This window comes from Eschrichtius robustus, chromosome 11, assembly GCF_028021215.1.
Source record: "Eschrichtius robustus isolate mEscRob2 chromosome 11, mEscRob2.pri, whole genome shotgun sequence".
Taxonomy (NCBI): Eukaryota; Metazoa; Chordata; class Mammalia; order Artiodactyla; family Eschrichtiidae; genus Eschrichtius; species Eschrichtius robustus.
In genome coordinates this window covers 104816637-104880369 of record NC_090834.1, presented here as the reverse complement: position 1 = coordinate 104880369, position 63733 = coordinate 104816637, and the positions used below count along the sequence as shown (strand labels likewise).

Below are 63733 nucleotides of genomic sequence, written 5' to 3'. Positions count from 1 at the left end.
GGTTGGAAAAAGCATTAAATTTGTACAATAAGATATTTTGAGAGACCACATTCACATAGCTTTTATTACAGTATATTGTTATAATTGTTCTATTTTATTATTGTCAGTCTCTTACGGTGCCTAATTTATAAATTAAACTTTATCCTTGGTATGTACGTATAGGAAAAAACTTGGTATATATAGAGTTTGGTACTATCTGAGGTTTTAGGCATCCACTGGGGATCTTGGAAGGTATCCCCCATGGATAAGGGGGACTACTGTATAGTTTTACCACCCAAAACATGCATCTCTCAACATTATAGTTTTGTTTGTGTTTAAAAAAAAAAATAAAGTGTTACACAGTTTGCTCTGTGTCTGGCATCTTTTGCTTAGTATTATGTGAGATTCATCCATGCTGTTGTTCGTGGCTCTAGTTCCTTAATTCTTATTGCTGCTGTATAAAAGTACAATTTATGAGTATTTTGCAATTTTAATTCATTCTACTGATGATGGATATTTGGGATACGGGTTTTTTTTTCCCCCAAATTTCTGCTATTATGAATAGTGCTGCTATAAATCTTTTAACACTCTGAACAGCTCTTGGAAAAAAAAATAGCATTATCCCTTTTTAGGGTTGAGGAAAACCATCTCAGGAAGGTTAAGTCATTTCCTCAAGACTATGACACTACTGAGTGGGGGAGTCAGATTCTAACTGCAGACTCTGCCTCCTGAGAAGTTTCCAGAATCTTTCTGTGTAGAAGTTACTAGAGGAGTGTGGAAGTTAGCAGCACCTCTCAGGGAGGACCTCTGATCAGCTACCAATGCCAGGGGCTGGCCCTCCTTGTTCTTTTGTTTTAACCAACTTTATTGAGGTATAATTATATATGACTATATTTTATTTTTTAATTTTATTATTTATTGAGGTATAGTTGATTTACAATGTTGTGTTAGTTTCTGGTGTACAGCAAAGTGATTCAGTTATACATATACATTCTTTTTTGTACTCTTTTCCATTATTGTTTATTACAGGATACTGAATATAGTTCCCTGTGCTATACAGTAGGACCTTGTTTATATGACTATATTTTAAATGTCCAGTTCAGTGAGTTTGGGCAAATGTATGCACCTGTGATCAAAATAAGCACACTTCCAGCCCCTCAGAAATGTCCCCCCTGCCGCTTTGTACTGCAAAATGTGCTTTGTGTCTCACTCCTTCCATTCAGCTTTATATTTTTGGGAATCACCCATATTGTGGGTCTCAGTATTTGGTTCCCTTTTTATTGCTGAATAGTATTCAGTTGTGTAAATATACCACAACGTGTCTATTCATTCATCATTTTGGTTGTTTCCAGTGTGGGGCTATTATGAAGAAAGCGGCTATGAACACTCATAGAGAACTCTTTGTGGATTTATGTTTACATTTCTCTTGTGTAAATATGTAGGAGTCGAATTGCTGAGGCATATAGCTAGCGTATGTGTAACTTTATAAGATACAGTTTTCTAAAGTTGTTGCGCCATTTCACACTTCCACAAGCAGTTGATGCATATTCCACTTGCTCCCCATCTTCCCTACTTCGTAGAAGACCCCACAGTTTTCTGACCCTGCTCTGAAATTCCAGTCACTCCAGCTGCCCCTAGGTCTGACACCTGCCTCCTCAGCTCAGCGGGGCTCCAGCTGGCTGCACCCCAAGGAGACAGAGGCTGAGTGGTCCTGGGGCTCAACCCCAGGTGTGCCCCTTCTCTCCAGGACTACAGTCTGCCTTCTCCTGTGGTCTAACACCTAAAAAGAGTTGCTCATATTTTTGACTCCAGCTTTACTGCTGTTTACCATAGGAGAGCTTATTCTGTACTAGTTCCTCCGTCATAGCTGGACGCCGAAGTCCTCCATGCTGTGTTTTTTTTGGGGGGGGGCCTATATATTGAAGTCTCAAAGAATCACTCTTTTTTGTTGTTGCTCTCTGATCCTGATGGCTGAGAAACTCATTTATATGGAATAAGAAATGTGCAGACCAAAGCTTATTGAAATAGTGCCTCTCAGTCAACGTGCAGTGAAGAATAAATATCACCAAACAAAATCCTTGTGTAAGTGTTATCTGTGCAGTCTCCCTCCTAGCAGGGCACTGAGTGAAATCACAATCAGAAGCTCTTTTATTGAGGATTTAGTATGAGGAATCGCGGTCTTGGGTAGCCAGTTTTAGTCTGGAGGTAATCGAGTGCGTTCTCTCTCTAAGGTACAGCAGAAGCCACGTTGTAACCTGAAGGTTGTCCTGCTAATACAATCAGCACGGGAAGTTAGACAAATGGTTAATGGCAGCCAGCTATGGCAGCCTGAGGCATCCAGCTTATAACAGGGAGAGCCTTGCTGGCGGGATCAGAAATCCAGAAGGTCCGCCATACTCCCTGAATACATACCTCAATTAAATAGAGTTGGGAGACCAGCAGGGGGAGCTCTCACACCCTGCAGCAACAGCAGAGCCCAACGGAAAGAAAGACTCCTCTTTCCTGGTAAGGACTCAGCCAATGAAAAGCCACGGACCCTTTGTTTACACAGCCCTCCCAACTTCCTTTTCTTCCCTATAAAAATGATCTCTTTTCCCTTGCTGTGTGGGGACTTGCACAGAGCTCACCATCGTGGCCGACCCTAAATTGCAATTCTCTGCTATCCCGAATAAACCCATCCTAGCTGGAGAAATATCTGGCCTTCTATTTGTTTCAGGTCAACAGAGAGAACCTTTCCTTTGGAACAGGAAATGCTTAAATTTGGTGACTAAAACTCATCCTTCCTTGGATAGGAAGCATACAGCCCTTGAATAGGAAGCATTTGCCACTTATGTTCCTTTTGCTTTGCTTGGGGGACTTTGCTTGTCTCCGCTCTGATCCCTTATAAGTGGTCTTAGAGTTGAGCTCACAGATGGCAGCCCCATTTTCCTCATTTAAGGTTTGTAAGGCCCTCCTCTCTGTAGCTTCAAGTATGGAAGGTAGTCGAGCACACTAATCCTTTGCTGTGTTCTAAGGTGACACCTCTATTCTATTACAGATTATTCTATTACAGATTATCTCATCTGGGCTGTCCGGCCTCGTTTGTGCCCTAGGGCAGGGGCCCCCGACCCCCGGGCCATGGACTGGTATTGGTCCTTGGCCTGTTAGGAACCAGGCTGAACAGCAGGAGGTGAGCAGCAGGCCTATGAGCAAAGCTTCATCTGTATTTACAGCCGCTCCCGATCGCTTGCATTACCGTCCGAGCGCCGCCTCCTGTCAGCATGATGGTGAGTTGTATAATTATTTCATTATATATTACAACGTAATAATAATAGAAATAAAGTACACAATAAATGTAATGTGCTTGAATTATCCTGAAACAATTCCCCCCCCCCCCGCCCCCTGTCTGTGGAAAAATTGTCTTCCATGAAACTGGTCCCTGGTGCCAAAAAGGTTGCGGACCTCTCCCCTAGGGGTATAGCACTCTTTTCTGCCCCTGGCTGAAGGAGATACTGTATAAGGAATTCCTATTCAGAATGAGTGGTTGAACTGTGTTGCTTCCAGTGAATGATTCTGAAATTCTAAATACATGCACCCTTTTCACGTTTTGAAATTTCACGGTCATTGGCTACTTTGGAGAAAAGGCAACTTTGTTTGGTTCTGCAAAAATCAAAGCCTATTTGACAACTGGAAGGTGTTTGACAGAGAAAGCTTGCAAAATCTGTTATGAATTTGCTAGTGCTGCCATAACAAAGTACCACAAACTGAGTGGCTTAAATGACAGGAATTTATTGTCTCACCATTCTGGAGGCCAGAAGTTCAAGATGGTGTCCACAAGGTTGGTTCCTTCCGAGGGCTTTGAAGGAGAATCTGTTCCCTGCTGCTCTCCTAGTGCCAGGTGGTTTGCCGGGCATCCTGGCACACCCCATCTCTGCCTTCATGTTCCATGACCTTCTCCCTCTGTGCTAGCCTTATTAGGTCACGTGGCTGTGTCTGAGGCATCCTCCCGCTGCCAATGTCCCAGCGGGAGGCCGACTGACATGGGCTGGTATCTTTCTTTTCCTGCCACAGGTAATGAATAGTAGTTCCCCTGCTCTGAGGACGTCGACAGAAATAGGTGGAGTCCGTGCGGCCTAATGAAGCTGCTGTGTGATGTAGGGGGATGGGCCCTGGACTTGGGACAAAAAGCCCTGGGCCCCAGTGTGTGACTGCAAGTGTCAACATCCCCATCTGCAAAGTAAAGGAAGTGAAACAGGCAGCTTTTTAAGGTCCCTACAGTATTAATGATTCTTGCAGCTGCTGGGGAATCAAGTGGTAGTCTCTGAATCTAGAGACGAGCCCCATGCTGTGTGTCCGCTAGGAGGCCGGGACTGTCTGCGTTGGATCCACTGCCTTTGAGCAGGATGCCTCATTTACTAGAAGTCAGTTAATGAAAAAAAAAAACCAGAGGGGATGGGGTAGGAATCTCTTCTTAGTTTCCCCGTCAACATCAAACCACTCTAGAATAACAACTTATAAGTCATGGGCATTTAAGGAAATAAGAAAAACTGAGTGTTTCTCAGTTTTTTGTTTCACTGAGTGTTTTGCTGCTTTCTGCAATCAGTCTGAATTTCCCCAGACTTGACCCTTTACCCACGAGGAGCCCTCTGTTTTTCTTAACATGTTGAACTTGGAGATCACAAACTTGTTAAGTCACAGAATTTCAGACCCAGAAGGGGCTCTTTGCAGTCGAGGAAACTGACCAGAGTGATAAGTGGCTAAAGGTCATATCGCAATTTAGTGGTAGGGCCAGGACTAGAAACCACCAAAATCAATTTTCTCAGCTATATGAGAGGTGATCTCTGAAGTCTAAAGCTTTAGGCTTAAGAGACTGATGTTTTGGTCTTGATTATCTGGCCAGTGATCTTTGCTCCCCCATGATGGTTCTAACTAATCATTAATTTTGCTTGGTAGGTTGACTTTTTTTTTAAATAAGACTTTATTTTTAAGTGCATTTTTAGGTTCACAGCAGAATTGAGTGGAAGATACAGAGATTTCCCATATACCTCCTGCCCCACACATGCATAGCCTTCCCAGTTATTAACATCCCCTGCCAGATGGCACATTTGTTACACCTGATGAACCTACATTGACACATCATTATCATCCGAAGTCTGTACCTTACATTAGGGCTCATTCTTGTTGTTGTACATTCTATGGATTTAGATAAAATTATAATGATATGTATCTGCCATTATAGAATCAAACAGAGTACTAAGAATCCTCTGTCTTTCCCTATTCATTCCTCCCTGCCCGCACCTGGTATTTTTTACCATCTTCAAAGTTTTGCCTTTACCAGAATGTCATATAGTTGGAATCCCAGAATACGTAGCCTTTTCAGATTGGCTTCTTACACTTAGTAATATGCATTTAAGTTTCCCCCATGTCTTTTCATGCCCTGATAGCTCATTTCTTTTTACTGCTGAATAATATTCCATTGTCTGATGGACCACAGTTTATTTATCTATTCACCTACTGAAGGACACCTTGGTTGCTTTCAAGTTGGTTGACTTCTTGAGTGTCCAGAGATAGATTATTAAAAACTTTCCTCATCAGAATGAAATTCAATTAAGTCTCATTAAGTCCATTATCTCAAATTAAATCTCTGATTAAATCTATTAAAGTGATGGTTCTCTGGACTTTTGGATTTCACAAAGGTGTAAAATTAACAAAAATGTTTGCGCATCTACATTGTGTTAATTTTACTGAGTAAATATGCATGTTTTTATCTAAAACCTACAATTTATTATTATCCTACTACTATAAAAGACATTTTAACTCAAAAAATAAAAGAGGGCTTCCCTGGTGGCGCAGTGGTTGAGAATCTGCCTGCCAATGCAGGGGACACGGGTTCGAGCCCTGGTCTGGGAAGATCCCACATGCCGCGGAGCAACTAGGCCCGTGAGCCACAACTACTGAGCCTGTGCGTCTGGAGCCTGTGCTCCGCAACAAGAGAGGCCGCGATAGTGAGAGGCCCACGCACCGCGAGGAAGAGCGGCCCCCACTCACCGCAACTAGAGAAAGCCCTCACACAGAAACGAAGACCCAACACAACCAAAAATAAATAAATAAATAAAATTTAAAAAAATAAAAAAAAATAAAAGAGTACACAATTTCAGAATACATCACAGCCAGATAAATAAGTTCCTCTTTGAAAAACTCTTGCATTGTTCTTACTTTTCTCATTTTGCACAAATCAGTAGAATCCTTGTCACCCACCAAACCCAGCCTACACATCAGCCTTGGAAACCACTGCTTTAAGGAACTAGCCAATGTGACCCAAATTCCTCTACAAAAGAGCTCTTCTGCCTCTGAATGGCTCCCTTCAAGAGATGTTGGAGGCTGAAGACATTTCCAAGCTGCAAGAGAAAACAGTGAGGGTGGGAAAGTAGGTCTTCTAAAGCTGAACTTGCAAGGAACTTCTTGGGAGAAGATTTGTAACTTCGATTTCTATATGATAAAACATTCTTGAGACTTAAACTGCACTAGAAGTTGAATGGGGGTGGGGGGGTGGGAAAAAGAGAAAATGTTTCCTTCTGTGAATGTAAACTTGCTGGACCAGTTAGAGGTAGGTTAAATCGTAGTCCGATGGTATAGGCAGCTGCTGTGTGGGCCCCTCACACTCAGAGTCAGCAAATGCAGAGAAGGTGCTTAAGGGACAGGTAATCATCCCGAAGAGAAATCGAGAAACCAGAATTCCTGCTTTTGTTTACTCAGTGGCTCTTTAGCAAACGTCTAACCCCAGTCCACAGTTTTAAAGGACAGGGACTTCCCTGGTGGTCCAGTTGTTGGGACTCTGCACTTCCACTGCAGGGGGCGCGGGTTCAATCCCTGATCAGGGAACTGGGATCCCTCTTGCAGCACAGCACAGCCAAAAAAAAAAAAAGACATCATACAATTATTAGCAATATTCGCTCAGATAATGCTGGCTCTTCTTTTTTTTTTTTTTTTTTTAATATTTAGCTATTTATTTATTTTGGCTGCACCGGGTCTTAGTTGCGGCACACGGGATCTTTTAGTTGCGGCATGCATGCGGGATCTAGTTCCCCGATCAGGGATCGAGCCCGGGCCCCCTGCATTGGGAGCGTGGAGTCTTAGCCACTGGACCACCAGGGAAGTCCTGGCTTTTCTTTTTAAACAATGTTCCATGGTTAACCAACCATGTTCTTCACAGCAGTTGGTGCCCTTCACTTTATCTGTCTCTTAAATTATATTGTCTGAGAAAAGATATACTTTAAAAAACAAAACAACAACAACAAAAACAACCTTCATCTTTTTGTGGGATTTCCTGGGTATATACAAGTCAGGGTATAATTCCCAACATTCCTTTAGGTCGTAAGACTGTACCTATGTTCTGCTTTATCAATAACGCCCCATTTTGCTCTCTCTCATATACTCTGCCTCTCTTTTTCAAAGAGCCAGGTAAAAATCAATCTAAGATTCTTCCCAGATGGTAGGGGCATTCAGGACGCTCCCTAGGCACTGTGTGCTCCTGGAAACAGTAAGAGCCCAGGGGATTTCTCCCCACAGGAAAATAGGAAACCATAACCACTGGACTGGAGAGGGGTTCTTGCCATGACATCTCTCCAGAACTTGAAGTTGTACCTGAAGATCTCATTTCCTCGGAAAAACTGAGCAAGGGGGAGAAGGTGAAATAAGAAGACAGATTGTTGAGGATTATAAAGTCTCTGCTACACTGTGAAGCTCTGATGGGTCAGTACACTTTTCCCCAAAGATAAGGACAGATTACTAGTAAAGACTTTTTCACCAGGTAGGCGCTGAGGCTCTTAGGAATGTTCTAGAATCCTTCAGGAGAATGGTACGGATAGTTCTACTGTGCCCGCAACCTGGCCTTTTGTCACCTTGAGAGCTGTGATGTTTTGTTTGCTTGTTTTTGTTTTTGTTTTTAACTGGATGTGAACTGGGGACCGAGAGCTGTGAGGTTTCACCACTAGATTATGTTTGACCACTAGATTTTTAAATAATCAAGATAAATTTTAAGATAAACTATAAAGTAAATGAAAATATTTAAAAATAATATATCCTCATTATAAGAACTTTGAGGCAAACAGAAATAGAAAGTGGTCACTGTAATCTCCCCGTCTGATCACACCATGGCTGTATTTCTTCCTATGACTCCTTCTGGGTATTTTTTAGGCACAGCTGTAATGGCATCCTAACTACCTCGTATTCTTTTGTTACGTGGTGTGTGTGTGTGTGTGTGTGTGTGTTTTACCATGTCACCACTTCATGAGTCTCACTTTTACTGGCTATGAAATTCCTTCTTGTGGGTGGCACATTTTAGTTAAATATCTCCTTGTTGAGCTTGAGGGCAGTATGGCTTTTGTTTTTGTTGTTACCAGAAATCTATGAAAGTGTTCATTCTGCCAGGCCCTTGCCTATGTTAGCCATTGTTTTGTTCAAAATCTTTATTAATTGAATGAAAATAGCAGCTCATGTTTAATACATATTTCTTTGATTACCGGTGAAGTTGAACACTTTCCCATATTCTTTTGTTTGCACCTTGTGTTTTTTTTTAAATTTAATTAATTTATTTTTTTATTTTTGGCTGCATTGGGTCTTCATTGCTGTGCGCAGGCTTTCTCTGGTTGCGGTGAGCGGGGGCTACTCTTTGTTGCGGTGCGCGGGCTTCTCATTGCGGTGGCTTTTCTTGTTGCAGAGCACGGGCTCTAGGCGCGTGGGCTTCAGTAGTTGTGGCACGCAGGCTCAGTAGTTGTGGCTCATGGGCTTAGTTGCTCCGGGGCATGTGGGATCTTCCCGGACCAGGGCTCGAACCCATGTCCCCTGCATTGGCAGGCAGATTCTTAACCACTGCGCCACCAGGGAAGCCCACACCTTGTGTTTTGGTGACATCCTGGTTAAGTCCTTCAGGCAGAACCAATTAGAAGGATGTTTCCCATTGATAATCTTTTAGAGATTAGCAGTAAATGTTCAAAGGGGGAGCATTCCATAGAGAGTGGGAGTGAGAGGGCTAAAATACATGATAGTAATTATCAAATATTCTACTTTAAATACAATTATAAATAGATGAAATGTTATTTTAAAATGAAAGACTAGTAAGTCAGAGAAAGACAAATATCATAGGATATCACTTATATGTGGAATATAAAAAAATGATACAAATGAACTTACAGAACAGAAACAGACTCACAGACTTAGAAAACAAACTTATGGTTACCAAAGGGGAAAGGTGGGAGTAGGGATAAATTAGGAGTTTGGTATTAACATATACACACTACTATATATAAAATAGATAATCAGCAAGGGCCTACTGTATAGCCTAGGGAACTCTACTCAATATTCTATAATAACCTAAATGGGAAAAGAATCTGAAAAAGAATGGATATATGTATATGTATAACTGAATCACTTTGCAGTACACATGAAACTAACACAACATTGTAAATCAACTATACTCTAATATAAAATAAAAATTAGGGACTTCCCTGGTGGCGCAGTGGTTAAAACTCTGTGCTCCCAATGCAGGGGGCCTGGGTTCGATCCCTGGTCAGGGAACTAGATCCCACATGCATGCCGCAACTACGGAGCCTACATGCCGCAACAAAGGAGCCCGCCTGCCGCAACTAAGACCCAGTGCAACCAAATAAATAAATAAATACTTTAAAAATAAATAAATAAAATAAAATAAAAATTAAATTAAAAAATAAAATAAAATGAAAGACTGAAACACCTCCCCCTTTTTTCTCAGAGTAGTTTTAATTTGGTTCAGCACATATACTTGACATTCAACGCATCTCCATGTGAATTGAACTAGTTAGTTTTTTGTCTACTTCCTCCCATGGTCAGTGAAGATCAGAAAGCAGTTACATACAATGCTATTAACTGAGGGCCCCTCTGAATAAAAGATTCACATATTCAGAGATTCCAAAAGGGAACTTTGCTGGTGGCACAGTGGTTAAGAATCCACCTGCCAATGCAGGGGACACGGGTTCCATCCCTGGTCCGGGAAGATCCCACATATGCACCACATGTGCACCACAACTACTGAGCCCGCGCACCTAGAGCCCGTGCTCCGCAACTACAGAAGCCACTGCAGTGAGAAGCCCGCGCACCACAACGAAGAGTAGCGCCTGCTTGCAGCAATTAGAGAAAGCCCGCGTGCAGCAACGAAGACCCAACACAGCCAAAAATAAATAAATTAATTAATTAATTAATTTAAAAAAAAAGATTCCAAAGGTATAATCCTAGGTCCTTTTCTGCTGCTGTTGAATGTCCTTCGTCTGGTTTGAAGGCTGTCTGACCGGCCTTACCCTCAGATTTCTGACATCTCTCTTCTGCCACATTGTCACCTTTATTTGCACCTTTTCAGTTTATCAGCACCATAAATTCTTTCTCAGATAATGGATATTTGTTTTCTATTACTAACTGACATCTACTGGTACTGCCTGTGTCAGGCATGGGCTGAGTACTTTTCAGGCATTACTCATTTAATCTTTACAACACCCTATATGGTAGTTACTAGTATTATTCCCAGTTTACAAATGTGGGCAGAGTCTCAAAGAGATGAGCCAACTTGCTCTGGACCCAGAGGAGATGCCTGGGGAGTGGCCGGAATTTGAACTCAGGTCCTGATTCTAGAGTTACTAAAACATGTCACCTCAAACCTGCAGTTTAACCCCAAAGGTCCTGAAAAAGTACTGTACTCTGAAATCTCATGCCATATGGCCGAACACTTGTACATAGTAGATGCTCATTAAAATCCTTGCTGAGGGGCTTCTCTGGTGGCGCAGTGGTTAAGAATCTGCCTGCCAATGCAGGGGACATGGGTTTGAGCCCTGGTCCAGGAAGATCACACATGCTGTGGAGCAACTAAGCCCGTGTGCCACAACTACTGAGCCTGCGCTCTAGAGCCCGTGAGCCACAACTACTGAGCCCGCATGCCACAACTACTGAAGCCCACGTGCCTAGAGCCCCTGCAACAAGAGAAGCCACCGCAGTGAGAAGCCTGCACACCACAACAAAGAGTAGCCCCCGCTCGCCGCAACTAGAGAAAGCCCACGGGCAGCAACAAAGACCCAATACAGCCAAAAATAAATAAGTAAAAATAAATTTTTAAAAATCCTTGGGGGCTTCCCTGGTGGTGCAGTGGTTAAGAATCCGCCTGCCAATGCAGGGGACACGGGTTCGAGCCCTGGTCCGGGGAGATCCCATATGCCGTGGAGCAGCTAAGCCCGTGCACCACAACTACTGAGCCTGCGCTCTAGAGCCCACGAGCCACAACTACCGAAGCCCACGTGCTTAGAGCTTGTGCTCTGCAACAAGAGAAGCCACCGCAATGAGAAGCCCGTGCACTGCAACGAAGAGTAGTCCCCACTCTCAGCAACTAGAGAAAACCCGTGTGCAGCAGTGAAGACCCAATACAGCCAAAAATTAAATAAATGAATAAATAAATAAATTTATTAAAAAAAAATCCTTGCTGAGTTAAAAGAGGATCTACCTGTTTAAAAGATTTTATGTCTCCAAATGAGGTAGTTTCTCTGCCTCTCTACAAACTATAAACTCATCCTTGAGAATTCATGGGAACATTCCTTGGGGCTGCAGTGGACTAGAGCATCTGAGTCTTTGGAATGACCTGAATGAGAATAGAACAGAATTTTTGACCTGAGAAACTCTTTACTATAGAAAAACCAATAAGTTGTGGGTAAACTGTGTAGTGGGAATATAGCAAAGGGTAGGATACTTAACATCCCTCAACGTTCAAAGACAAAATTTTGTCCTGTTTTCTAGGTGAAATGATGTTCATGTTGCAGACTCCAAATTGCTTCCCTGTTTGGACCTGACACATCTGGGTCTGTCTGTGGGTAATGTGGCCTCTGAGGACATCTTTATACACCTGGCAAAGGGACCACCTTTTCAAGCTTGGACCTTAAAATCCCAGTAAGATCTTCCTCACAAATGGGCTCCAAGGTAAGGACGTACCCCTTTTCCCTAACGAAGTCCAGATTGCAGTGCTGGTAACTTCCTCCCAGACTCAAACAGGACCTCAGCATCCTGGGATCCCCTGGAACCACTTCATTTATCTCTTTGGGCAAACTAAACATGCTCAGTTTAAAATGCAGTGAAGCTCACCACTGTCCTTTGTCTTGGAGAGTCTTATTTTTGCATAAGTAGTCCATCCTATACAGGTTGCTAACTACTGTGTATTCCCCTTGCCCCTATGACTGCTGGTGTAAATAAACTGCATCTCCCCATTGGTAAACAATGATAATAAACAAAATTTTAAAAAATGAAAAGCAAAAACTAAACTAAACATGCTCAGTTTAAAGTCTTTGTCAGATTATTTTATTAGACTAATTTCATCTGAAATAAACTCATATTCTAATTACTGATTTTGTTGACTGCCTTAGTATTACATCTTTTCGGTGTTTTATAATATTGGTTTATGGACCATGTTCAGAGTCTGTATGTTTCTCCTTGTCTCTCTCCTTCTGTGCTCACCCCTCCCAGTTTTATGCTTTTGCATTTGCCTCCCTCCCATCCTCAAGGCTCTAGTCCAGAACTGGCTCTTATTATGATGGTTGAGCTGCCCCACTGAGCGATTAAGGATGACACAGATCCAGGCACTCAGCCAGCAGGCAGCCTGGCTCACTCCCTGGACTGCAGGATGAATCCTGGTCGACCCACGTCTCTGGACTTGCACCTTGTTATACACCTTAGCCCAGGCAGGTTTCAGCAACAATTTAGTTCAACCCCTAGCCTAGCCTGGCCCAGCCCACAACTTTAAGCAGGGGATCCAGCTCTAGCCCCCATCTAATTTGAGACTTTTAGTTCCCATGACCCCCCCAGGAATGAAACTTGGGGCTCCCACTGAATGTCTGGGCCTGGAGCTCTTCAGCCCACTTACCGCAGTGCGTTTTCATCCTGCTTCTCATCCGTGGTTCTGAGCCCCCCGTACGCAGAATAATGGCCTGTAGAGGTGTCCACATTCTAATTCCAGGAACCTGTGAGTATGTTACCTTACATGGCAAAGGGGGGTTTGCAGATGGGATTGAGTTCAGGATCTTGACATGGGGAGATTGTCTTGAATTCTGCCAGTGGGTTGATGTGATCACAGGGGTTCCTTATAATGAAAAGGGGGAGACAGGAGAGTCAGAGTAGATGTGATGATGGAAACAGCAGAGGTCAGAGAAAGAGATTTGAAGATGCTACACTGCTGGCTTTGAAGATGAAGGAAGGGGCCATGAGCCAAGGGATGCAGGCAACCTCTAGAAGCTGCAAGGAAACAGATTTTCCCCTCGAGTCTTCAGAATGAATGCAGGCCTGACGACACCTTGATTTTGAGCTCAGTGAGACCTAATTTGCATTTCTGACCTCCAGAACTGTAAGATAAATTTGTGTTGTTTTACGTCACAAAGTTTTCAGTAATTTGTTACAGCAGTAATAGGAAACTATCTTTGTTTTTCTCATGTTGCTGCTCTGTTTTCTTTTTGATTATTTTAAACCTCCCCCTCCTTTTCTGTGTGTGGAGCTGAGAAAGACTATCAACCAAGAATTTGCCCACAAATGGACCCTTTCTCTAGAAATAAATGGTGACCATTTATTAAAGTGGGAAAACAGATTGGTAGTGACAGGAGTGTGTAGAATGCTAGCTAGTGTACTTTCAGCATTTTTTAAAAAGTACTGAAACTTTAAAAAAAAGTTTTTTCTAAATCACACATATACCATGTATGCACCTATAAACCTAACATTGTAAGGCCATAAATGAATTGCCAGACTGTTTTTGAAATAGCTATAACCTGATAGTGCAAGTACTGGACAACAAATAATTGAAATCTGAGATACCTTTTTATCCCTGCCATCTAGTCCCTGTGAATTAAAGAAATAGCTCACCTTCTCTAAGACTTCCCTTTTCACTATCTGCCTCTTTCAGAGTTTGTGGGAGTAATAACAATATTTAAAGGCTTTTAAGCAATTAGAATTGTTTTCTTGTTATCAGATTGGTGATGCTTCTATAAGAAAACCATTGTATAAGTTATCTATCGCTGCAAAACAAACTACCCCAGAGCTTAGTGACTTAAAACAAAACAAATGTTTCTTATCTCACATCATTTCTGTGGGTCAGGATTTCAAGAGCAGCTTGTCTGGGTAGATCTGGCCCCAAGTCTCTCATGAGGCTGTGGTCATGATGTCGGACATGGTGCAGTTGATCTGAAGTTTGATTAAGGCCGAGGATCTACTCCCAAAGTGACTCGCTCACGTGGGTGACAAGTTAGTGCTAACTATTGGCAGGAAGTCATGGTCATCTCAAGGATCTCCCCATAGGGCTGCTGAGTGTGTTTACCACCTGGCAGCTGGCTTCCCACAGGGCAAGCAGTTCAAGAGAGAGCAAGGCAGAAGCCACAGTGCCTTTTATGACCTAGCTCAGAAGTCACATGGTATCGTGTCCACACATCCAACCGGCTACACAGGTCAGCCCTGCTCAGCATGGAGTGGACTATAGAAGGGCATGAATAACAGGGGGCAAGGATCACTGGGGTCTATCTTAGAGGCTGCCTACCATGACCAAGGAGAAGGTTCTATTTAGTCTTCAGCCTTAAAGCCTTCTTTATCTCATAAATCCCTAGAGATGCAGAGTAGGAAGGAAATTCCAAGGTTAGTCCAAACATCTAGCTCACAGGAATCACATCTTTAAAATCATATCACCTAAAACTCTCTACTGATAATTTAAAACTGAGTTGCATAAGCCTTGTCTCATTTGCATTAGAGCCTCCGTATCTCCCAGGAGCAGAAACCCTGCCTTGTGCTTCTGAAACTCTTAGGACATCTCGCCTGCTCCTTGGCACAGAGTTAGGAATACATACATTTTTGTAAATTTGACAAATTGTCAACTGGCATTTGAAGAGTAACACATTGGTTAATATCCAGCCCCTCTCCCCCCCCCCCACCCCGCCCTCTTAATTTGATGTTTCTGTGTGTTTTGAAAGCCTGGGCTTATGGGAGTGGCTGACTCCAGAATTTTAGGAGAAGTCAGTTGTAGGGTGAATCTCTCCACGCTGAGGTTGAATTTGGAGTCCAAATAGGAGCCAAATGGGGGTATATACAGAACCAAAAATATTGCCAACATCCTTGTCCAGGGATGCTAGTGAATGAAGCACATTGGACAGAAGCAATATGTGTAAACAGAGAGACAGGATGTCAAAGGTGGTGGAGACACAGCTGCACCTGCAGTGTGATTTTTAGGCAAGTCCCCAAATCACCTAAACTTTCTGGGTGTGGCTTCCTTATTATTTACTTGGGATAATAATGCCCACGTGTTTTCAAAGATGTGAAGCAACTGGACCTCTCCTACTGGAAGGACCGTAAATAGTTATAATCACTTTACAGAGCACTGGCAATATCCAGTGTAGCTAACGATGTAATACCCACCCCATGATAGACACCCCAGCAATTCTATTCTTGGTCTGACCTTGGAGCAGAAGTTCTCAGCCCTGATTGCATGTTAGAACCACCTGGGGGAGTTGGGTTTTTTTTAAGTGCTAATGTCTCAGCTCTACCCTCAGGGATTAAGATTTCATCAATTCTGGGATGAGGCCCAGAAACTGTTTTTTTACAAAGCTCCCAAGGCTATTCTAATGTGCACTCTGCCAGAGAGAAACTCACACAGACAAAGAGACATCCACCTGGTACCAAATATACACGTAAAACCAAGGGAGACTAAGCATCTAAATGTAAAAAGTCAATCTTTAAAATTCTTTTAAAAAGGTTAAAACTACCACATGACCTTGGGATATGGAAGGATCTCATGAGATTAGAAATGCATACACCATAAAAGATAAGATGGATACATTTGCCTTTGACGTGTAAAAATCTTGTGTTTGAAAAGATGCCATAAACAAAGAGAACAGATAAGCCACAGTCTGAAAGAAGTAATTTGAGAATCAGATAACCAAACAAAGGATTAGTATTCAGAGTATAAAAGAATTCAAACGTGTTAGTAAGAAAAAGGTGAATTATCTATAAATGCTCCAACCAAAAGACACAGACTCAATGAATGGATACAAAAACAAGACCCGTATGTGTGCTGTCTACAAGAGACCCACTTCAGACCTAGGGACACATTCAGACTGAAAGTGAGGGGATGGAAAAAGATATTCCATGCAAATGGAAATCAAAAGAAAGCTGGAGTAGCAATACTCATATCAGATAAAATAGACTTTAAAATAAAGAATGTTACAAGAGACAAGGAAGGACACTACATAATGATCAAGGGATCAATCCAAGAAGAAGATAACAATTATAAATATATATGCACCCAACATAGGAGCACCTCAATACATAAGGCAACTGCTAACAGCTATAAAAGAGGAAATCGACAGTAACACAATAATAGTGGGGGACTTTAACACCTCACTTACACCAATGGACAGATCATCCAAACAGAAAATTAATACGGAAACACAAGCTTTATATGACACAAGAGACCAGATAGATTTGAGTGATATTTATAGGACATTCCATGCAAAAACAGCAGATTACACTTTCTTCTCAGGTGTACACGGAACATTCTCCAGGACAGATCACATCTTGGGTCACAAATCAAGCCTCAGTAAATTTAAGAAAATTGAAATCATATCAAGCATCTTTTCTGACCACAACACTATGAGATTAGAAATGAATTACAGGGAAAAAATCATAAAAAACACAAACAAATGGAGGCTAAACAATATGTTACTAAATAGCCAAGAGATCACTGAAGAGATCAAAGAGGAAATCAAAAAATACCTAGAGACAAATTACAATGAAAACACGATGATCCAAAACCTAGGGATGCAGCAAAAGCGGTTCTAAGAGGGAAGTTTATAGCAATACAAGCCTACCTCAAGAAACAAGAAAAATCTCAAATAAGCAATCTAACCTTACACCTAAAGGAACTAGAGAAAGAAGAACAAACAAAACCCAAAGTTAATAGAAGGAAAGAAATCATAAAGATCAGAGCAGAAATAAATGAAATGGAAACAAAGAAAACAATAACAAAGATCAATAAAACTAAAAGCTGGTTCTTTGAGAAGGTGAACAAAATTGATAAACCAGTAGCCAGACTCATCAAGAAAAAGAGGGAGAGGACTCAAATCAATAAAATTAGAAATGAAAAAGGAGAAGCTACAACAGACACCGCAGAAATACAAAGCATCCTAAGAGACTACTACAAGCAACTCTATGCCAATAAAATGGACAACCTGGAAGAAACGGACAAATTCTTATGAAGGTATAACCTTCCAAGACTGGAAGAAATAGAAAATATGAAAAGACCAATCACAAGTAATGATATTGAAACTGTGATTAAAAATCTTCCAACAAACAAAAGTCCAGGACCAGATGGCTTCACAGGTGAATTCTATCAAACATTTAGAGAAGAGCTAACACCCATCCTTCTCAAACTCTTCCAAAAAATTGCAGAGGAAGGAACACTCCCAAACTCATTCTATGAGGCCACCATCACCCTGATACCAAAACCAGACCAAGATACTACAAGAAAAGAAAATTACAGACCAATATCACTGATGAATATAGATGCAAAAATCCTCGACAAAATACTAGCAAACAGAATCCAACAACACATTAAAAGGATCATACACCACGATCAAGTGGGGTTTATCCCAGGGATGCAAGGATTCTTCAGTATACGCAAATCAATCAATGTGATACACCATATTAACAAATTGAAGGAGAAAAACCATATGATCATCTCAATAGATGCAGAAAAAGCTTTTGACAAAATTCAGCACCCATTTATGATAAAAACTCTCCAGAAAGTGGGCATAGAGGGAACCTGCCTCAACATAATAAAGGCCATATACGACAAACCCACAGCAAACATCATTCTCAATGGTGAAAAACTGAAAGCATTTCCTCTAAGATCAGGAACAAGAAAGGATGTCCACTCTCACCACTATTATTCAACATAGTTTTGGAAGTCCTAGCCATGGCAATCAAAGAAGAAAAAGAAATAAAAGGAATACAAATTGGAAAATAAGAAGTAAAACTGTCACTGTTTGCAGATGACATGATACTATACATAGAGAATCCTAAAGATGCCACCAGAAAACTACTAGAGCTAATCAATGAATTTGGTAAAGTTGCAGGATACAAAATTAATGCACAGAAATCTTTTGCATTCCTATACTAATGATGAAAAATCTGAAAGAGAAATTAAGGAAACACTCCCATTTACCATTGCAACAAAAAGAATAAAATACCTAGGAATAAACCTACCTAGGGAGACAAAAGACCTGTATGCAGAAAACTATAAGACACTGATGAAAGAAATTAAAGATGATACAAACAGATGGAGAGATATACCATGTTCTTGGATTGGAAAAATCAATATTGTGACAATGCCTATACTACCCAAAGCAATCTACAGATTCAGTGCAATCCCTATCAAATTACCAATGGCATATTTTACAGAACTAGAACAAAAAATCTTAAAATTTGTATGGAGACACAAAAGACCCCAAATAGCCAGAGCAGTCTTGAGGGAAAAAAATGGAGCTGGAGGAATCAGACTCCCTGACTTCAGACTATACTACAAAGCTACAGTAATCAAGACATAATGGTACTGGCACAAAAACAGAAATATAGATCAGTGGAACAGGATAGAAAGCCCAGAGATAAACCCATGCACCTGTAGTCAACTAATCTATGACAAAGGAGGCAAGGATATACAATGGAGAAAAGACAGTCTCTTCAATAAGTGGTGCTGGGAAAACTGGACAGCTACATGTAAAAGAATGAAATTAGAATACTCCCAAACACCATACACAAAAATAAACTCAAAATGGATTAGAGACCTAAATGTAAGACTGGACACTATAAAACTCTTTGAGGAAAACATAGGAAGAACACTCTTTGACATAAATCACAGCAAGATCTTTTTTGATCCACCTCCTAGAGTAATGGAAATAAAAACAAAAATAAACAAGTGCGACCTAATGAAACTTCAAAGCTTTTGCACAGCAAAGGAAACTACAAAGAAGACAAAAAGACAACCCTCAGAATGGGAGAAAATACTTGCAAATGAATCAACGGACAAAGGATTAATCTCCAAATTATATAAACAGCTCATGCAGCTCAATATTAAAAAAACAAACAACCCAATCAAAAAATGGGCAGAAGACCTACATAGACATTTCTCCAAAGAAGACATACAGATGGCCAAGAAGCACATGAAAAGCTGCTCAACATCACTAATTATTAGAGAAAGGCAAATCAAAACTACAATGAGGTATCACCTCACACCAGTTAGAATGGGCATCATCAGAAAATCTACAAACAACAAATGCTGGAGAGGGTGTGGAGAAAAGGGAAGCCTCTTGCACTGTTGGTGGGAATGTAAATTGATACAGCCACTAGGGAGAACAGTGTGGAGGTTCCTTAAAAAACTAAAAATAGAATTACCATATGACCCAGCAATCCCACTACTGGGCATATACCCTGAGAAAACCACAATTCAAAAAGACACATGCACCCCAATGTTCATTGCAGCACTATTTACAATAGCTAGGTCATGGAAGCAACCTAAATGCCTATCGACAGACGAATGGATAAAGAAGATGTGGTACATATATACAATGGAATATTAGTCAGCCATAAAAAGAAACGAAATTGGGTCATTTGTTGAGACGTGGATGGATCTAGAGACTGTCATACAGAGTGAAGTAAGTCAGAAAGAGAAAAACAAATGTCATATATTAACACATATATGTGGAACCTAGAAAAATGGTACAAATGAGCTGGTTTGCAGGGCAGAAATTGAGACACAGATGTAGAGAACAAACGTATGGACACCAAGGGGGGAAAGTGGTGGTGGGGTGATGAATTGGGAGATTGGGATTGACATGTATACACTGATGTGTATGGATAATTAATAAGAACCTGCTGTATAAAAAAATAAATAAAATAAAATTCAAAAATTCAAAAAAAAAGAAAAAGAAAAAGATGAATTATCTAATTACCATTACTTTTTGTAAGGAGAATAGATAAATAAAATGGGCAGAGTTATATAGGGAACTTTTCAGCAGTAAAAAAAATGAATCAACTATGTATTAACATATATACACATTTACATATGTTCATACATACATATGTATTAAGATAAATAACTCTTACAACAATGTCGATCAATAAAAACAAGACCTTCAGAATGATACCGTATGACGCCAATTTCCTGAAAAAAATTGAAACACACAAGTCAACACTATATGTGTTCATTAATAAAGACTGTACAAGTATAAATACACACATGGGTCTGAAAAACACTCTCCTGAGTTTTATTTTTACCTCTAAGAAGAAAGGGAAATAGGATTGGGATTTCAAATAAATCTATAATATTTTAGGTGTTCAACTGAATCATAAATACATGAATGTCTCTTGTATCATTATCTATACTTTTTTGTATGCTTAAAAATATTACAGGGACTTCCCTGGTGGCGCAGTGGTTACGAATCCGCTTGCTAATGCAGGGGACACGGGTTTGTTCCCTGGTCCAGGAAGATCCCACATGCCGCGGAGCAACTAAGCCCGTGTGCCACAACTACTGAGCCCACGTGCTGCAACTACTGAAGCCCACACGCCTAGAGCCCGTGCTCCACAACAAGAGAAGCCACCGCAATGAGAAGCCCGCGCACCACAACAAAGAGTAGCCCCCCACTCGCCACAACTAGAGAAAGCCCACGTGCAGCAACAAAGACCCAACGCAGTCAAAAATAAATAAATAAATTAAAATATTATAAAATTATTGAAAAATCTAAAAATTAGTTATAGCGTCTTTGGGGGGCTAATCCTCTAGAACCACAACAGACTTTTTGGTGTGAAATCTTGATCCGATTATCCTGGTTTTGTAAACTGTCACTTTAAAGAGAAAGCTCGTGACCCTGTAGAGAAACGAAGGCAGAAAGTCTTTAGTTCATAGGGTAAATATTGGGGTTTTAGCTTCCTATATGAGGCGCCGTTTGGGGGCGCCAGAGGACAGCACAAGCCAGCCGATCCCAGGTTCTCCCAGGGGAACAGAACGGCCGGGTTCACCTGCTGCACACTGGTTAATAATCAAACATCTGGTGGGTTCTTACCTCCTGAAGTGTCTTGTGATGACGGTAGCACGTGCTGTCTTTAACGCCCTGGACTTGATATAGTAAGGGTTTGCGGAGCCCCTGAAATGCAGCTTATTTTTGACCTGAGTACTTAGAACTTTGCAAGCTGAGTCCGGTGGCAATGGTTCTTCCATTGCATAGGGTTATGAAAAATTAATTTGGCTGAAACTCTGTACTTTCTGACACCCCCAGGATCCTCTTGAGCAGGAAATGAGGCTGCTTGATAAACGTGCTTTTGTCATCTCTTGAGGAATTGCCATATATTAAAAATAATTTAAAAGAAAAAAAGGATGATCGAGGTTGTTACCCAATATTACAAAGAAAATTACATGTAGATAGGTTGATGCCTGGTGAAAATGGAGTGTGAACGGCTTTCCTTACCTAATCGGAGGGTCTTCTGAGAGGTCCTGTTAAAATCATCCAGCCAAGTTTGGAGGAATTCTTCCCATTTTATAGCAAAGGAAGAGAAAAGATCACCAAGAAGTCCCCTCCCCTGGGTCCCCTAGACCAGTGCTGTCCATTAGAACGTTCGTGATGATGGAAATGTTCACATTTGTGATGCACAATGACGTAGCCACTAGCCATGTGTGGCTGCAGCATGCTGAACTATGGCTAGAATGAAGAATAAAATTTTACATTTTATTTAATTTTAGTTCTTTTCAATTTAAGTGACCACATGTGGCTGGTGGCCACTGAATTGGACAGTGCAAGTCTAGATATTTTTAAATATTTATTTTTGTGTTGTACCACTAACATATGCACTAAAGAAAATGAGATGCATGTTAAATTCAAATTTGGGTGTATATACTTCTAAATATTTCCCTACTGATGTCAAATGTACTTATAAATACACATGTTTTTCTTTTCAAAAATGGGATCATACTTAACATATTGCTTTTAATGTTTTAAAAAAGTAATATACAGGGAACATCTCCCCATACCAGAACTTTATATCATTTTTAATACTTGGAGTATCCTCTGTTGAATGGATAATAATGGACAGTTATTATTCTAAGCACATTGCCGGCGTTATCTCATGTGATCCTCACAACCCCATGAGGTAGATATCATTCCATTTTACAGATGAATTCTCTGAAATACATAAAGATTAACGTGTACTTTGCAAAACTCAAGCAGAGGCAGTGGGAGAGTCAGGGTTTCAAGGCTCCCAACCAGGTGGGCTGACTTCAGAGCCTGCTGTTGAATCTCTCTGCTTTAAATAAAGTTTTTTAAAATTGAAGTATAGTTAATTTACAATGTTATGTTAGTTTCAAGTGTACAGCAAAGTGATTCAGATATATATAGATATAGATATTCTTTTTCAGAGTCTTTTCCATTATAGTTCATTACAAGATATTGGGTAGAGTTCCCTGTGCTATACAGTAGGTCCTTGTTGTTTACCTAGTTTATATATAGTAGTGTGTATATGTTAATCCCAAACTCATAATTTATCTCCCCCACCTAAATAAATTCAGTTTAAAATAAGCATTCAATTCATCTAAAAGACACCCCAACAGCTTTGTCCTTAGTTTTGGTCTTAGGGCTTGAACACATCCTTTGTGCTACATTCAGTAATTGACGGGATGCCTTTAAGTTGCTTTACTTGTCCAATGGGGACAGAGAGCTGAGTTTACTGAGCACGTGAGCCTTTATCTGTGCAACACAAGGATGCCTTTAGGTGGTGTCGAGCCGCTGCTGCATGGGGGCTTGTCTTCCTACTGGGCATGTAAACCCTCCCACCCCAAAAACCGATCGCGCCAGCCAAGAGTTACCTGCCTTGCTGCAGAGTACAGCACTTGAAAGCAGATAATAAAGTGGTGTGAGTGAGTTAACTTGCTGTGTTCACAGCCAAGCTCCCCACCTGTAAAATATGGTTCATAAACTTGTTGAGTGCCTGCAGGGAGGGATGCATCTGGGTGCTCCTTAAGGAGATATGGAGGTACATAAGGCGTGATCCTTGCTCCCAAGGAGGTACAGCAGTGTAAGGACTCGAGAGCACATCCTTCCAAACCCACATGGCAGCTTGTGCAATAACACAGGCAAAACACCAGGTTCAACAGAGCAGAGACAGCGAGGTGTCATCTCCAGGGAAAATTCCATGAAGAGGGAGACATTTGACCCAGGAGCTGAGCCTTCATACAATGGTTAAGCTTTCAGCTGGAAGAAATCCCAAGTGGAGAAACAGAATGATGTGAAAGAACATTGGTCTTGCAAAGCTTGACAGCTGCTGACACAGCATCTTTGTTTAAGCTTTCAATTCTAATTACAAATGAATAAATGCCAACTGTCAAATAAAAATGAGAAAATCTAGGCAAATATAAAGAAGAAAACTTTAATTATACCTAGTCCTACCACTTAGAAATATTTCCTTCTAATCTTTTTCCTAGTTGCCCCGACCTAGTTGCATACTTTAGTGTCATTTTCCCCCAAATCTCCCTTGGAAATGTAAAACTCCTTATTATAGATTTAAACACAATATGCATTTTACCAACATCATCCTCTTTGGGGTGTTTTCCTGAGAGCCTGGTGAATGGCCCCTAAGGGGACAGGGTGCCCTCTGCACTGCAGCCCAGCTGTCATCCTGAGGTCTCCCTGCACCATCATCACCCTGAGGATTCCCTTCTCCTCGCTCTTGTGTTGAGACTTAGATTCCCAGATCAAATGGCTTTTTTTCTTTCTTGGTTTACCCCTTCATTTTGGTGGAACACATCCTCTAAAAGCTTTCTGGAAATGGGTGCATGGTAGCTAAAATGTTTGAAACCCTTGCATGTCTGTTAATGGCTCTCATTCAGCCCCATCCTTGATTGATGATCTGTGTAGGAATTGAACTCTTGGTCACAAGTCATTCTCCTACAGATCTTTTTAAGGTGTTGTTCCATTGTTTTCTAGCCTCCAGTGTCCTGCTGAGAGGTCTGCTGCCAGTTTGATTTGTTATCCTTTCCCTGGAAGCTTTTAGAAGGGAGCTTCTCTTTGTCCCTATTGCTCTGAGGTATCATGGTGATGTCTGTGGTATGGGTCTGCTTTTATCCATTGACAAAAATGCCCTTTTATTCCACCAACTCACATCATCAGTTTTGGAAATTTTTTCTTGAGTTATTTTCCAATGATTTCTACTCTCCATTCTCTTGGTTCTCAGATTCTGGGCTTGCTGGCTTGTGCCCTAGTTTTCATATCCTTTCTGAAAAATTTTCTAGCTCTTTGTCTTTTTCTCTACTTTCTGGGAGATTCCCTCAATTTCATCTTCCAACACCTCCTTTGAGTTTCTAATTCTACCATTATATATTATTATAACATGTTAACATTACATAATGTAATATATTTAGTATAATATATTTTGGGGAGCTTTGTTTTGCTCTCTGTCCCTTTTTCATAGCATCCCTTTATTCCATAGATGCAGTATCTTTTCACATCTCTCCTTTCTGTACTTCCTGTCTTATTGTTTCCTTCAAGTTGATTTTTTTCTGATTCTTGTTCGTCTTGCTTCTGTCTTTCATCTAAGAGATCATCATCCTCAAATGTCTGACAATCTCTGCCTCTCAGTTCCTATGTAATAGTAAAACATCAAAGAGCTGATTGGATGCTCAGGGCTCACAGATAGGGCTGGTCCAGCCTGGGCAGGGTGTAGGGTGATATGAGCCTCCTCTACTCTCCTTCTAGAGGGCATATGCCCAGCTCCAGCAATCTGGAGGCCCCAGTGGTCAGGACTAAATCCTTTACTTAGTCCACTGGTTTTAGAGTACAGGATCCTGACCCTTAACCACTTCTGGTGTGGCCCAGTTCAAGACTCTGCTTTTACTATCTGCAGAGAATAAATTTCCAGGCTTCAGCTGGGGTGAAGAAAGGTGCAGTTGCCCATCTGCTCAGAATAGAGGAGGGGATCTGGGGATCTAGTTTCATCTTAAATAGACTTTTAGCCACTCCTGTTTTCCATTACTAACCAATGTGTCTTCCCCAAAGATTTGTTATGTAAAATAATTGAGATAGCCCTTGCATAACATGGGACACTTTATAAGGACACAAATATAAGGCAATTCTCTTTTCTAAGGGATATTTTGCAGGGGGAGGGGAGAGGTTCAATTTATATTTAAAGAAATACAATATTAAAACCACAATGAGATACCACTTTACACCCACTAAATTGGCTGCAAGTAAAAGAATGGATAACGCCAAGTGTTGACAAGGATGTAGAACAACTGGAACATTCATACAGAACTGGTGGGAATGCAAAATGATGTAACCACTTTATAAAACTGTTTGGCAGTTTCTTATAAATTTCAACATATACTTACTACATGACTCAGCAATTCACACCTAGGTGTGTTTACCCCAAAGAGATAAAAATATGTGTCCACACAAAGACTTGTTCACAGATGTTCTTAGCAGCTTTATTCATAATAGCCCCAAACTAGAAAGAACCCAAATGCCCATCAACAAAGGAATGGATTTTTTAAAATGTGGTATAGCCATAGAATGAAATACTATTCATCAGGAAAAATGAACAAAGTATTGATACATGTAACAACATGGATGAGTCTCAAAATATTAAACTGAGTGAAAGAAGCCAGACACAAAAAATACCTATGATTCCAATTAAATGAAATTCTAGAAAAGAAACTATTGTATGGTGACAAAAAGCAGATCAGTGATTTCCTGGCCCAGTGGTGGGAATGGGGTGGGATGACTTGCAAAGGTGCATGAGGAAACTTTCTGGGACGGTGGAAATGTTCTATATCTTGATTATGTTGATGGATTCATGAGTATAAATGTCAGAACTCATTAAAGTGTCCATTTTAAAAATGGGTGCATTTTATTGTATGTAAATTATACTTCAGTAAAGGTGATGTTTGTTTTTAAGTGGTTCCTAAAGAGATTACGACTTCTGTCCATGGGCAAGGACTGTTGGCCACTGATGCATGGGCTTCACTTGAGGGAGCCAGCTGTTCTGATGATCTATTTTACGGGTGTTACTGAACAAAGTTCGTGTGCCCGACACACAGTTAGGCCAAATAAAACTGCAATGATGGCGTTTGGAGCAGAGAAAGGTTTACTGCAGGGCCAAGCAAGGAGAACAGGTGGCTCACGCTCAAAAACCCCGAGCTCCCCAATGGTTTGGGGGGAAATTTTCTTAGAAGCAAAATTTGGGGTGAGGGCTGCGGGGCGTGTGACTTTCTTCTGATTGGTTGGTGGTGAGGTAACAGGGCGGTGCTCCAGGAATCTTGGGCTCAGCCTGAAGTTATCAATACCATCCTCCACCTTAGTGGGGGCCTTAGTTCTGCAGAAGAACTCAAAGATATTGTTATGTCTATTCCTTGAGGAGGAACCAGGACCTTGCCCCAAGTATGTCTGGACTGCTCCTCCCTTGTTTCTGTATTCCCTGACTTTCCTGATTAGCAACTGTTTGAATCTGCCCTTTGGAACTCAGAGAAGGTCATGGAGGCTGAATGAAGCCTATTGCCTACAAACAAGAAACAGGGGACATGGAAAGGTTTTGTACGTGGGAGCCCTAAAGGGTCCTGCTGGGTTTCATTACCTCAGGTGGCAAAGGAGAATTAAGGTAGCAGATGGAATTGAGGTTGATAATTAGTTGAAGTTAAAATAGGAAGATTGTTTTGTTTTATCCAGTGGGCCCAATATAATCACAGGGATAATTAAATTTGGAAGTGGAAGGCAGAAGAGATTAGAGTGATAAGATGCGTAGCCATTGCTGGCATTGGAGATGGAGGGAGGGGCCAGGAGCCAAGGAGTGAGGCCACCTCTAGAAGCTGGAAAAGGCAAGGAAATAGATTCTCCCCTAGAGCCTCCAGAAAGGAACACAGCCCTGGTGATGCCCAGATTTAGCCCAATGACATGTCTGACCTACAGAACTGTAAGATAACACATTGTATTGTTCAGGGCACCAAGTGTGTGATAAATTGTTATAGCAGCAATAGCAAACTAAAACAGGAATTAAGATGGAGTTTACATCTTAAAGTTTACATCTTAAAACCATTTAAGATGTAAGCTATTATGTATAGGATGGATAAACAACAAGGTCCTACTGTATAGCACAGAGAACTATATTCAATATCCTCTGATAAACCATAATAGAAAAGAATATAAAAAAAGAATGTGTGTGTATATATATATATATATATCTGAATCACTTTGCTGTACAGCAGAAATTAACATAACATTGTAAATCAACTATAGTTCAGTTTAAAAAAAAAAACCCATTTCAGCTCCTTACACTAGTAAGATGGTAAAGGTAATTAGTTAACTTCCTGCTGGGCCAGTCTCTTAACTAGTTTGCTAATTTACCTATAGGATTTCTCCTCTACAGGAGTATCTAGAGGACTCCCTTAAGCTTCTCCCCAGAGGGTTATAAAAACGCAACCATTTAGAAAATAGAGATGCACTGTCCTAATCCTCTATAAATCCTTAAACTATAGAAGAAGCTGTTACTGATTCACACACGTTAACTCAGGGGAGCCCAGTCTTGAGGATGGGAAAACGTCGAGTTCACCATAGGTGGCCTTTGTTTGTTTGTTCTAATCGTAGAGAGTTCTCTTAAGTCAGCTGTTAAAGACCAAGGTCTCTTTGCAAACCAGGCCACTCAGCTCCGCCCTCCCTCCGCCCTCCCCCTCCCTCTCCGCAGGCCTCTGCAGCGCTTCCGCCTCCTCCAGGGTTTCAGTTGGAGGCAACAGCCCTCTTGTCCGTCAGCCAACCCTTCTGTAACTGATGTCCCCTGTGGACGAGAGGGAGCGAAGCTTCAGGTTCATGTCAAAAGGATTTTAACCCTTGCTCCACCCAGAAGCCGCCTGCGTCAGGTTGATGGACTATAAGAGCCTCGGTCCTAATTAGGGTCAAGCGGAAGTTACTAATCAGCACCGTGCCCAGGACTGTTCCTAGGCTCAGCCGAAGCGAAATCGAGAGGAAAATAAAGCGTGCCGTCACACGCCCCGTGCGCGGGAGCCCACTGGAAAGGAGGAAACGGGAGCCCCCATCAGACACGGGCCTTTAGATGCAGTGACGCTGACTGCCAAGAAACTCCACGCTCTCTGCTTTCCGCAGAATCTGATGAATACTCAGTTTGTTCAGTGCGCAAAACATACACACCCAAGTTCTGGAATTGGAGAGCGGTGATGGTTGCACAGTACTGTGGATATACTTAACGCCACTGAATTGTGCATGAAGTGGTTCAAATGGTAAATTTGACACTGTGTGTGTTTAATCACAATTAAAAACAAAAACCAGAAGCTCCGTTGCTTGCTTCTAAAATCTGAGCCATTCATTTTATTTTTCATTTAGGATGTTGACTTTTTTTAATCTTTATTTATTCATTCATTTATTTATTTATTTTTGGCTGCATTGGGTCTTCGTTGCTGTGCGCGGGCTTTCTCTATTTGTGGCGAGTGGGGGCTACTCTTTGTTGGGGTGCACGGGCTTCTCATTCCAGTGTCTTCTCTTGTTGTGGAGCATGGGCTCTAAGCACGCAGGCTTCAGTAGTTGTGGCTTGTGGGCTCTAGAGCGCAGGCTCAGTAGTTGTGGCACACAGGCTTAGTTGCTCCACGGCATGTGGGATCTTCCTGGACCAGGGCTCGAACCCGTGTCCCCTGCATTGGCAGGCGGATTCTCAACCACTGCGCCACCAGGGAAGCCCGACTTTCTTTTATCTTGAACTATATTTGACATATAACATTAGTTTCAGGTGTACATTGCAAAATGATCGCCACATCCATTCTTCCTTTCTTTCTTTTTTTTTTCTATCCTTTAATTTCCAAAGCATGTTCATTCACATTTGACTGACTGATAGTACATAATTTTCTTTTACAATAGGCCAGGACATCTGTGTTATCCTGATTATACAAAAACAGATACAAAATGGTGTTGAGACTTACTTGCCTGAAATTACAAGACTAAGTGTATATGCGTATATTTTTTAAAATCTATTTCCATTCCATCCCTTTGGCTGAACATTATGAGCACAATATCTGCCCTTCTTCCCGTATTCCCCTGTCTTGTGGCAGGCATCACTATCCAGTAACCCAAGCCAAATCTCCTTTGTCATCCCCCCACCAACAGTCATCAAATGCGAACAAGACATCTTCCTAAATCTCTCTGGAATTGATCTCTTCCCTATTAGAGTTTCCTTTTGCAAGTCCATTTCTTCATCATAAGTCTGACATGTGAGCTCTTAATTGCTCTGCCACAGTTTTCTCTTCTTCAGTCAGTGGTAAGAGCTTCAGGTCTGTTTGTTTTTGTAGTTCTTGTATCAAGGTCATAGTCTTATTGAAAGTAGCACAAATGCGGCTCTTAGTCTCTTTATGCTCGACAGCAATTGGTTTAAAGCGTGCATGCAAAGTTTGATATCGAGGCTTTATTGCTGACAATTCCTTTAAGAGTGTAACTGGACTTTTCTTGCCTGCTGAATCGGGATAATTAGTCTTGATTTCATATTCCAACCTGTACTGAATGTAATCCAGATCAGAGTCAGCTTTCTGGAACATCAGTTGCAGCTTATCGACCTCCGCCTCCATGTTGAATAGTTGACATTCCTCCTCCATTCTTTTTTTTTAATTTTAATTTTTTTTAATGAAGTATAGCTGATTTACAATGTTGCATTAGTTTTAGATGTACAGTACAGTGATTCAATTATACATATATATGTATCTATTCTTTTTCAGATTCTTTTCCCTTATAGGTTATTACAAAATATTGAACATAGTTCCCTGTGCTATACAGTAGGTCCTTGTTGGTTATCTATTTTATATATAGTAGTATGTGTATGTTAATCCCAAACTCCTAATTAATCCCTTCCCCTCTTTTCCCGTTGGTAACCATAAGTTTGTTTTCTATGTCTGTAGGTCTATTTCTGTTCTGTAAATAAGTTCATTTGTACCATTTTTTTTTTAAGATACCACATATAAGCAATTACATATGATATTTGTCTTTTGCTGTCTGGCTTACTTTGTATGATAATCTCTAGGTCCATCCATGTTGCCGCAAATGGCATTATTGCATTCTTCTTTATGGCTGAGTAGTATTCCATTGTATATATGTACCACATCTTCTTTATCCATTTATCTGTCGATGGACATTTAGGTTGCTTCCATGTCTTGGCTACTAAGATCCTTTTCTTGGGGGGGGGGGTGGGCCATGCAGCTTGTGGGATCTTAGTGCCTCCAGCAGTGGAAGCATGGTGTCTTAACCACTGGACCACCAGGAAAGTCCCCTAAGATCCATTATTTCTTTTTTTTTTAATTAATTAATTAATTTTATTTTATTTTTGGCTGCGCTGGGTCTTCGTTGCGGTGCGCGCGCTTCTTATTGCGCTGGCTTCTCTTGTTGCGGAGCACGGGCTCTAGGCGTGCAGGCTTCAGTAGTTGTGGCTCGCAGGCTCTAGAGCTCAGGCTCAGAAGTTGTGGTTCACGGGCTTAGTTGCTTCGTGGCAGGGATCTTCCCGGACCAGGGCTTGAACCCGTGTCCCTTGCGTTGGCAGGTGGATTCTTAACCACTGTGCCACCAGGGAAGTCCTAAGATCCATTCTTGATTCTCTCCTTTACTTACCCCACATGACCAATCTATCAGGAAATCTTGTCACCTCTACCTCCAGGAGATTTCCAGAATCTGTCCTCTCCATCTCCGTACCACATCCTGGTTCAAGCTACCATTCATACCTTTGATTACAGCAGCAGTAACCTCCTAACCTGTAACTCACCTCCCTAATCGACTCTTGCCCTTCTGCAGCCCGTTTTCCTCTCAGCACCCAGATCATAACTTAACTGACAGTGCTCTCCTCGCTGAAACTGAATGGATTCCCCTGGCTCTTGGCATAAAAGCCAAGCTCCCTATCCAGCCTCCAGGGTTCACACCATCTGTCACAATCTGCCTCTCCAGCCCCACCTCCTGCCACTTCCTTTCTGGTTCACCACGTCCCAGCCCCTTTCTTTCTGCTCCTTGAGGATGCTAAGCTTGCTCCCATATCAGGGCTTTGCTCTTGCTGTTTCCTCTGCCCAGTCTCCACACGCTGGCTCTTTCCTGGCAGACCTCAGCTTCATGTCACCTCGGCAGAAAGGCCTTTCCCTTCTAAGTCTAAAGTAGCCACCAAATCTCTCCATCACATGTCCCTGGTGCATTTTCCTTACAGCCTGTATTATTCCCTAATATTTTCTTGTTTATTTGTAATCATGCACTGTCCATGCCCTCCCCCTAGAATGGAAACTCCACGAAGAGTAGGACCCTGAATGGCTGGGTCCCCAGCATCTAGAATGGCGCCTGGCACGTAGCAGGTGCACAACACGTATGACTGAGTGAATGAGTGAAGAATTAAAGTGTATTTCCCAGACATCGGGAATATCACTCGTAGCGGGCTGAATGGTGGCACCCAAAAAGATATGTCCATGCCCCAGAACCCGTGAATGTGACCTTATTTGGAAAAACGGGGCAGGGGGGAGAGAGGGAGGGATAAATTAGGAGTCTGGGATTAAAATATACACGCTACTAAATATAAAATAGATAACCAACAAGGACCTACTGTATAGGACAGGGAGCTATATTCAATACTTGTAATAACCTTTAAGGGAAGAGAATTTTTTTAAAAAAAGAGTACATATATTTATATAATTGAATGTATAATTCAATTATGTGTATGTGTAATTGTATGCAAAATTGAATTACTTTGCTGTACACCTGAAACTAACACAACATTGTAAATCAACTCTATTGCAATAAATATTAACAGAAAAACGGTCTTTGCAGATGTAATTAAATTGAGGATCTTGTGATGAGAGCGTCCTGGATTCCCCGACTGGGCCCTAAATCCAAGGACAAGTGTCCTTAGAAGACACAGCGGAGACGGCCATGTGCAGACAGAGGCAGTGATTGGAGTGATGCTGACACAACCCAAAGATTGCCTGAAGCCACCAGAATCTGGAAGAAGCAAGGAAGGATCCTCACACTTAGAACCTTCGTAGGGAGCATGGCCCCGCCAACACCTTGACTTCACTCTTCTGGCCTCCAGAATGGTGAGAGAATACATTTCTGTTGCTTTAAGCCACCCAATTTGTGGTGATTTGTTACAGCACACCCTAGGATGCTAGTACACTCCCCAAATTTACCTTCTTCTGAACTCTTCTGGCACAAATTAACTGTGTGTTCCCTTTGATGTTAAATTAACCACATAAAACAGTATGTGAGGGCTTCCCTGGTGGCGCAGTGGTTGAGAATCTGCCTGCCAATGCAGGGAACACGGGTTCGAGCCCTGGTCCAGGAAGATCCCACATGCCGCGGAGCAACTAGGCCCGTGAGCCACAACTACTGAGCCTGCGCGTCTGGAGCCTGTGCTCCGCAACAAGAGAGGCCGCGACAGTGAGAGGCCCGCGCACCACGATGAAGAGTGGCCCCTGCTCGCCGCAACTAGAGAAAGCCCTCGCACAGAAGCAAAGACCCAACACAGCCAAAAATAAAATAAAATAAATAAATAGCGTTCCCTTTAAAAACAAAAAACAAAAAAAAAACAAAAAAAAACCAGTACGTGATTCTCTCCCACGTGCTTGTCCTATTTCCACCGCCTGATAACTAAGGGAAGGATGTTATTGTTCTGCTTCTTGGCATTGTCCACAGCAGTTTGCAGAGCGCTAGGGTAAGAGCAGAGACTCAGCGAGTCGGTATTGATTGAACGGTGGGGAGTATTGATACACCCACTGCTCAGATCGGGGTTACAAAGCAAAGACTCTGGCATCATCAGGGATCCAGGGAACTTTGCTGCCTGTTGAAGCCCTGACTTGATACAGGTTTGGGTATAATTTTGGCTTTGTCTACGCTAATCTGCCATCCTTCAAACCCAGCCTTTACAACACGGGGAAGATAGCTGATATTTTATAATAACTATAAATGGAGTATAACCTTTAAGAATTGTCAATCCCTATATTGTACACCTGTAACTTATATAATATTGTACATCAACTATACTTCAATTAAAAAACCAACAACAGCATTTAGCTCCTGTTACCTCAGTCCCCCCTGAGCTTGACTACTGTGGAAAACTTGTTCTCTGGCTGGAACTTGTAAGCTTGTCAAAACGACTGAGTTCTGGGAAGGGGACCACCCAGATGGTGCGGGAGTTAATGGCTTTGTTCTTGGTCCTCTTTTGCTCCATCTCTGGGCACACACCCAAGTCTGGTGGTCTTCGCTGGGGGCCTTCCCAGGTGAAGGAGGAAGGGACAGTGGGAGAGAGAATCAAAGGGGAAATAATAGCCCACAAGAAAGCGGGAGAAATAGCAGGCCCAAGGGAAAAGCAAGGACTTCAGAGTTGGTTAGTCACTGAAAACTGGTTCTGGACAAAAAGAGACTCAGCGCTGACCTGCGGGCACCGAAGGCACTGGCAGCCACGTTAGGGGGCAGTGGATGCTGGTCTTTTCCTAAGAGGGCACCTCGTGTTTTTCTTTCCTTTTTTGACTGTGGGTTTTTCCACTTCGTCATTTCTGCCCGGTGTCTCTGGGGAGCCTTGTGCTCCTTCGCAACAAGGTTCTTGTGACTTTGCTGCCAAGAACGACTTCCATAAATGCTCCAGGGGGTGCCCAGGACCCCCTCCCCGCAGAAGGCAGCAGGAACACCCCCCCCCCCGTGCCCCCACTCCTCCTGTGCCTATCTGAAGCATGAGGGCAGGGACAGTTCATCTTCCTGCCCTGGGGCATCGGAGGGCAGGTGTGGCCACGTGGACAGCATCCCGGACAGAGATGATGGGAAGTGTCTCTATTTTCCCTTTCTCTGGACTTCCTCTTATGGATTCACCCTTCCCCCCATTTTCTTTCCAAACTCAGAAAGGAGCAAAATTTAGTGTGAAGCAAGAAGTGAAGGTAAAGGGGCTTCCCTGGTGGCGCAGTGGTTGAGAATCTGCCTGCCAATGCAGGGGACACAGGTTCGAGCCCTGGTCTGGAAAGATCCCACATGCCACGGAGCGACTAGGCCTGTGAGCCACAATTGCTAAGCCTGCGCGTCTGGAGCCTGTGCTCCGCAACAAGAGAGGCCGCAACAGTGAGAGGCCCGCGCACCGCGATGAAGAGTGGCCCCCGCTTGCCGCAACTAGAGAAAGCCCTCGCACAGAAACGAAGACCCAACACAGCCATAAATAAATAAATAAATAAATAAATTAATTAATTAATTAAAAAAAAAAAAAGAAGTGAAGGTAAAGAGGGGTAAAGAGCAGAGGGAGGGGGAAAGGTGGTGCCCCCACGGGAACAAGGTGAGGCTTACCTGATGCGCAAAGTCGGTACAAGCAACTTACGTAAGGAACAGCTGTTCAGTAAGCAGATCAGGGGTGCTAAGTACCTTCTAGAGAGTTAAGACTCAGGTTGGATGCCTTCAGGAGTAGATTTTCTCAACCTTGGGCTCTGAAGATTGAAAATGGCCACTGAGGCCACTGAAGAAAATGGACTTGAAAGGAAAGAGGCTTCCACCTGCCCCAGCAGGTACAATCTGAGAAGTGAGGAGGGGATGCGTATGATTGGGTCACATGGACACACGTGCTTTTACATGGACACACACACACACACACACACACACACTTTGGCTTAGAATGAGTCTGTCTGGGCCTTGACTTGTCTTAGAAAGGTTCTCAGGGACCATGATCGTGGCAAAGGCAGTATGGGACATCAGACACTGGAAGGGTGGCCTTTGTGTGGTGGTACCAGGACTAGCCCTGGGGTACAATTTTAAAAGTTATCTTGTTGCTAAGTAAAACATAAGTTTATGCACAGTAATAAAATAAATTTTAAAATAAAATAAAGTGCAGGTACAGAAAACCATACAAAACAAAGGTATGATTTTAATGAATGATTCCAAGGTGAACACCGTTTTTTAAATTTTATTTATTTATTTTATTTATGGCTGTGTTGGGTCTTCGTTTCTGTGCGAGGGCTTTCTCTAGTTGTGGCAAGCGGGGGCCACTCTTCATCAAGGTGCGCGGGCCTCTCACTGTTGCGGCCTCTCTTGTTGCGGAGCACAGGCTCCAGACGCGCAAGCTCAGTAACTGTGGCTCATGGGCCTAGTTGCTCCACGGCATGTGAGATCTTCCCAGACCAGGGCTCGAACCCGTGTCCCCTGCATTGGCAGGCAGATTCTCAACCACTGCGCCACCAGGGAAGTCCAAAGGTGAACACCTTTGTAACCACTACCCAGGTCTAAAGGTAGACTTTTCCAGCGACCCCCGGACGACCCTTCTGTGTCCCCTCCCAACCCACACCCCTCCTTCCCCCAATAGTAGCCTCTCTCCTGACGTTTATAGGAATCGCAAACTTGAGCTCTTTATAGTTTTATCACCCGGCTGTGCATCACTAGACACCATGTTTTATTTAGTCTTGCTCATGTTTTAATTGGATGTGTCTTTTGACTCTCTTTAGATTCTGGATATCCCCCTGGATCCTCCCCTTCCCTACAGTTTCTCTGTGGCAGACCTGAAGAGCGTCCCGCAGTCTGGATTTTGCCGGTCGCACCCTTGCAGTGCTGGTGAAGCCCTTGACTACTATTTGAGAGGATGGTGGGTATAATGGAAAGACCCCCTGGGCGGGGACCTGAGTGTCACCCCAGCTCTGACACTAACTGGGAAACAATCTGGTGCAGCCAGGAGACATATGGTGGAGCAGTTACAGGGACATGGGCCACGGAGTCCAGCGGAGCAGCAATCCATTCCTGGTTCCAGGACTTAGGACTGTCTTGGTTTGTTTCCTCATCTGTTTGAGGGCATTCTTCATACCACAGGGTCATTGTAGGGAGTCAATGGGAAAGCTCTTTTTGCTGCTCCTGATAGATAATGAATATGTTATGCTGCTCTTATTATTTTTACTCTCACTATTATTACTAATGTGACTGAGTCCAAGCTCGCTCTGCTTGCCACACAACAGGCCGATAAATCAAGAGACAATTTGTTGGGGGAAGGAATAGCGACTTTATTCAGAAAGCCAGCAGACCGAAAAGATGGTGGACTACTGTCCCAAAGAACCATTTCCCAAATTAGAATACAGGCTTCTTTTATACTAAAAGGGGAGGGGGGACTTCCCTGGCAATCCAGGTTAAGACTTTGCCTTCCAATGCAGGGGGTGCGGGTTCAATCCCTGGTCGGGGAGCTAAGATCCCACATGCCCCACAGCCCAAAAACCAAAATACAAGATAAAAGCAATATAGCAACAAATGCAATAAATACTTTAAAAAATGGTCCACATTCAAAAAAAAAAAATCTTAAAAATAAATAAATAAAAGGGAAGGGGTAAAGTGCTGGTTCCAGTCAAACTCCAGAGGGAATGTGTTAATTCTTCCTTCCTGCAGCTGTTCACAGGTGGGATGTTTCCTGTGATCTAAACAAAGGTAATTTAGCTTAATGCTCACTGCATGGGAGGCAGGGTTCCCAGAGATGGGCCATGATGTGTAATTTAAGCTTATGGGCAACATCCCTTTAGAGATTAACTTGTAATAGAATACAAAGGTTCTTCCCTATTACACTAAGAATTACTTTAGGAAGATCAGTTCACCTCTGCAAACTTCAGGTTGGCCATCCAAAGAATCAGTCCCTTTTGGTTGCACAGTTAAAAATATATGCCTTTAAAAATACATCTTAATAAGTTGAAATATGTGTCTGCTCTCCTTCTTCCTACAAGGCTTCTCCTCTTCTCCATTTGCTTTGGCATTCGAATGTGTTACAGACAGATGAGTCAGTTGAGATGAGGTCTTCAATTTCCTCGAGCCAGACATGTGTCAGCCCTGCTCTGGGGAAGGAGCGGGAAGGCGCTCATTTCATACCTCGCCTAGGACACCCTGGCTGAAATAACCTCAAAACATGCCCTGCCTTCCCCAAGGGTCTGTTTTGTTTTATTTAAAAAAATTTTTTTTTGAAGTATAGTTGATTTCCAACATTGTATCAATTTCTGCTGTACAGCAAAGTGATTCAGTTATACATATATATATATATTCTTTTCCATTATAGTTTATCATAGGATACTGAATATAGTTCTCTGTGCTATACAGTAGGACCTTGTTGTTTATTGGCACAAAAACAGACCCAAGGGTCTCTTCTGAGGTTCAAGCAAGATGATAAGGTGCTTCGAATCCCTTTGAAAGTGAAAGCACTGGCCAGGGGCTAGTGGAGTTTTTGTGTCTTTCTTTCTTACAGACCAGGAGCACAGGAAATGGCTTGTCCTCAGGCCTGGCTGGTGGCTGTATTGGGACCAGAATCCAGGTTCTGACCCCCAGCCTCGGGTAAAGGCTGCCCGGCCAAGTGCTTAGTTGGGTCTCATGTCTTGCAACTCCTTCAATTAAAAGCAGTTTAACTGGGACTTCCCTGGTGGTCCAGTGGTTAAGACTCTGCTCTTCCACTGCAGGGGGCACGGGTTTGATCCCTGGCTGGGGAACTAGGATCCAGCATGCCGTGTGGCTCCACCAAAAAAAAAAAAAAAAAAGCAGTTTAACTGTTGCCTAGAAGGAGGAGAGCCTGCCACCGTCTACAGTCAGCCTTGAGGGAAGGACGTCTGTCCATCTAAGGGTGGCTGGTGGGAGTAGGTGGAGGCTGGGGCTGAGGTGGGCAAGGGCAGGAGACAGAGAGACTGCAAAGAAGTCATCCTGGCAAGAGATGGTGAGAGGCTGGATTCCAGAAGGAACAGAGCAGAGGGGACCAATTTGAGAAATGTTATTTATCTTGTGTTACTTAACTTTCTGTTTTGGAAACAGACTGACACACATATAGAGAGACTAGTATAATGAACCTCCATGTAGCCAGCAACCCCCTATTCACCGGTTATCAACATTGTGCATTTGAGAAGTTGTAGAAGGTGAGGCGGAGAGGACTTGGGGATTGATTAGGTGGTGGGGGAGAGAGGATGGTGATGGAGAGCAAAAGAGAAGGAAGAATCCAGAATGATCCTGGGCCTCTGGCTTGGTCAGGTAGACAAGGGAAGAAGCCGAGCCAGTCTGGAGGGAGACGATGAGCTGGGTGAGCAGGGGCTCTCTGCAGCGTGGGGACTGTGCTGTTTGCACCCCCCAGTTCCTTACACGGCTACCTACTAAAGGAATGAGCAAAGGACACCGGGCGGCAGGGTCAACCAGGGGCTCTCCTGAGGGCTGAGCCAGGGGGAGCTGGCGGAGCGTTTGCTTTCTTTCCTCTCTAATCCTTAAACCTTGGTTTTACCCCTTGAGAATTTCTTTTTTTTCTTTTTCTTTTTCTTTCTTTCTTTCTTTTTTTGGAGTATAATTGCTTTACAATGTTGTGGTAGTTTCTGCTGTACAATGAAGTGAATCAGCTATATGTATACCTATATCCCCTCCCTCTTAGACCTCCCTCCCACCATCCCCCCCATCCCAGAGAATTTCTGAAAATGAAAAATAACCACCTAGCCTTTTTCCCAGAAAAAGAGAAACTTTGCAGATGAACAGAAGTATGCAAGAGGGTGTTCTGGAAAGAGACCAGTGATGTAACAAGGCTGACGGTTCCACCCTTCAGGGAGCTGCCCAGGCTCTGCCCCAGGGGACTCTTTTCCGGGCATGAGAATTCAGCTCTACCTCGAAGGTGCCCACATTCACCCTCCACTGTGTGTGTCTTGGAATAGACTTAGAGTGCACGGCGGAGGGGACAAGAGGTGTCCCATGGTGGGTCACCGTGATCTACAGAGGGTCCGGGATGGGGAGCCGTCCCCTTCTCATGTTCCAGGCCGAGCCTGTCTCATTTTAGGTCAGGATGACACTGCCTGGTCCTGATTTGCAGAGGTTCCAACTTGTCCTCCACTGTTTACAACCAGGGATGTTACCACCCTGGTTGGCTGTTGTTCAAAATTCCTTATCGCCATTCCAGCAATTATGGGCCACACCAAGGGTGCCCTGCGGGTCTGGTTTTATCTCCCCTGAAGTGTCCATGAATCTGAGACACAGGCCTGAGTCACCTCCTGTGCGCTCATTACCCAGGAAGCCCTTTGGCATTCTGGCCAGTCCGAGGCTGTTGCGGTTTTTCCTTTGTCTTCCAGCCAAAAAGCAAAAGCAAAACAAACAAATCGCTCCCTCTCTGTTAAACTTCTACCAGCCTTCTAGACCCAGCGCAGTCTTCAAAGAGGCGTCTCTTTGCACAGAAATTTCTCCCATTAATTTGAACTTCCCGGATGTGCTGGTCCGAGAGCCCATGGCACTCTACCTGGAGCTGTCATCAAGTTGCCATCTGGCAGGTTCGGTGCTGTGTCATCTCCCCAGCTGGATTCAGAGCTCCTGGAGGACTTGCTTCTTCCCTTCCCTCCAGTGGCAGCCATGTAGTGTTCCCCAAGTTCGATTCATTCAGAGGTGGTTCATCTAGTTTTGGTGAAAATTATTCTGCCCTGAATGTTGAGGTAGAAGCCTAAGGTAGCGAAGGTCCCCAGCACAATCTAGGACTTTTGAATTGACTTCCACAGCTGTGACACCCGTGGGGATCTTGAGGGCAGCCCAGGGGGCATGTGCTGCTTTGGGTAGATGTGGCCCCAGGTCAACCTGCTCTGAGAGTCACATTTTGGTTACTAAGACTTTCTATATTTAAGCACTTCAGTCTCATTGGACTCAAATCTCCTCTTAACACCATCCAAAAAGCAGTGGCTTGGGTCTGGAGGGAGCGGGTGGAGGTGAGCGAGGAGGGTCATCTTCTTCCTCACGTCCTTCTGCTCTTGTGCTTCTTCTTCTTCTTTTTTTAATTTTATTTATTTATTTATTTATGGCTGTGCTGGGTCCTCGCCTCTGCGCGAGGGCCCCCTCCAGCTGCGGCAAGCGGGGTCCACTCCCCACCGCAGCGCGCGGGCCCCTCACCACCGCGGCCCCTCCCGCTGCGGAGCACAGGCTCCAGATGCGCAGGCCCAGCAATCATGGCCCACGGGCCCAGCCGCTCCGCGGCACGCGGGATCCTCCGGGACCAGGGCCCGAACCCGTGTCCCCTGCACTGGCAGGCGGACTCCCAACCACTGCGCCACCAGGGAAGCCCTTCTTCTTCTTTTTTTAATTGGAGTTTAGTTGATTTACAATGTTGTGTTAGTTTCAGGTGTACGGCAAAGTGATTCAATTATACATCTGTACATATATCTATTCTTTTTCAGATTCTTTTCCATTATAGGTTATTACAAGATATAGAATACAGTTCCCTGTGCTCTACAGTAGGTTCTTGTTTCTTGTCCATTCTGTTGAGAATGGAACCAGGGAGAGGAAATTCAAATGTTTCTCTGACTACCCTTGGCAAGCCATCCTCTCTCTGTTTTGTTGTAACAGACCCCATCTATTGTTGTGGCTTCTTTTCTGTCCAGCACTGGCCATTCCTTTTTTTTGAGTGTCAACAGCCCGGTGCTGCCTCTCCAGGGGGACTTGATTCTCTGTTCTTCAAAGGCCCCTAAGGGGCCTCCCTGCACAGCCCCCATGGGACCAGCTGAGGCCCAGCCTCTTCCCCCCAGGCCTCCCCTAGCTGGGCTCAGCGCTTCTCAAAGCCTCTGGGCTGAAGGATAGGGTTTGTTTTCCTTTTCTGCCAATGTGTCACAGATCAGTACTTCCATAAAATACATTAAAAATTACTAGGGGGACTTCCCTGGTGGTGCAGTGGTTAAGAATCCACCTGCCAATGCAGGGGACACGGGTTTGAGCCCTGGTCCGGGAAGATCCCAAATGCCGTGGAGCAACTAAGCCCGTGTGCCACAACTACTGAGCCTGTGCTCTAGAGCCCACGAGCCCATGTGCCACAACTACTGAAGCCTGCGTGCATAGAGCCCATGCTCCACAACAAGAGAAGTCACTGGAATGAGAAGCCTGCACACCACAACAAAGAGTAGCCCCCGCTCGCCGCAACTAGAGAAAGCCCACGCTCAGCAACGAAGACCCAACACAGCCAAAAATAAACAAGTAAATAAATTTATTAAAAAAATAAAATGAAATAAAATAAAAATAAAAATTACTAGGGAAAACACTATTTACAATAGCCAAGATATGAAAGCAACCTAAGAGTCCACTGATAGATGAATGGATAAAGAAAATGTGGTACATATATAAAATGGAATATTACTCAACCATAAAAAAGAATGAAATAACGCCATTTGCAACAACATGGATGGACTTAGAGATTATCATACTAAGTGAAGTTAAGTCAGACAGAGAAAGACAAATATTATATAATATTACTTCTATGTGGAATCTTAAAAATGATACAAATGAACTTATCTACAAAAGAGAAACAGACTCACAGACTTAGAAAACAAATTTATGGTTACCAAAGGGGAAAAGTTGGGGGGAGGGAGAAATTAGGAGGTTGGGATTAACATATACACACTTCTATATATAAAATAGATAATCAACAAGGATCTACTGTACATCACAGAAAATTCTACTCAATATTCTGTAATAACCTAGATGGGAAAAGAATCTGAAAAGAATATATATATATATATGTATAACTGAATCACTTTGCTGTACACCTGAAACTAATACAACATTGTAAATCAACTATACTCCAATATAAAATAAAAATTAGAAAAAAAATGACTAGGGAAGGGTGGCAGAATATGCCACCCGAAAGTATGCCACTTTGGCATAAGGATTAGTTTGAGCTAAATGCATTTTTTTTTAATGAATTTATTTATTTATTTTTGGCTGCGTTGGGTCTTCATTGCTGCCCACGGGCCTTCTCTAGTTGCGGCAAGCAGGGGCTACTCTTTGTTGGGGTGCACGGGCTTCTCATTCCAGTGTCTTCTCTTGTTGTGGAGCACGGGCTCTAAGCATGCAGGCTTCAGCAGTCGTGGCTCGTGGGCTCTAGAATGCAGGCTCAGTAGTTGTGGCGCATGGGCTTTGTTGCTCCACGGCATGTGGGATCTTCCTGGACCAGGGCTCGAACCTGTGTCCCCTGCATTGGCAGGCGGATTCTTAACCACTGCACCACCAGGAAAGCCCCTAAATGCATTTTTAAAACAGCAGGTGCAAGAAGGGTGCTCTGACTCTCCCCTTTTTCTCCCTAAAAGCAGGAGATAAAACCCCAGATGGAAGATGACTTCCCTACATGTGGAGGAAGGTAACATTCTTATCATCAAGACCAGGGAGTTGAACCCAAGAGAATTCTGTGCAAACAGACCTTGTTGAAATAATTCTCATCTTCCTTTAGCCTCCCTTATATTTTTGTTACTTTTCTACAATCGCCTCTCTTTGTTCAACTTAGTATAAAAACATTTAAGGTTTGTCACTTTCTTTGGATCTGCATTTCCTTCTGAGGGCTCTTGTGTCACAAAAAAACTTGTATTAAATAAATGTGTATGCTTTTCTTCTGTTTATCTTATGTAAATTTAATTCTGAGGCCCAGCCAAAAACCCGAAGGGGGAAGAGGTAAAAATTGCCTTCCGCTACACTAAGAAAATGACATTTTGAAAATAAACTCACAAAATACAAGTCCTGTTTTCATTATTAGACTCAACAGTCAGAAAATTATTCTGCCAAATTGCTATGAAACTGTCTTAATAATTTCTCTTAACTTCTGCACTTATTTATTCTTGGACTGGCCACACATTTCATGGATCAGTTCCTGTCCCTGGAACACAGTGTGTGTAGCCCTGGTCTAAGCCATCTTGAAAGAATTTGCTGTGTTTTAATAAAACGCATTCTTTACTACACTGTTGTAAGTAAATATCCTAATAGTTTATAATTTAAAAAACAGTATTTATTCTTCCCAATTTTCTCTCCCTCTCCCCCCTGACCAGCTCCGCTTCCTATTTCCTCTTCTCCTCCCTCTATTCTTCTTTTTCTTTCTCCGGAATCCCAATAGCCAACCAGTTGGGTGGGTTGACCTTTTCTTCTGAGTTAATTTATCTCTGTGTGTGGCAACTACTCTGGGGGAACAGGCAGTAATGGAGCCAAGAACTCACACTGAATAGAAGCAGTGACTTGGGTCATGTCTGGGGGCAGAGGTGGTTGAAACAACCACCAATGCTGTAGGAGAGATGAGAGAAACTAATCAGTTGGTGTGCTCCCAGCTTCCATTTGAGGGAGGTTCCAGCCCTGGGCGCTTCCACCTTTGCTCCCTATGGCTCAGCGTAGAGAGCCACTTCCTTCATCTTCCAAGGAGTCCGCATACCCCATGGGCTCCAGTTCTGGCTCAGCCACTTTACCAACCTGTCTCTCTCCCTGTGATGCAGGCTGCGGGCTCATCCGTGTGGCCCTCAGTTTCCTAACCACCCCAGTCAGGATTGCATCTGCCCTGCTGATGGTGGTTGCCGGACAATGGATTCAGCTCCACACTCTTTGCTCCAATGTCCACTGGACAGCCTGTGGCAGACAGAACGACAAAAATAAGGCTCGAAGGACTTCCCTGATGGCACAATGGTTAAGAATCCGCCTGCTGATGCAGGGGACACGGGTTCGAGCCCTGGTCTGGGAAGATCCCACATGCCACGGAGCAACTAAACCCGTGTGCCACAACTAGTGAGCCTGCGCTCTAGAGCCTGCGAGCCACAACTACTGAGACCACGCGCCACAACTACTGAAGCCTGCGCGCCTAGAACCCACGCTCCTCAACAAGAGAAGCCACCGCAATGAGAAGCCCGCGCACCACAACGAAGAGTAGCCCCCACTCACCACAACTAGAGAAAGCCCGTGCACAGCGACAAAGACCCAACACAGCCAAAACTAAATAAATTAAAATAAATAAATTAAAAAAAATAAGGCTCGAAGACAAGAGTCCTCTAAAGTTCAGTGAGGAAACAGATTTAGGGCCTATATCACAGCTATCATTAGCTCAGATGTCGCAGATGTCTGGCGGGGGGGCGGGGGGGTAGGGGGTGCCGGGGAAGATTCACAGCGGGCAGGGTATGTGAACTGTGTTCCCTGGGTTAGAGGAGAGAGGATTGCAGAAATGGGGTATGGGATGTGCAAGAGGATGAGAGCGGGGGTGGCTGGAGCTGTGGGTGTGAAGCAGGAGCAGACAGTGTTGCCGGAGAAGGACTTGGCTCAGGCAGCTAGGCTCCACCACCCACTACACTCTCACGAGACTCCCGCAGTCACGTCCCTACCTTCTGCCCTCCCTTCCTCTCTTGTCCCCTAAAAATCCACGCTCAGCAGCCAAAGCGATTCTTTTAAAAGTAGCTCAGACTTGTCACGGCCTTGCTTCACCCCATCCACTGGTTTTCTATTATTGGTCGAATAAAATCCAAACTCCCCACCTATCCTCAATGCCCGGTGTGACTCCCTGTTCTGGCCTGTCTGGCACCACCCTCCCTGGCACACTGTGACGGGCACCAGCTTGACAGCGGCGCAGCTCGGCACCACCTGGACCAGAGCGGAAGACGTTGGAGTGGCAGAGCCTTCCGGCCCCAGGGGACCACAGGAATGTCAATTTCTTTGCGCAGCAGGTGCCCATGGGCTCATTTGCTTGAGGAGATGGGATTTCCATTTTCCACATGCTGAATTTAAGCATTACATTTAAGCATTAAAGCTGGGCATTATCTAGAGAGGCTAAAGATGTGCGAACCCTATGACCGGCCGTTACGCTCCTGCAGAAACGTTTATGCATGTGTACGGGGAGCTCAGAGGGCAGAGGTCAAAGCTACAGCCCACGGCCTGACCCTGCCCCAAGTCTGGTTTTGTACAGCTCGTGAGCTAAGAACTATTTTACATTTTTAGGATGACTTTTCCTCTTTTTTCCATATTTTAAAATTTATTTCAAAATAAAGAAGACTATGCAACAGAGACCATACGTGGCCACAAAACCTAAACTATTCCTTTACAGAAAAAATTCGCCAACCCCTGATTATAGGACTGCTCACACAGGATTGTTTGTAATAACAGAAAACCAGAAACATCTAAAATATCTGTCAGCAGTAGAATAGATCAATAAATTATAGTTTGTTCACATAATGAATATTACTCAGTGATGGAAATGAACAAACTATAGCTATATGTAACAATCTGGATGATTCTCACAAACCATACTGAGCAAATAAAACAGGACACAGAAAAAATACGGACAGATTCCATTCACATCAAGATCAAAAACAATCAAAAGCAAACTAATTTAGGAATGTACATATGGATGGTAAACGATGAAGAAAAGTAAGAATTATTTTTTTAAAGTCGAAACTGTGGTTACTGCTAGGGCTGAGGGAGGGGGTGGTGCTCAGGAAGGGCACATGCAGGTTTCTGGGATGTTGAGTGATATTTTATTTCCTTCCCTTGGTGGTGGTTTTGTGGGTTTTCCTTGCGTAACTAATCTTAATTTGCGTGTCTATGTCTTATACCTCCATCTCTATGTAAGATTGTATTGGTTAGCTGTTGCTACAATAATGGTGTGTAACAAACCACCCCAATATTCAGTGGCTGAAGACCACGATCCTTTAATCTCACAGCTCTGGGGGTCAGCGGGGCCAGTGGCTGTGAGGCATCTGCAGTCATGGGGGTGCTCTGCTTCTGGCTTTAGGTCAGCACTTTGGCTGGGGGAGTTTTGCTCCATGTGTGTTCATTGCAGGCCCAGACTCAGGAGGCAGGGGAAGCTCCATTCACCGCAACGCCTGAGACTCAAGTAAGGCATAGTGTCACTTCTACCCTACTGGCCAAAGGAAGTCAAATGACCAAGCCCAAAATCAAAGGGCGGGGGTGAAGCCCACAGTGAAGCAGAGGGGTGAAGAACTGGAGCCAATAACGCAAGTATATCCCTCCCAATAGAAGCATTAGTTAGGAGAGAAATCGAAGCTACTTTGGGGCAGCAAGTTAGGAGTCACAGATGCTGATCAGGAGCTCAGAAATCTCTCGAACGCAGACCAAGACTTGGCTCGTCTGCATCTAGGTAGCAACCAATGCCCCACAAGGGACTGAGTTGTCTGGGGACATTGTACTGGGTTGAAGCAAGAGCATCACTAATGTGAGTTGGGCTCAAGATAATCCAGTAAAGTGGGTTTACACAGGCACCAGCAGAGCGGCAGGAAGAGGGGGCTAAGATACTGAACAAGGCAAATGGCACTGATGGTGTCGAGTGTGGAACAATGTGCTGGGCTTTTGCTCTTGGGCGATCGCATTAGAGAAAGGAACTTGGCAGCTCTGTAGGGACTGAATCCCATCTGCAATGGGTTGAGGCAATTGGAGAGGATACAGGGCTGTTCTTTCACGCAGCGTGGCTACCGAGCAGAGGTTTTCAACCTTCTCCCCGCTCTACCCTACACTAGACTAGTACTTCCCACTGTCATCAGTAGCAGCTGCTCACCACAGGGCGACTTTCAACGGTCCTCACCTTCCTCCAACCCCGTTTTAAGAAACATTGTTATAAAAACAGGACAGAGAGATGGTGACAAGGAAAGGATGCTGCACCCAGAGAGGATATCATATTACCGATAAACAGAAGAGCTTGGGTTTCTGCCCTGCCCAAAGGTGAATCCAAGGTCAGCCTCCTTGCGGAACTTATTGTCTCTAGGGGAAGTGACCTGCGAACACCTTACAGGAATTCAAGGCAGGGCAACAGGAGGGATGACTACACTCACCTGCCATTTGCTGTGCTGGCATCGAGGAAGGAGCAAGGAGGGGGCAGGTTTACAAAGGAGGAAGCGTTTAGGGAGTGGGCTGAGCTGGAAAACGGATGGGGAAGGGTGAGTAGGGGGTGGGGAAGGGTGAATGGGGGAAGTGTGAGTAGGGGGTGGGGAAGGGTGAGTGGGGGTAGGGCAGCCCGTGGAGTGTCTAGGAGGGCAGGGTGTGGAGGGAGAAGCCTGCAGATGGGGCTGGAAACGAAGGTATGGAGAACATCAAGTGCCAGGGGTATTAGGGCTTACACTCTGCAGGCAATGGAGAGCCACCGTGTTTTGTGTTTTTTGTTTTTAATATAAATTTATTCATTTATTTATTTATATTTATTTTTGGCTGCGTTGGGTCTTCGTTGCTGCGTGCGGGCTTCTCATTGCGGTGGCTTCTCTTGTCGCGGAGCATGGGCTCTAGGCGCGCAGGCTCGGTAGTTGTGGCGCACGGGCTTAGTTGCTCCGCAGCATGTGGGATCTTCCCGGACCTGGGCTCAAACCTGTGTCCCCCGCATTGGTAGGCAGATTCTTAACCACTGCACCACCAGGGAAGTCCCGCACCGTGGGATTTTGAGGCAGGGAGTGGCGTGGTCAAACTCACATCTTACGAGATACCTGGTAGCACTGTGAAGAATGAATCGGCTGTCAGGAAGCAAAGGAGGGATTACAGGGGGCTGTTGAAATGGCGACAGAAACAGGGCGAAATGTGTAGGCAGGAAGTGTGACTCGGGAGTCCTTCATATGTGTGTCTCCTGTCCTCTTCAGCATGGGGTCAACGCTGTGCTGTCCCTCCTGTGGAGGGTAGTGGGTTGTGCTAATTTGAAGTCCCCCTCCTCCCATGTCTCCTGTGACAATAAGAAGACTGGTCAGGGCCGAGAGCCAGTGTGACCAGGTGGGATGGAAGCCGTGGCCCATGTTCTGAAGGAGCAGAAATCTGCCATCTTCCTGATATGACTCACTTTTGCCGAGAGAAGTCACCCTCAAGGCTGTCAGAAAGTTTGGTAAATCTCTAAATGAGCGCTGGCACACTCACCAGATAGAGGGATAGGCCCCTGTTCTCCAAAACAGTGCTGGTTTAGAATGTCTGTATAGGCGACCCCGTTATAAACCCTCAAGATGACCCAGTATCACTGATATTTGGGGGCCCATTCAAATGACACCTCCCAGCTTGGCTTTTGTTTTTGTTTTACTGAGAAATATTAAAAATATCAAACCATGCACCTTGATTTGGGGGTTCAGGTAACACAGTCACCACAGTTATGGGACAAGTCAGTTAGTGCCTTAAGTCATTGGTATTCCTACTTGTAAAAAATGTGGACACGTGGTAGCCGCAGTAGAGCCTCTTGCTCTAATAATAAGTCCGGGCTCTGGTCCTAGGCAGTAGCTTCAGTGAAGCCTGCAGCACTCATTAGCAGGTTGGAGTCCTGACTTGCTGGGGTACCCAAGCCAGTGACTTTCCCTCTCTGTGCCTCAGTTTCCAAATCTGAAAAGTGTCAGTGAAAATAGAACCTAACTCACAGGTTGCTAGGAGGATTAAAAGAGTTAACGTAAGTGAAGTGGTTTTGTTTTTGTTTTTGTTTTTTATAAATGTATTTATTTATTTTTGGCTGTGTTGGGTCTTCGTTGCTGCGCGCGGGCCTTCTCTAGTTGCGTGAGCGGGGGCTACTCTTTGTTGTGGTGCACGGGCTTCTCATTGCGGTGGCTTCTCTTGTTGCGGAGCATGGGCTCTAGGCATGCGGGCTTCAGTAGTTGTGGCACACGGGCTCAGTAGTTGTGGCTCGCAGGCTCTAGAGCGCAGGCTCTAGAGCGCAGGCTCAGTAGTTGCGGCACATGGGCTTAGTTGCTCCGCGGCATGTGGGATCTTCCCGGACCAGGGCTAAAACCTGTGTCCCCTGCATTGGCAGGTGGATTCTTAACCACTGTGCCACCAGGGAAGTCCAAGTGAAGTGTTTAGAAGAGTGTGTGGCACACAGAGTGTGCTCAAAAGTATTAGCTATTATGTAGCCCAAAGGTGGAGGCAATCCGTGTGTCTACCATGGATGAACAAATAAACAAAATGTGGTCTATACATACAGTGGAATATTATTCAGCCTTAAAAAGGATGGAAATTCTGACACAGGCAGCAGTGTGGATGAACCTCAATGACATTATGCTAACTGAAACAAGCTGGTCACAAAAGGACAAATGCCGTATGATTCCACTTATGTACGGCACATAGAACAGTCAGATTCATAGAGACAGAAAGTAGAATGGTGGTTGTCAGGGACTGCGGGGGAGGGGGTATGGGGACTTGTTTAATGGGGACAGAGTTTCAGTTTGGGAAGATGGAAAACCCTCTGAGATGTATGGTGGTGATGGTTTCACAACAATGTGAAGGTACTTAATGTCACAGAGCAGTGTACTTAAAAATGGTAAAAATTATAAATTCTATGTTATGTGTATTTTACCACAACTTTTAAAAATATGTAAGAGCTATTATTATCTCTAGTCTCAGAAACGGATGTGGCGATTCCTGTCTGCCCTGTAATTCTGGCAGACAGGGCTCAAATTTTGCTCCCCTCAGATCTTCTCAGTTACAGTAAGTTATCTTTTCCCCTTTAAATCCAACCCTATCTTTGTCGTAGGCCAGGAGAACTATGGAACAAACAGCCTAGATGGTGGAATCCAGGAAAGCCGGAGGAAAAAGAGTGAGAGCTGTAAGCAGAGGGGCCCCCAGGTTCTGCTGGAACTCTGGCCGCAGCTCCTGGCTGACACTATCCTGACCCTGTCTGCTACTGCGCCAGAGAACAAAGTCTCCCCAGAAGCCGGATGCCCGCTGGGGAGCTACGGAAGTGGTTTCCGGTGGCATCCCCTCCGATGAGCACCAAAAGAATGGCGGATCCGGGAGAAGAGAGGCTAAGGCTCAGGTGACTGTAAAGTTTGGAGGTTCTTGGGTCCCATTTGTACCCTCAGCAAAGCCGTTTTCCCCTGGGACCCCGGGAGGTGAGGGCCAGCGGACCTGTGCCTTGGGCGGATGATTCTCACTTATAACATGGCCCAGGACAAGGGCCCTGTCACTGGTCTCCACAAAAGGAAACCTTTTTCATGCTTCATTTAATAAATCTTTTCTGAATATGTCCCGTAAGCAGGACTTAAAAGCAGCTGCACGTTCTAAAAAATACAACAAACTGTGGGGACTTCCCTGGAGGTCCAGTGGTTAAGGTGCCATGCTCCCAGTGCAGCGGGCACGGGTTTGATCCCTGGTCGGGGAAATAAGATCCCACGTGCCTCACGGCTCGGTGAGAAAACAAAACAAAACAAAAACCAACGAACTAGTGAATATAACACAAGAGAAGGAGTGTCACAGATATAGAGAACAAACTAGTGGTTACCAGTGGAGGGGAGGTAGGGGAGTAAAAGGTACAAACTATTGGGTATAAAATAAGCTACAAGGATATATTTTACAACACAGGGAATATAGCCAATATTTTATAATAACTATAAGTAGAGTATAACCTTTAAGAATTGTGAATCACTATATTGTATACCGGTAACTCAGATAATATTGTACAGCAATTATGCTTAAAAAAAAAAAAAAAGCAGCTGCATGTTGGGACCACTTTGGGGAGCTTAGCCAATACTGATGCCCACACCCAGATTCCAGAAGTTCTGGTTTAATTGGAGAGGTGCAACCCAGGCGTAGGGATTTTAAAAAGCTCTCCAGGTGATTATGAGGTGCAACCAAGGTTGAATACTGCTGCTCTAAAGTTCAAACAGGAAGACTATGGCCTCAGTGAGCGAGGTAGGAGCTGCAGCAGATGTAGATTAAAAAGATCCAGGGAAGCCCAGGTACCACTGAGTGATGGTTTCACGAGGGAGGACCATGGACGGGCAGTATCCGCTATTTCTGATTAACAGGAGCCATTAATCTGAAGCTTGTTTGGTCTGTGCACACATAGTGATGTGAAGACCCTGCCTTCCGCATTGAAAACACAGCTTTGGACTTCCCTGGTGGTGCAGCGGCTAAGAGTCCGCCCGCCAACGCAGGGGACACAGGTTCGAGCCCTGGTCCGGGAAGATCCCACGTGCCGCGGAGCAGCTAAGCCTGTGCACCACAACTACTGAGCCTGTGCTCTAGAGCCCGCGAGCCACAACTACTGAAGCCCATGCGCCACAACTACTGAAGCCTGCACGCCTAGAGCCTGTGCTCCACAACAAGAGAAGCCACCGCAATGAGAAGCCTGCGCACCGCAACGGAGAGTAGTCCCCACTCTCCACAACTAGAGAAAGCCCGCGCATAGCAACGAAAACCCAACGCAGCCAAAAATAAATAAGTAAATAAATAAATAAATGTATTAAAACAAACAAACAAACATAGCTTTGTAAAATATAAAATAGGTCCCCCAAATGGTCACTTTTCTGCCAGTCATGGTGTCTGGGCTTTCCCCTTTGGCTTGTACTGTAACTGCTGAGAATTGTGGTCAAAATACACCCTGTCACATCCTGTGGGTGTCTGCTGACTGCTTACTTCAGCTTTCTTGATGTCATAACAAAGCTGTCCAATGTATTTCTTCAAGGGGTGAAGTCTGCTGTCTCTTCTGTTTTGAAATCCATGAGTGGCAAGACTCTGACTCACTTCCCTTAGCCTGTGGAGTTCTACTGCTTCCTGGATCACAAACCCTGCGGGCACCAGAATTCATAGCAGGGGTGAAAACTACCATTCTGCAAGGCCGTGAGTTCAAATTCCAACTCTCCCACTATTGGCGGGGGAGTTGTACGGACAACTAGGTGACATTTCTGGGCTTTGAGGGTTTGTAGAAAAGGAGATTTGTAAATACAAAATGCGATTAACCCTAATTCAGACCTTTGAGGAGAGGACCAGTAGATTTCTCTCAGTTTGTAGGAGACTTGATTGTTCTGCTGGGCGACCCTGACACCAACTAGCTTTTGTTCAATCATTCAAGACATATGCACTGCCAGAAACTGTTCTAGGCTCCTAAAAAAAAGGCAGAGGCAAGATGGGTATTATGGACCCTGCCTCTTTTTTTTTTTTTTTTTTGGAAGACTTTATTTGTTTAGAACAAATAAAGGTTCACAACAAAATTGAGAGGAAGGTACAGAGATTTCCCATATATCCCCTTCCCTTTAACACGCATAGCTTCCTCTATTGTCAACATTACTCACCAGAATAGTACCTTTTTTTTTTTTTTTTACCAAGGATGAACCTACACTGACACATCGTAATCACCCAAAGTCCATAGTTTACCTTAGGGTTCACTATTGGTGTTGTATATTCTATGGGTTTGGACAAATATAATGACATGTACCCATTGCTACAGTATCATACAGAGTATCTTCACTGCCCTAAAGTTCCTCTGTGCTCTGCCTGTTCATTCCCTCCCTCACCCTCCCAACCCCTGGTCTTTTATTACCTCCATAGTTTTGCCTTTTCCAGAATATCATAAAGTTGGAATCATACAGTATGCAGCCTTTTCAGATTGGCTTCTTTCACTTAGTAATATGCATGTAAGATTCCTCCATGTCTTATCATGGCTTGATAGCTCATTCTGTTTTAATCTGAATAATATTCCATTGTCTGGATGGACCACAGTTTATTCATTCACCTACTGAAGGACATCTTGGTTGCTTCCAAGTTCTGGCAATTACGAATAAAGCTGCTATAAACATCATGTGCAGGTTTTTATGTGAACATGTGTTCAACCCCTTGGATAAATACCAAGGAGCTCATTGCTGGATCATATGGTAAAAGTATGTTAATTTTGTCAGGAACTGCCAAACCATCTTCCAAAATGGCTGTACCATTTTGCATTCCCATCAGCAATGAATGAGGGTTCCTGTTGCTCCACATCCTCCCCAGCATTTGGTGTTGTCAGTGTTCAGGATTTTGGCCATTCTGATAGGTATGTAGTAGTATTATAGTGTTGTTTTAATTTGCACTTCCCTGATGACATATGATGTGGAGCTTTTTGTATGCTTACTTGTCATCTGTATATCTTTGGTGAGGTATCTGTTAAGGTCTTTAGCCCATTTTTTTAAATCAGGTTTTTTGTTTTCTTATTGTTGAGTTTTAAGTGTTCTTTGTATATTTTGGATAATAGTCCTTTATCAGATGTATCTTTTGCAAATATTTTCTCCCCATCTGTGGTTTGTCTTTTGATACTGTCTTTTGCGGAGCAGAAGTTTTCAGTTTTATCTGGACTCTGCCTTTTCATGAAGCTTACCAAGATGTGTGCTTGGGAAATAGCATTTACTGTCTTTGGACTATTCTTTTTTTTTTTTTTTCCAGTTTTATTGAGACATAATTGACATACGGCATTGTAAAAGTTTAAAGTGTATAGCATAGTGATTTTTTAAAAACTTACCATTTTAATTATTTTACCATTTTTGTGTGCACAATTCAGTGCCATTAAGAACATTAACGTTGGGGACTTCCCTGGTGGTCCAGTGGCTTAGACTCCACGCTCCCAGTGCAGGGGGCCTGGGTTCGATTCCTGGTCGAGGAACTAGATCGTGCATGCATGCCGCAACTAAGAGTCCACATGCTGCAACTAAGAAGCCCACATGCTGCAACTAAGAAAGATCCTGCATGCCGCGGCAAGGATCCCGTGTGCTGCAGCTAAGACAGGGTGCAGGGCTTCCCTGGTGGCGCAGTGGTTGAGAATCTGCCTGCTAATGCAGGGGACACGGGTTCGAGCCCTGGTCTGGGAAGATCCCACATGCCGCGGAGCAACTAGGCCCGTGAGCCACAATTACTGAGCCTGCGCGTCTGGAGCCTGTGCTCCGCAACAAGAGAGGCCGCGATAGTGAGAGGCCCGCGCACCGCGATGAAGAGTGGCCCCCACTTGCTGCAACTAGAGAAAGCCCTCGCACAGAAACAAAGACCCAACACAGCAATAAATAAATAAATAAATTTTAAAAAAGAAGGTGGAAATGGCAAGGCGGTAGAAATTGTTGTCACATATTCAAGGATATTTCTTCAATTATTATATAAAAAAAAAAAGACAGGGTGCAGCCTAAGTAAATAAATAAATAATAAATATTTTTTAAAAAAGAACATTAACATTGTTGTGCAATCATCACCACCATCATCTCCAGAACTTGTTCATCTTCCTAAACTGATACTCTACCCATTGAACACTAACTCGCCATTCTCCACTGCCCCCAGCTCCTGGTAACCAGTATTCTACTTTCTGTCTCTATGAATTTGACTACTAGAGACCTCACCTAAGTAGAATCATACAGTATTTGTCCTTTGTGCCTGGCTTCTTTCACTTAGCGTAATGTATTCAGAGTTCGTCTGTGTTGTCGCATACAGCATGATGATTTGACTTACCTATAACCTTGAACCATTCTTTTTCACTTAATTAATAACAGCGAACACTTAGGGAGTGCTTACTGCATGCCAGTTTCCGTGCTAAACCCTTGGTTTGCACTCCTTTCAAAAACAGCTATTTCCTTTTATCACAATTCTCACTCCCCTTTTCCCTTTAAGCAACCATCCTAACATGTTTTGTGTATGCCCTTGTTTGTGTTTATGGAATCTTCAGTTGTTGCTTCTATGCATGCATTTTAATTTCTATTTAGGTCGGATATGCTTGTGTAAATGAGGGTGGGTGCCCTTTTGCTTCCAGCGTATGTATGATCCATCTGTGCTGCTAGCTGTGCATCTCCCCCCCTTCTCAGGGCCATAAATGACTCACAGAGGGCAGCCGCTGTGTTTCACGTGTCCGCCACCCCACGGAAGGGCTGCGAATTGCGCGCAGTGCCCTGCCCCCGCCAGCAGCCCTCTGCCGCGATGAGCGTCCTCGTGTAGGTGTCCTTAGGCCCCTGTGTGGGACACTTCAGGATATATCTGTATCTATATCTATATATATATTCCCAGGAGTGGATTAGTGGATTATTGGTTATGTGGTACACATACAGGTGGTCAGGCTAAGGAAGGCGGATTGCCTGTAGAATGGCTTACACCACCTACCTCCTACCTGCAGTAATGTAGGGAGCTTATAGCCCCCCATCCTAACCCACTTGACATTACTCAGCTTTTCAATTTTTGCCAAATAGGTGGCAAGTAATATCTGGTTGGTCTAATTTGCATTTACCTTATAACCAAAGAACATCTCTCCATATAGTTGTTTAGTCCTTTTGGTTTCCTATTCTCAAAATGACCTGTTCCTATTCTTGGCCTATTTTTCCACTGGGTTCTTCTCTCTTTCTTGTTGATGTGCAGGACGTCCTGTCTATTCTAGATACTAGTCACTTTTTGGCTTGATATTGCAGTATCTTTGCCCAATCTGTTATCTGGTCATTATCATTGACCACTGTGCCCTTTGTTTTACAGAAATCCTGTATTTGGAGGGATCACATTAACCTTGAGTCTTATGATTGTGCCTTTCGACTGTTTTTAAAGAAGTCCTTCTTTGCCTCTAGTCCGTAAAGACACTATTTACAGTTCTTCTATTACCAGCAGAGTTTGTGTTTCACAGGTAGGGCTGCAGTTCATCTGCACAGCAGCTCTGTAAATGATGTTTATCAGGGGTCCACTTGTGTTTGTCTTTGCTTACCCTACTCACTGGACCTTTATAACAGCTCTCTGAGGTAGAGGAAGAAACTGAGGGCAAGGAAGGTCAAAATGCTAGCAAGTGGCAAAATCCAAATCTGATTTTGCTTCTTCAAATGTCAAGTAGCTGGACTGTATTACAGAGTTCCAGGGCAGGGGAGCAATGAAGCCTGGGACCCAGAACACAATTCACCTAGAATAGGCATTATTCATTACTTGGTGGATGGATGAGGCCCTCAGTTTGGTCTCTTGGACTTAGTTCAATCAGAAATACCAACAAACCCACAGGAAGGGGCACACGCAAACCCCCAACTTCAGTAGGAAGCCCCTTCCCATCTCTCTGACCCCTGCACCACGTAGGCCACACAGGCAGCCTACTCCAAAGTAGCTTCTCCTCCCTCAGCTTAAGGTCTCCTTCTACTTCCTGTCCTTGTAATTTGTGCTTATGAACTCTAAGAAATCTAAGAAACTCTAAGATATAGAGAGTATTTTCCAAGTGCCAGGCACTGTTCTACACACTTAAGGTGTAGACACTCATTTACTATTCATAAGTACCCTATGAGGTGGGTATTATCATTGTACCCATTTTGCAGATCATAAAATCAAGGCCACGGTTCTCACTTTTAATAAGTAGCAGAGCGGGGATATAAACCCAAGCCACCGAGCATGGAGCCTGCACTCCCAACCACTGCATCATACTGTCTCTTGTAAGGTACATCACCATCCTATCCAGATCAAGTACAACTCCAGAAACTATAAAATACAGGTACCTGAATAAGGCTGTGACTTTTATTTCGAGCATCTTTGTAACAAACGCTGCAATTTGACATTCCAGCATCCAGAATCGCCTGGATGAAGACTTGCAGTCATCGCGGTGGCCTGTTTACCTCACATCCCTGCTGGAGCGAAAGACCTCAAACACCTTGCTCTGCAAGAAAGCCCACCTGATTCATTAGGGCTTGCTGTGCAGCACAACTTTTTATTAAGTGAGCATTCCGCTAACTGTAGAGCTGCAGTTCCCAGCCCAGCCACACAGCACGGCGCTTGTCACTGTTTTTGGCAGAATCTCTTTGTCCTCTTTGTGTAACGGAATCAGGGGGGCAGCAGTATGACCGCTTCCCAGCCTGTGCTGGCTCTGTCCTGGGCTCTGTTCTCCTCTCCCGTGACCCATTGTTCTCAGATCCTTTGCTTTCTGCATTATCATCTTGTTTTTAGCCCATCTTGGTTCTGTTCATCGTCATCATGTTTTCTTCCATCCCTCGCTCTTGCCTCCAGCTTTTATCACTTCTCTCTACCTCTTTCCGTCTCATGTTCAAAAAGACATCTTATCTACCTGTCCTTTCTTTGTCCTTCTTTTTTCTCTAACCCTTTCATCCTAAACCCACCTTGGAGCTGGTTCTGTGCAGTCACTTCTTCTGCTTCCCTCCCTGTCCTCACCTCCTTCCTCCACACTGACTCCTGAGCCCCCCATCCTCCGGGCAAGCTCAGCCACTCCGAGGGCAGCCCCGACCCCCCGACTGTGCGACAGTGGCTCTAAATTGTCCTTTGGTCAGATTTGAATGTAAGCAACGAGACAGACCTGGCTGCTCCTTGCTGGAGCTCTGATCAATTTCTCTTCTGCAGGGAAGGGGAAGGGGCATGAATCCTTGTTGGTATCGCTTTCATTTCCTGGGAACAGTCTCCTTTACTCAGCTTTTCCAGTTAACCCTGTCACTTCAGCCCCTCCTGTCTGACCTCTAATTCGTCCCCCACCGTCCCCGACTATGTCTTTGAGCACATTTAAGTATAAGACTGTCCCACCTTATCAGACATGTCCTCCTCATCCTGTTTGTCCAGGGCACCTGCTCTTGCCAGGTGTTCTGGGATACCTGAGGTCCTGCATTGCCCCAACAGACTCGCCCGTGAAGGTCCTTCAGGGGCACTGATATGCTATTAAAGGCACACGTGGGTTGGACATGGGCTTATTCTAATGTACACAGCTTATCTCCCAACACAAAACCTGACCTCTGCCAACAGCTAACGCCAGCCAGTCCTGACCCCCTCACAAATGTGAACACCTTTTGCTGTCAGCACTTTCGTCCCTTTGCTCATTCTGTCCATTTTCCCCTCAGCTCTCCCACTTCATCCCCACGGCTGAGACTGCCTCTAGGCCTTTCCCAGCACAAGTCCTGAGGGTCTTCCAGGACCCGACTTGAGTCCCACCTCCCCTGAAGAGCCCTCCCGGCTCTCTGTTGTCTGAGTGCCCATAGTCGTCCCAGCAATGTAAGGGCACTCACATCCTTACTGATACTACCTGGTATTGCTAGGACATTTTTTATTTGTCTGTGTTTTTGTCTCTCTAGTAAGATTCTTTGCGCCTTCGAGGCAAAGGATGACATTTTCGGTGTTTAGAGTCCAGATGGGCAGATGGGGAATGATTTTGGGTCCTTAACGGGTATCTGAATGAACAGATGTGGAATCTCGGACCCCTCCCTCCTGCTATACTCACAGGCCACCTTGGTCTACGGCTGTCCAGTTATATGTTATAGTTTCCCCCACTAGACTGTAAGCTCCTAAGGTGATTGGAGCAGGGTGTCTCCAAAAGGACCTCATCCCATCTCCCCCCAGAACTCGGCACCACTGCAGACTGAGCACTCACCAAAAGTTGTCAAATTGGCATGGAGGTCAGAAGACACAGTTCTCTGCCCAGTGACCTCTAGGGCTGCAGGAGAACAAGGAAGTTAAGGGGACAGGGGGAGGGATCAGAAACACTTGGGTGTCCATCTGCTGAAAAATCAGTCTTTTCATTTGCAAGACCCAGAAGAGAAGGCCTAGGCAGTTAAACCCCAGACCAGGAGTATCTTGTACCTTGGCACCGGGAGCCCGGGAGGAATTGGGTACTTGAGGCCATGAGAGTGTTGATGTTGACCACTCAGGTCAGGGCTCTTGGTTCCGTGAGCCTTTGGCCTCCTTGCTTTCCTGCTGAAGTTCCGTAGAGCTGACTGGACTCTAGGGGAAGCCCAGGACTGGGGATTCAGGACTCAGGAAGGCCAGCTGTGCCATCCTGGGTGGGAAGGGGGCCCTTCCTGGACTTCTTGTTCCTGCTTTGAGAAACTGTATCACCACCAATTCACGTCACTGCTGACCATGCCCAGATTCATTTCCTTTTGCTGCTGCAACAAATTGCCACAAACTTCGTGGCTTCAAAGAACACAAGTTCATTACCTCACAGCTCTGCAGGTCAGAAGTCTCAAAGGAGTCTTACAGGGGCTAGAAACGATCCTCCTGGAGACTCTAGGGGAGAATCAGTTCCTTGACTTTTCCGTTTCTAAAGGCTGCCCGTGTTCATCAGCTCGTCGTGACCACATCACTCCAACTTCTGCCTCCGTTTTCATGTCTCCTCTGACTCTGAGGCTCCTGCCTCCCTCTCACAATGAATGACCTTGTGATTCCAGCAGGCCCACTCGGATATCCCTCCATCCCCAAATCCTTAACTCAATCATATCTGCAAGGCCCCTTTTGCCATGTAAGGTCACATATTCACAGGTCCTGGGATAAGGACTGGAACATCTTTGAGGGAACATTATTCACCCCACCACAATGCCCCACAGAAGGACAGTTTTAATTATGAAATATTTCAAGCTTACAGGAAAGCACAGACAATGTTAAAGAGACCCATGAACCCACCACCCAGCTTTGTCCAGTCTTGACATTGTATCGTATTTGCTTCTTATGTTTTTAAGTAATAAAATGTTAAAACATTGCAGATTCAGTTGAAGCCCCTTGGGTGGCTCTTCCCGATGTCTTCCTTGCTTCAAGAGATGACAGCCTGTGGGGATCACCCCGTAGGGCCCTGTGTGCCCAGCCGCATGGGTTTTACTCTCCAGGTGATGGACGGTCAGCCTGAAGTGGGGGTTAAGGTCAACAAGCCCGAGTGGGAATTGTGACCCTGTCGTTGCTTGGCTGGTGTGACCCCTTGGAGGTCACTCAGCCTCTTTGCTCCTGTTTCCTCATCTATAATACCAACAGAGCACTTCCTAGACTTGTTGAGAGAACTAAATGAGATAAGGTTTGGACAAATTGCCTGGAACCCTGACAGCATTCACTGAGCCACAATCATCCTCCTATTTGCTGTATTGTAATTGAAGGCATTCACCCAGGTGGGAGAGTCTCCCCGGGTGCAGGGAGGAGAGAGGATTTGCAGCTCCAGGGGCCCACGGGCAGATCCTTTCCTGGCTGACTCTACAGAAGGTTCCAGGAAAGCCGGGAAGCATGGTGGGTGGCTGGAACTCCCCGGCAGCTCAGCCTCCCAAGGAGCCAGAGGGAAACCCTGAACCACCACACCTTTCCAGAGGCCAGGACTCCAGCTTTCCAGCCCACCATCGGCGTCCCTGCCGTGTAGCCTGGCCCCCACCGCCCCGGCCCAGCGGCAGGAAGCAAGCCGGAGAGAGCCGGCAGCAGATCTGGGAGCTTAGGAATTTGGATCCTTCCCTCACTCTGCGTGGCTCAAGGCAGGCTCTTCCTCTGATTCATCTTTGCCTCCTGCCCTGCTCCCTCCCCTCACTGCACCTGGCTCTCAGGAAGCCACGTGGCTTTGAGCAGCTCTCAGCCCAACAGGGGCTCGGGTTTCCCTTCCCAAAGACCCGTTAAGTTGGAGGCTCCCAGAATGGCACTTGCTGTTGGATGTGGGCCCCTCATGGCCCAGGATTACTTGTGCTTCTGAGATGCTCAGAGACCAGGGGCCTGGGGACAGCGGGGTCCCTATGAACACAGTGTCCTATTCACGGATGGGGACTCTGAGCACTTGCCCTCAGGGAGTTGGTTGAGATACAGGGACACAAAGGCAGTTAGTAGCAGAGCTGGGACCAGAGCCCCGTCTTAAGGCCTAGGGAAGGCCGTTAAGCTCTGCAGTGGGGAGAGCACACATCAGCCGTACCCCAAGTCTTCAGCTCCGGGAGACAAAAACTCAACGTGGGGGACTCCAAAGGGAGAGCCCCTTTATAGGGAAAAATGAGATCTTTTGGTCTCTAAAGTGGACATGACTGATGTCACAGTTAGGAATGCATTCAGCTGCAAAAAATAAAAAACCTGACCAACAATGTTTTAACGAAAGAGTTGTTTATTTTTCTCATAAAGAAGACGACAGGGCTCTGGGTTCTTAGCTTTCCCCTCATGGTTTCAAGATGTTTGCAGGAGCCCCACACATCACATCACATCCTCACACCATGTTCAGAAGCAGGAAGCAGGTGGTGATATCAGGCAGCTTCTTCCCCCAGCTTCCCCCTTATCAGCAAGCAAAGACTGTTTTCAAGAACCCAACAGCTGACCTCACATTATTGGCCAAAGAGGGGTTATAAAGTGCTCCCCAGAAAACCCAGACTGTGTATCTGGCCGTCCCAGGCTTTACAGTGAGAGGAGGACAGGAAGAAAGGTTTGGGCAATGACTCTGGGTTAGGCAACAAAAAGTACCTGCCACAGCTGACTAGCTCGAGGACTCCTGGTTTTGAGTAACTAGACTTAGGTGAAAAATTCTTACGGTTTTCTGGTGAGAGGACCAGAGATTGACCTGCAAAGCTAAGGAAAAATCTCCCAGTTTGGACTAGAGAAGAGAGAATTTAAACCCTATCCCTGAGTGAGACAGAAAACTTCCTGATGAGACATCACTTTCAGGTGGTGTTTCAGTTGCCAATTGCTGTGTAACAAACCACCCCAAAATGTAGAGGTTTAAAAGGATAACTTTTTATTATCTCTCATGATCTGGGAGTTGACTGGGCTCAGCAGGGCAGTTCTTACTCAGGATCTCTTGACATCACAGTGTGGGCTGGAGCCATCCGAAGTTGTCTTTACTTAAATGTCTGATTCCTGGGCTGGGATAGCTAAAAGCGCTAGAAGAATCATCTATATCCACAGTAAGTAGTTAAGAAATACACAAAACAAAAAGGTGTAAAACATGATGTCAAAAACATTAGGGACTTCCCTGGTGGCGCAGTGGTTAAGAATCCGCCTGCCAATACAGGGGACACGGGTTTGATCCCTGGTCCGGGAAGATCCCACATGCCGTGGAGCAACTAAGCCCGTGCGCCACAACTACTGAGCCTGTGCACTAGAGCCCGTGAGCCACAACTACTGACCCTGTGTGCCACAAGTGCTGAAGCCCACGTGCCTAGAGCTCATGCTCCGCAACAAGAGAAGCCACCAAAGTGAGAAGGCTGCGCACCGCGATGAGTAGCCCCCACTCACTGCAACTAGAGGAAGCCCGCGCGCAGCAACAAAGACCCAACGCAGCCAAATATAAATACATAAATTAATTAATTAATTAATTAACAACAACAACAACAACCAAAAAGACCCATTAAACACAGCGGTGGGGGGTAGTGATAATGCAGCGTTGTTACAACGTGTTCAAACTTAAGGAACTATCAACTTAAAATAATCACGTACATATAGGTTGTAATATATAAACCTCATGATAACCACAAACCAAAAAAAATCTATAAGTATAATAGATATACAAAACAGAGAAAGGAATCCAAACATAGCACTAAAGATAGTTATCAAATCACAAGGGAAGAGAGCAAAAGAAGAAGAAGGGAACAAAAAAGAACTTCAAAAACAACCAGAAAACAATTACCAAAATGGCCATAAGGACATACCAATCAATAATTACTTCAAGTGTAAATGGACTAAATCCTCCAATCAAAAGACATAGAGTGGCTGAAGCAACCTAAGTGCCCATCAACAGATGAATGGATAAAGAAGGTATACAATGGAATATTACTCATCCAGAAAAATGAATGAAATCTTGGGGGAATTCCCTGGCGGTCCAATGGTTAGGACTCTGTGCTCTCACTGACGAGGGCCCAGGTTCCATCCCTGGTTGGGGAACTAAGACCCCACAAGCAGCGTGGTGCGGTGGGAAAAAAAAAACAACACAATGAAATCTTGCCATTTGTGACAACATGGATGGACCTAGAGGGTATTATGCTAAGTGAAATAAGTCAGACAGAGAAAGACAAAATACCATATGATTTCACTTATGTGTGGAATCCAAAAGCAAAACAAACGAACAAACATAACAAAACAGAAAGAGTCATAGATACAGAGGACAAACAGGTGGTTGCTAGAAGGGAGGGAGGTGAGGAAAGAAAAGAAATAGGTGAGGGAGAATAGAGATATAAACTTCCAGTTGCAAAATAAATGAGTTACAGGTATGAAATGTATGGTGTGGGGAATAAAGTCAATAATTATGTAATATCTTTGTATGGTGATGGATGGTAACTAGGTTTATTGTGGTGATCATTTTGAAATGTATAGAAATAGCAAATCACTATGTTGTGCTCCTGGAACTAACATAGTGTTGTAGGTCAATTATACTTCAGTAAAAAAAAATAAAAACAAACTAAAAAAACTACATTAAAAAAGATTTGCAGCAACATGGATGGACCCAAAGATTGTCATACTGAGTGAAGTAAGTCAGACAGAGAAAGACAAATATCATATGATATCACTTATATGTGGAATCTAAAAAAAAAGGCTACAGATGAACTTATCTACAAAACAGAAATAGAGTTACAGATGTAGACAATAAACTTATGGTTACCAGGGGGTAAGGAGGGGAGGGATAAATTGAGAGATTGGGATTGACATATACACACTACTTTACATAAAATAGGTAACCAATAAGGACCTACTGTATAGCACAGGGAGCTCTACTCAATATTCTGTAATGGCCTACATGGGAAAAGAATCTAAAAAAGAGTGGATACATATATATGTATAACAGATTCACTTTGCTGTACACCTGAAACTAACACAACATTTTAAATCAACTATACTCTAATAAAAATTTTAAAAAAATAAAAATAAAAAAGATAATACATTGATATTTTTAAAATGTTGTTTCCACAAATACTATGAGTTATATATGATTATCAAGGGGAAAAGACAATAGCAACTACCTGGTAATAATTTGTGCTCTTATAGAGTTAAATACCATCTGTGCACATTCTTAATATTTTCTCCTCCAACACCTTAATAAGCTGTACCATTGGCATACCATATGTCTCTCCTAGATGGTAATAACCGGATGAAAAGGAAAACCCCAAACAGAGCTGACATGTATGCTAACAAGGCATACCGAAATTGCATTTGTGCCATTGCATGGACTATTCACCTTGACTCTGCAGCATTCCAGGTTGTTACGATAGAACTCCATTGTAACCCAGTTTGTTACAATATGGATTTAAGTATAACACTTATCACAACATGTGTGCCAAAACCTAACCACCAGAGACATTGTGAAGTTGAATACATGGTTATAGTATTAAAATTATATTGATTTTGTCCCCTAACACACATTTCATGAATTTTGGGGGGTATTTTTATATTAAAAAAGTGATCTATTTTGGAGAAATAAATAAGACAGCTGGAGAATATCGAGCATCTCTCTTTCCATGTGTTCTCTCTGCTTGACTAGCTTGGGCTTCCTCACAGCATGGTGGTCCTGGGATTGTCGAACTTCTTTCAAGGCAGCTGGCCGCACTCTAAACAAGTGTCCGAAGACAGGTTTTGGGACTTCCCTG

General features: G+C 44.0%; 1 protein-coding gene and 1 long non-coding RNA gene across 2 annotated transcripts; one reads left to right on the top strand and one right to left on the bottom strand.

The window, feature by feature from the left end:
* The first annotated feature begins 3064 nt into the window (after positions 1 to 3064).
* On the top strand, positions 3065 to 31913 carry LOC137772537 (uncharacterized). The gene is made up of 3 exons (XR_011075494.1): positions 3065 to 3245; positions 11767 to 11946; positions 31866 to 31913. It is a non-coding gene; the product is annotated as an uncharacterized lncRNA (long non-coding RNA).
* Positions 29233 to 29659, bottom strand: LOC137772540 (spindle and kinetochore-associated protein 2). The gene has a single exon (XM_068556505.1). The coding sequence runs from the start codon at positions 29642 to 29644 to the stop codon at positions 29279 to 29281; it is 366 nt and encodes a 121-aa protein (XP_068412606.1). The 5' UTR covers positions 29645 to 29659; the 3' UTR covers positions 29233 to 29278.
* Positions 31914 to 63733: the final 31820 nt, after the last annotated feature.

What these genes read in the sequence shown, in the direction of transcription:
- LOC137772540 (XM_068556505.1), bottom strand. Translation starts at nt 29,644, where the DNA reads ATGGAGGCGGAGGTCGATAAGCTGCAACTGATGTTCCAGAAAGCTGAC.